This window comes from Macaca fascicularis, chromosome 20 (genome assembly GCF_037993035.2).
Source record: "Macaca fascicularis isolate 582-1 chromosome 20, T2T-MFA8v1.1".
NCBI classification, from domain to species: domain Eukaryota; kingdom Metazoa; phylum Chordata; class Mammalia; order Primates; family Cercopithecidae; genus Macaca; species Macaca fascicularis.
In genome coordinates, this window is record NC_088394.1 from 19956433 (window position 1) to 20017380 (window position 60948).

General features: G+C 43.6%; 2 protein-coding genes across 6 annotated transcripts in view; one reads left to right on the top strand and one right to left on the bottom strand.

The window, feature by feature from the left end:
* PDILT (protein disulfide isomerase like, testis expressed) overlaps window positions 1-9785 on the bottom strand; it is a 39570-nt gene extending 29785 nt beyond the window's left edge. The window contains exon 1 of the mRNA XM_005591393.4: window positions 9462-9785. Within this exon, the coding sequence (XP_005591450.3) occupies window positions 9462-9663 (202 nt within the window). The 5' untranslated portion in view covers window positions 9664-9785. The remainder of the gene's footprint in view (window positions 1-9461) is intronic.
* Window positions 9786-19594: 9809 nt separating this feature from the next.
* LOC102120589 (acyl-CoA synthetase medium chain family member 5) lies at window positions 19595-50885 on the top strand. Of its 5 annotated transcripts, none has more exons than XM_005591397.5 (14): window positions 19595-19726; window positions 21488-21706; window positions 28111-28321; window positions 29280-29490; window positions 31310-31453; window positions 34006-34159; window positions 37877-37956; window positions 39761-39884; window positions 41057-41137; window positions 41280-41381; window positions 46923-47050; window positions 47139-47238; window positions 49354-49473; window positions 49900-50885. In XM_005591397.5, the coding sequence occupies exons 2-14, from the start codon at window positions 21503-21505 to the stop codon at window positions 49981-49983; spliced, it is 1743 nt and encodes a 580-aa protein (XP_005591454.3). In that variant the 5' UTR covers window positions 19595-19726; window positions 21488-21502; the 3' UTR covers window positions 49984-50885. The 5 variants fall into 5 exon arrangements, with proteins under 5 accessions (XP_005591454.3, XP_005591452.3, XP_073884048.1 ...); XM_005591395.5 differs by having other exon boundaries at window positions 49916-50885; XM_074027947.1 differs by lacking the exon at window positions 34006-34159.
* Window positions 50886-60948: the final 10063 nt, after the last annotated feature.

A 60948-nucleotide genomic window follows, 5' to 3' on the forward strand; every position in this document is an offset into this window, starting at 1 on the left:
AAAGAGATGCTACTGGCATCTAGTGGATAGAGGCCAGGGATGCTGCTAAACATTCTACAATGCACAGGACAGCCCCAGCCCTACAAGCAAAGAATTATCTAGTCAAATGTCCATAGGGCTTAGGATGAGAAACCCTACTTTAGATCCAACTTCTGATCGAGCATGAAAAAAATATTCTGAGAAAAACCCTCTCCCCATTGCATAGGGCCATGCACAGTATACAGAGGTACTCACAGTCGATAGGGACTTCAGGATTGTCATCAATCTCTTCTTGTTTCTCGGAGGCCAGCCACCAATTTGTTCTGACCATTGCAATGGCCTTTAAGTTTTTAAAAGATCTGTACCTCCCTATTTTTCTGGCCTCATTTTCTACTTCTCTTCTCTTCAGAAACCCTATATCTTTAGCCACATGGGTACAATCTCCCTCACCCCAGGGTATTTTTACTTGCTGTTCCTTCTGCCCTAAATCTGCATAGATCACTCCTTCACCATCTTAAGATCTTTGCTAAAGTGTTACCTTTCTAGGGAAGCTGTCCCTGACCATCCTATTTAATACTACAGCCTCATCTCCATCTACCTCATGCATTCCCTATCACTCTTCTCTATTTTTCTCCATAGTACTTTTAACCATAGGAAATACTATGTATTTTACTTATTTATTTGTTTATCTTTTGTCTTCTGTCTCCAGGATGTCAGTTCCAGGAGAGCAAGGATGATCATCTGTTTTGTTCACCACCATATCCTCAGTGCCTACAATATATCTGGCAAATAACCAGTATTCAATAAATACTGAAGGAATGAAGTTTCCAATGATCAGCACAGTGTAAGAAGATGAATTTAGCACCAGTTTTGGTGTCAAGCTTGGTCTCAAACCCAGGCTTCACTACTTACCAGTTGTGTGACCTTGGGCAAATGATCTAACCTTTCTGACATTTACATGCTTCATATACAAGATGGGGACAAGGTTATCAAGTGCAGTGCCTGAAACACAGGTGCTTGATAAATGGCTTTGGTCATCATCATCACCACTGTTGTCATTATCATCACCATAACCATCATCACCAGCACTATCATCACCACTGTCATCACCATCATCATGACAGTCATCATCACCAGCACTATCATCGCAGTTTTCATCATAATCACCATAACGATCATGGTCATCAGCACCATCATCACCATTGTCATTATCATCAGCATAGTTAATAATCATTATTACTAGTACCATCATTGCCATTGTCATCACCATCATAACAATCATTATCACCAGCACCATCATCGCCCTTGTCATCATCACCACCATAGTTAATAGCCATTATCATCACCATCATCGCCATTGTCACCATCATCACCATTGTCATCATCACCACCATAATTAATAGCCATTATCATCACCATCATTGCCATTGTTGTCATCATCATCATCTTCATCATTATTCCATCCACATTACCATCTCCACATCATGCTCACCATCATCATCTAACCTACACCCAGGACAGAATCTTATCACCTCTGCCTTAGGGACAAGCGATAAAGGACCCTAGACAGCTCCTAATCTTATCTTGACCTCTCCCCACTAATGGTAGTTAATCCCCTCTCCTTGATTCATTCAAGTTAATGTAGATGAAGAAAATTACGGGTCAAAGGAAATCTCATTCACCCATCTATTCATTTGTTTAACATCTATGGAAGCCTACCATGCTCCAAGCACAATGCTGAATGTTAGGAATCAGGAGATGAGTAAGATTTGGCCCCCAACATCACGAAATGTACATGATGAAAAGCAGTTTTGATACCATATGGTAAATGCTATGAGAGAGAGGGTAAAAAGAAGGCGGTGGGAGCATAGGAAGGCCTCCCAGCCAGACTAAGTGGGGGTGAAGGTGGACACAGTCTACCAATGAGGGGCATGAACTTCACAATCCAGGTGAAGGAGTGTAGGAAGGATACTACAAAGTGCAAAGGCCCAGAGGCTGTAGCCGTGGGCTAGATCAAGCAGAAGACCTTAGCTACTGAGTGACCTGATCAGATTTCCATTTTAGAGGAAGTCTCTCTGGGTACATTGCAGGACAGCATTGGAGAAGGCAGGGAGACCATCTCAGAGGCTGTTGCAGTGGTTCAGGTGAGGTATAATGAGGCCAGAACCAAGGCTGTGGTGGCGGGATGGGGATAACAGAGATTGAAGGGATTTAGAAAGTGGCATCTACAGGATGTGATGATGGATTGCATGTGAGAGTAGAGGAATCAAGAACAACCTTGAGGTTTCTGACTTTGACACTGAGTGGATGGTGGTACTGTCAGTGAAGGCAGGACATACAAAGCAGCAGATTGTTGGGACCAAATCAAAGATGTTGAGGTCTGTTGTGGACATGTGGCATTTGGGACTGCCAGGAACATTGAGAGGAAAGCTCCCTCAACCCCTGGCTCTTGGCCTGGAGTTCTCAGAGAGAAGAGAAAGCTGGTCATCCATTGAGGATTTGAGCGACTCGGGCAGTCCCTGGGGGCAGTATCTGAAAATAATCTCTTTTTCGAAGAGCCCATTTACCCTTAAAGAAAGCTTTTATAGTGCTTTCCCCAAGTGATTTGTTTTTCCAAAGGCCACTTTAGAAAGCCTGCTAATTTTTTTGAGAACTCATTTTGAATTTAATTGTGTATTGGCAGGAATCAAAGATTCAAATGTAATGAGATTAATTGAGTGTCCCTTTTAGATAAGAAAATTTTTGCTGCTGTCGAGTTCACTGCTCTGGAATACCTGCTAGTGGAAAGGCTTTAGCTTTGAAATATGCACATTGGTTGTTGTCGAATGCAATTGAAGAATGTGAAATTGATTGGCTCCCTCTGTAGCCCCAGATTTAGTGTCAGTTCTTATGTCATAAGAATTAAAGAACCGTGAACTCACCCTTCTGCCCTGGTTAAAACAGGGCAGAGCCTACTATTCTCATGAGGACTGGACAGGTTTCCCAGCCTTATCCATCCACTACACCGTTTTTGGAAGGGGAATGTGTTGAGGTGTGTTTTGTGGTTGTGTAAATGTATGGCTCTAAGCCTTTCAACACCTCCATTGAGGGTCCCAGATTAGAAATTAGGGCTACAGCGAAAGAGACGGTTTGGATGTTTCATCTGTGCAAACCATTAGTTTATCAGTTCCACAGCAAGTGGAGTAAGACTGCAAGGTTCTCTGCTCTTCCCTGTAAAAGTAACCATGAAACAGATGCACAAGTGCTGGCCTGAATTCTAGTGTGGATGAGGGATGTGCAGAACTAGCTGGAGGAGTCTTTCAGCAAAGTGGAAATGCCTGCCCTGCTCACAGGCTCATGTAAAGAAAATGGTCCAGGGTGGATTTCTCTTACAAGGTATTGCTCAAAGGGCTTTGAAGTAAAATCAAACTGGCATCCTGATGAACAGTCTGAGCTAGAGGGAGGTCACAAGCTTGGAACTACGTTGATGAAACTTCAAGCAACAGGCATGTTCAGTATTGGATGGAGGCAAAAATGACCCAATTGGACATTCCTTGTGGGAACCGTAAGTGTTAAGGGTACAAAAAGAAGGCGATTCATGCTTCCACGAAGTGGCAGCATAACCTAGCTGGGGAGGCACCAGGACTCGGGGGACTGACTTATTGATGCTCCCACATCCCCAAATTTCCTCATGTAAGTGGCACCACTCACAGAGTATACCTCAAATGAGAAGGACAAGGATTGAGGAAGGAGATTGGAAGACCAAATTTCCGGCAAGGAAATAGACTCAAATGTCATGGGGATAAAGCAGAGAGTGTGACAGTGTGAGGTTGGCAGGACAGGAATATGGCAAATTGATAAGCATGTTCTCTGACCACAAGGAAAAATAACAACTCAGCTTCAGCCAGTTGTCACCGTGTAGGACTGAGGGCCAGTGCTTCCAGATCTTCTGATTTTTTGAAGAGCTGATGCAAATTCAGTTTTAATTGTGACATGTTTCATTTCTTTTAAACACTGCATGGGCCAGCTGCCAACTCATGGGCTCAGTTCCTGGGCTTCCTGTTGTATCCTTAGTTTCAATGTTATGGGAAAGAGTAGGAGTCATAGAAAAGAACTGTGAAAAAGGAGCCAGAGAGGTACATAGGAACCAGAAGAGACTGAGTTCACGGAAACCAGGCATTAGGGGGTCTTGGCATGAATAGGCAAAGAAGGTCAAGGAAGGTGAGGGCTGTCAAGTGTCCACTGGATTTGAGAAAAAGCTGTCCCTTGAAAGCTAGCCTGAGCCACAGTCAATAAAGGCAGTCTCTTGGAGAAAATAGTTTTTGACATTCCTGCCCAGAAGAGAAATCTTTTCCTGGTGGTTCACTGTCTTAAAGAGCTTATTCCACCAGGCTGCCTCTCAGCCCGCCCAGCCTTGAGTTGCCTCTGAACAAAGGTCATTTCAAGGCTTTTATAGCAAAACGCAGGTGCAATGTGACTAAAGGAAGGCAATGTTGTGGGTTCCCCAGGCCTGGTTTCTTTATCCTCTTGGGGTACACAGTCATACTACATTTCCCAACCTCTCTTACAGATAAGCATGGCTATAGGGCAGTGATCTGGCCAACGAAATGTGGGTAGAAATGATGTACATCAGTGCTTCCCACACTTTAATGTACGTGAATCACCTGAGAATCTTGTTAAAATGCAGATTCTGATTCAGTGTATCTAGGATGAAACCTGGGAGTCTGCATTTCTTTTTTTTCTTTCCTTTTTTTTTTTTTTTTTTTTTTTTGAGACGGAGTCTCGCTCTGTCATCCAGGCTGGAGTGCAGTGGTGATCTCGGCTCATTGCAAGCTCCATCTCCTGGGTTCACGCCATTCTCATGCCTCAGCCTCCTGAGTAGCTGGGACTACAGGCGCCCGCCACCACACCCGGATAATTTTTTGTATTTTTAGTAGAGACGGGTTTCACTGTGTTAGCCAGGCTGGTCTCAATCTCCTGACCTCATGATCCACCAGTCTTGGCCTCCCAAAGTTCTGGGATTACAGGCGGGAACCACCGCGCCTGGCGGGAGTCTGAATTTCTATGAGCTCCTGAGTGAAGCTGACATTGCTGGCTTATGGCCTATACATTGAGTGGCACAGATGGGTATCATTTCCAGGCCTAGCCTGACCCAGAGGCACATCCTGGCCTCCCTCTCCCTTTGCTGGCTGGAGGCAGAGGTTTCTGTGGAGTACTCTAGGCCCTGAGGAATGGCTCAGGCCTTAGGTAGAAGGAGCCTGGGTGCCTGAATGATTGTATGGAGCAGAGCTTCTCTGCAGATCCACCTGGAACTAAGATGACATGGACCCTTATGAACCTAGATTGTTATGGCAGTTAGCTTTCCCAGTAAACACAGTGATTTTTAAGATAACTAGTCAAAATTAGAGCAAAGAAGAAGTTTGAGTATTAAAGTGGGCAATACATTCTAGAATTTATTTCTTTAAGGGATTTCATTGATCTCTTATTAATTGACCCCACAATATGCAAAGAACTAATAAGACGCTTGGCACATTGAAGTTAGCCTATAACCTTGCATCTTGTGGCAAATACTGAGAATCAGCCATTTATAACCTCCTTTTGTTTTGCTTCCTCAGCTAAAGAGGTTGGAAACCTAAAATATTCACCATTCCAGACTTCTCAGTTAGAAACATCCATGGGCCCAAGTTCTAGCCATTAAGACGTTACCAAAGTGATTGGATGCAGCTCTGGGAAAGTTTTATTTTTTTAAAGGGACATAGGTGGCTGATGTATTTTATCCCTTTGTTGTTTGCCTATCCCTTTTTGTTTCTAGCTGGAACGTCCAGTGCAATGCAAGAAGCACAGCAGCCATCTTGTGACCATGAGTTGTAATGTGTCAAGGATGAGGGAGTTAGAAAATAGAAGGAGGCTTGCCCCTGAAGCTGTGGAGCTGCTATACCAGGCATTGACTGCCTATCCCGCCTCACACAGTGTGTGAGATCAGCTCTTGGATTAAGCCAGCTGCTATAGTTTGGTTAGTTTGACTTTCTTTAAATGTCATGTTGAAATTTGTTCCCCAGTGTTGGAGGGGGGGCCTAATAGGAGGCATCTGGGTCGTAAGGGTGGATCCCTCATGAATGTTTTGATGCTGTCACCAAGGTAATGAGTGAGTTCTCACTCAATTAGTTTCTGCAAGAGCTGGTTGTTAAAAAGAGCCTGACATCTGCTGCCCCTCTCTCTTGTTCCCCTCTCATATGTGATCGCTGCCCACACCAGCTCCCCCTTCACATTCCACCATGAGTAGAAGCAGCTTGAACCTTTCGCCAGATGCCCAACTTCCAACCAGCAGAGTTGTGAACCAAATAAACCTTCACTGTTTGTAAATTATCCAGCCTCAGGTATTCCTTTGTAGCAACACAAACAGAGGAAGACATCACCATCAGCAGATTCTTAATTAGTTGCAGTTGAACTCTGTCCTAACTGACACAGGGTTGATGAACTGCATTTGCCTCAGTGCCACAGGGCAAGGGAGAATGGGAGCTCATGTTTATTGAGCAACTTCCACATGTCAGGTAATAGACAGCCTCTCAGTTCATCCCTCTAATGACTATACCACTTTCAATATTTTCGCTTTACAGGTGAAAGTGAGACAGGAAGAAACTCACCCAAGGCCACATATGCAGTTTACGGAAGAACTCAGCTTTACACTCAGGCTTGCCTGGATCCCAATGTACATTACACCAAACCTTGATGTTGCATAAGAACCAAGATGCACGAGTGATTCAGGCTAAGAGAGGTTCTTTAGAATTTACCAGTGCTTGGCATGAGGCCTTTGATTAAGTATTGACATCAACAACCATAAATTTTAATGACTTCTACTAACTTTTTGGCTTTGATTATCTATCACTGGGCATTACAGGGAAGCCTAACAGACTATGTATCTCCCTTCAAGGCAAACTTCAAGCATCCAGATGCATTTGCATTGGCCTGGGAATCCCTCATGCACTCCAGGACATGAGGGAGCAGGAACCAAGCCAGAGAAGGTCACTCAGCTGCTGCAGTTGGAAGAACCACTTCTGAGGACGAGTTCACACCATTACTTCTCCATTTTAGAGCACCCAAAGTGTACAATTTAGACTATTTTAATTGCATGACTTAATCACACTTTGTTTTAAAGGGTTTCTCATGCCTTGTGACATTCCTGGCTTAAACTGTAAAGTCCTTGAGAGCAGAAACCAAGACACCCATGGAGTCCACCCATGACCTGGCATTGAGCTGCATAAATGTGTGGTGAATAAGAACCCAGTGGTGATAGCTCCTGCCTGTGGAGTGCCCACTATGACAAGGGACTGCATATCTGAACCCACTTTCATCACCACAACAACCTGCAAGAGAGGAATTGTTAACCTTGTACAGATGAGAAAATGGGTGAGGATAATGAGAGCAGAAGCCAACATCTCCTTAAGTTCTTATTATGCATCAGTCACTGTGCTAAGCACATGATTTCACTTAATCCCCACAATAACCCTAGGAGTTATAAATTTTATGTATGTACATATTTATTTATTTATTTATTTTGAGACAGAGCCTCGCTCTGTCAGCCAGGCTGGAGTGCAGTGGTGTGATCACGGGTCACTGCAGCCTTGACCTCCTGGGCTCAAGCCATTCTCGCACCGCAGCCTCCCAGGTAGCTGGGATTTCACGTGTGTGCTACCATTCCTAGCTGATTTTGTATTTTTCTTTTTGGTAAAGGTGGGGTTTTGCCATGTTGCTCAGAATGGTCTTGAACACTTGAGCTCAAGAGAGCCTCCCACCTCGGCCTCCCAAAGTGCTGGGATTACAGGCATGAGCCACCACGCCTGGCCTATAAATGTTATTAAATTCCCCATTTTACAGTCAAGTAAACAGAAGTTCAGAATGCTCAAGGTCACCAGCCCAAGGCCGCCAGGCTAGTAAGTGGCAGAACTCAGCCTCTGAACGTAGGACTGTGAACCTCTGAAACTGACCTTATCTCACTACATTGCACTCATTGGACTAGAAAGAAAAGGGAGTCTGTAAATGGTTCTGGTCAGAGGGCAGCACACAGAGAAGGGAGAGAGGGCTATCTCAGAACAACAGCCGAAAGGAGGAGCAAAGGGGAGTGTGGGGGGAGGGGCAGCTTGGGAAGCAGGTGAAAACCAAGAAGGGAAAGGCGCCCTGCCTCCCCTGCCCGGATCTTCCCTGGAACCTTAGGCTCTGCCGAGCCTCTGGGAACCTAGTGCTGGGCAGGCACATCCTGGAAGCAGGCCTTGGGGACTGACACGGAGCCAGCCATTTTCTAGGAGTGGCTCTGAACACAGGATTCCAATCCAGTGTTCACACCTGCAGTCTAATTCCCTAAATCCTGCCATATAAAGCATGGTACAACATGGGGTCTGTGGTCTCTACTTGTGCTGTGTGACCTTGGGAAAATTGCTGATCCTTTCTGAGTTTCCGTTTCCTCAACTATCAGATAGGGAGATGAATCGTACCTACCACACGGGGTCGTGAGGATGGAATGATGTCACATTTAAAGCAGCGCTTACGACAGTGCCTGGCACGCCATGAATGCTCACTATGGGGAAGTTGTTATGAAAATCCCTTACATTCTGTCCCAGGGCATGGCTCGGTCCCAATGCCTCAGGAAGAAGCAGTCTGCTCTGTCCCCCAAAATGTCTGCTGATGCAAAATGTCCAAAGAAAAAAAACCAGGCCTGCAAATCTGATAGCAAACGTGATGGTCTCAGCCGGGCGCAGTGGCTCATGCCTGTAATCCCAGCACTTTGGAAGGCCAAGGTGGGCAGATCACTTGAGGTCAGGAGTTCGAGACCAGCCAGGCCTACATGGTAAAACCCTGTCTCTACTGAAAATACAGAAATTACAACAATTAGCCAGGTGTGGTGGGGGGCACCTGTGGTCCCACCTACTCGGGTGCATGATGCAGGAGAATTGCTTGAATCCAGGAGGCAGAGGTTGCAGTGAGCTGGGATTGTGCCACTGCACTCCAGCCTGGGTGACAGAGCAAGGCCCTGTCTCAAAACAAACAAAAAAGTGACAGTCTAAAAATTCCTGTCTCAAGAGCTTGCCCCAGACTGCCATCATTTATTTCTCTCCAGTTGTGTTCCAGGAACTTACCACATCTCATTTAATCTTCACTATAATCCAGTGTGTCATTAGGTTCACACCCATTTTATGGAGGAGAAAGACTGAGGCTCAGAATAATATAGACACCTGGAGTTAAAGCCTGGCTCCTCTTCAGTGGGACAGAGGAGCCACATACAAATCCAAGACTGGAGGGATGGCATAATATATTGCAATTTGCCTAACCTCCCTGGAGTATTCTCGTCTGGAGATTGGAGATGATGCTGTCTATATATATTAAATGTCTGTTTTAAATAATATGTGTTCTTATGTGTTTAGCAATATATAAAACTCTTCTGGCCCCCAGACACAAGGAGGCAGGCCTCATCCCATCTATCATCCCTCACCCAGGATGGGGGCACTCACGGAAAAGCACCATGAGGAAGCGGGTCTGGTTCAGCATCTGGGTCAGGCCAGCGGGCGTTAGCACTAGGAGATTGCGTTCCTCTAGGATGTGCACAGGTTTGGTTATGTGGATGCTGGAAACACCGGCGTTAACCTCCGGTGAGCTGTGGACAGCAGAGATACGAGCGGCCACCAGCAGCAGGGGCATCCAGAGCAGGTCCATGGCTGTCCTGCAGGGGCCAGAGAAGGAACAGAGACCTTATCAACACAGGTGGTGGAGCCCCACGTCATCAATCCCCCGTCCTTGTCCAGCCGGTTCACGTAGGGTGAATGTGGCCTGGGCATTGTCTCCCAGCAATGCCTTCAGCTTGGCAGCAGCCCTGGAGAAGAAGCAAAGTATTAGGTCAACCTCAGGCTCAGTGGTGACTGTATGGGGAACCTTAGAGCAGCAACAACCCACTGGCAGCGCTGGATGCGGAAGCAAACGCAGACCACTCAAGCCTACTGACTTCCCAGCCAAGAGGTGAGACTTGTGCAGACATAAGGTCCCATTTCAGAGTCCTCGGGTGAGCCTCTGGATCTCAGAGATAACTGGTTCAATCCCCCATCACAACCCCATAGGAATCCCTCTGTCCACAATGTCCCCGCTTCACCTTCCTCCAGCTCCTGCTTGAATGCCCCTATGAAGGGAAGCTCACTACCTTGCAGTGTACCTGTTTAATTTTTGAACACATTTTATCAAGTGTAGATATTTAAAAAGTCATCACTATAATACACACTTGTAAAAGTTTCAAGCAATACAATACAAATGTCAAGAAGAAAGTAAAAATCTCGTCCATTCTCTCACTGCTGAGAAAGTGACTCTTAGAAGTATGGAATGAATCCTTACAGATATTGAAAATATCTATATAAACATACCTTTGAATATATCTATATCTATATATATAGAGAGAGAGATAGAAAGATAGATTTTTTTTTTTTTTTGAGATGGAGTTTTGCTCTTGTCGCCCAGGCTGGAGTGCAGTGGCACAGTCTCAGCTCACTGCAACCTCCACATCCTGGGTTCCAAAGGCTCACTCTAGTGATCCTCCCACCTCAGCCTTCCAAGTAGTTGAGATTACAGATACCCACCACCACACCCAGCTAATTTTTGTGTTTTTAGTAGAGACGGGGTTCCACCATGTTGGCCAGGTTGGTCTTGAACTCCTGACCTCAAGTGATCTGCCCGCCTCAGCCTCCTAAAGTGCTAGGATTACAGGCATGATCCACCACTCCCGGCCTGAATGTATATTTTTAAATATAAATGGAATCTGATTATTTTTATTTTATTTTTTTTTTTTTTTGCTTGATTAGCTCTTTTTAACCCTGGATACACATGAAAATCCTCTGGGGAGCTTTTAGGAGAACACTGACACTCAATCTCATTCCAGACCAATTAATTCAGAATTGCCCAGGATGGGGTCTAGATACCTACATGTTTCAAAAGCTCCCCAGATGATTCTTTTGTTTTATTTCAACTTCTATTTGGGAAATTTTGAACGTGTACAAAAACAGAGAGATGGTGTAATGTACCCCCAAGGTACCCATCACTCAACTTCACTTATAGTCATGACCAATGTTATTTTATTTATATTCTTGACTCTCTGCCCTGGATTATTTTGAATCCAGTTCTGGGAATCATGTCATTTCACCCATAAATACTTTATTATAAATATTTAAAAGATAAGGATTTTTCAAAACAACACAATAATCTCAATACTATTATCATACTTAACGAAATGCACAATAATGTCATCATATCCTCAAATATCTAGACAGTGTGCGAATTACCCTGATGGCCTCATAAATTTTAAGTCTGTTTAAATCAGGACCCGAATGAAATCCATGAACTGTCATTGATTGTTTTGTCTCCTAAGCCTCTCCCAGGTAAATCTATCATTCAGTTTGTAGCTTGAGAAGCACATGGTCAAATGAAACCAACAAAGGGCAAGTGGAGAAAAGGAAGAGGGACAGGTAGATAACCTGGTTTTCTGGACAGCTGAATGATACAGACCATTTAAATCTGTGTCTCGGTCAAAAGGCTCATCACCGTCAGCTCAGCCTTGAGTCCCTAATGATCTCAGGGTCCCAGGATTCACCAGGTGACATGCCACTTACCAGCCCGGACTGAGCCTGGTACAGCCGTGATGACTATCAGGTGGAACCCTTGTTCTTAGGAATAATTTACCTGCTTGTTTATTTGTTCATTGATGCACTTACTTGTGAGAGAAATGGCTGCCTAAGAATTCTTTGCCTAGCTGGAGACATCAAAGTACTAGAGAGTTAGTTTTTATTCTACAGAAAAGCACTTGAATAACCCCTTCGTTGTGATACAAACGTAAGAGTCACCCAGAACCATTCTAGGCCTGACAGTCCCTTCAAACCTTCCAAACCTCCTCGGGGCCCAGTATCCCTTGGCTGGCAGGAGGGAGCCAGATCTGCAAAAGCCCCAAGGGGCCTTCAGAGAAGAAACCTTGAAATTCAAGGTTGTGAGACCCTCTCTGAGGGGTCTGGATGGCACTTGCTGGAGGACAGAGGAGACTGGAGGACAGAGGAGACCTTGAGTCAGCTGGACTCCTTCAGGGTACAGAGCTGAACCACGGGCCCAGCTCAACCACTGTGGAGGGCTGAGCCTCTGAGCAAAAGCTAAGCAGGAGGGGCTACAGTGGGCTCGTCCTCACGCCCTCGCTCCCAGGCCTTTGACAGAGTGTTTCCCTGGGTTCCTGATCAAGGAAGAGGTAGTGGGAGGTGTCGGTTTCCTGCTAACCTAGGCGGGCTGGGTTATGAGCCTCAAATGTTTCCAGTGCTTCAGGTCAAATAGGACGGAGACCAAGCCCCACTGGCTGGCAAGGAGAGCCCTCCACGGTCAGACTCTGGCCACCAGGCTTCCCTCTGGCTCCACGGAGCCAGTCACAGCTCCTGTTCGCTCACTCATTCATTCATCAAATATTTTTGAAGTCTTAGAACATGTTAAGTACCATTCTAGGTGCCAGGGATACAAACAATATTCCTTGCATCTTAGTGGTGGGAAACACAGTGAAATAAATAGATGCGATCAATAGTGTGTCAGATGGTGGTAATGCAAAGGAGAAAAGGGGGATAACAGAAGATTCGAAAGTGATGGAGTCGGGGAGGAGTGTTGATATTTTCTTCTTTTCTTTCTTTTTTTTTTGAGACAAGATCTCACTCTGTCACCCAGGCTGTAATGCAGTGGCGCGATCTCGGTTCTCTGCAACCTGCGCCTCCCTGGTTCAAAGGATTCTCCTGCCTCAGCCTCAGGAGTAGCTGGGATTACAGGCACATGCCCCCATGCCCGGCTAATTTTTGTATTTTCAGTAGAGACAAGGTTTCTCCGTGTTGGCCAGGCTGGTCTGGAACTCCTGACCTCAGGTGATCCACCCACCTCGGCCTCCCAAAGTGCTGCGATGACAGGCATAAGACACTGCGCCCAGCCGATATTTTAAATAGGGTGACCACCGGAAAGCTTCATTTAGAAGTTGACATTTGACTACGGGAAGCAAAGAAGTGAACTATTGTATTTGCATTTCTGGGAGTGTAGGAGAAGTAGTCTCTCTCTGCCCTGCTCCTGTTTTTTCTCCCAATCTCTCCCACAATACCTGGCTCAGCTCTGCAACACCCCAGGGCTCCCCTGAGACTGTAGCGCCCACGCTGGTCCAGCCCTGGGACTGTGCTCTCAGCCATCCTACCTCCAGCCTGCCCTGACCTGCCCCTTTATTCTCTCAGCCTTGGCCCTTGGTTCTCCCGGCACCTGCTTCTCTAGCCTGACACCGCTGTGGTTCTGCTGTGTCCCCCAGCACAATCTCCCCAGCCTCACAAAGTCCAAGCTCAGCTCCAACATCGGCTCCCTACCTGCTACTCAGAGGAGAGTGACTGTGATGGGAAACTTTTATTAATGAGAATAGCCAAAATCGAGGGGCCGGTCAGCAGCCATATTGTGCTAAGTGCCAACTGTGTGCATTCCCTACACCAGTATGCCATGGAGAGACCCCGTGTCTCAGTCACCCTGGTTTCCTGCCAAGAGGGTGTGGCAACCTCCTCATTGATCCCGCCTCTGCTTCTACTCTTTGCGCTTCACCTCAACCCATTGCCCACAAAACAATCAGATATTTCCTTTATTTTTATTTTTATTTTTATTGTTTGAGACAGAGTTTTGCTCTTGTTGCCCAGGCAGGAGTGCAATCGCATGATCTTGGCTCACTGCAACCTCCGCCTCCTGGGTTCAAGCGATTCTCCTGCTTCAGCCTCCCTGGTAGCTGGGATTATAGGCATCCGCCACCATGCCCAGCTAATTTTTGTATTTTTAGTAGAAATGAGATTTCACCATGTTGGCCAGGCTGGTCTTGAACTCCTGACCTCAGGTGATCCACCTGCCTGGGCCTCCCAAAGTGCTGAGATTACAGCTGTGAGCCACTGCGCCCGGCCGAGATTTCCTTTTGACACAGGAATTCCATCACACCACTCTGCCTATTAAAAGGTGCTCACTTTTATATATTGTGCAAAAAAAGTTTCTGCCTCTTTTTTTTAACAATCCATTCACAAAACCACACACCAGCCAAACCGTTCTCTGTGGTCTACCAGGCCCCACTGGCTCTGGACCCATCTGGCCTTATCGCCCTCCTCTCTCTCTCCTCCTGCACTCTGGGGAGGCACACTGGCCTCTTCCCTTTTCCAGGCACACCCTACCTGGGGCCTTTGCCTCTCCCTGGGGCACCCTTCCCTCACATCGTCAGCCTTTTCTGGTTGTTTGGGTCCTGGCTCAAATCCAAGCTCATTAGAAGGGTCTTCCCGGGCTGCTCTGTCTCACCCCATCTCAGCTTTCAGCACGCTCTGCCATATACCACTGTTTGCGTTATATTTTCTATTATTATTTCTGAATGTACTTTGTTGTCATTGTTTTGAACTTTATAATGTAAATACCGTTGTTCACAGCTGTTTTCTCCCCTCCAGAACAGTGCCTGCACCAGATTTGGAGCTCAATGAATGTTTGTTGAATGAATGAACGAGTGGCCTAATTTAATTCTTACACAACAAACCCCATCCATGGTTCATTTCAGTGGTTCTCAACCATGACTATGCTGAGAATCTCTTGGAGGGTTTAATAGAAAATGCTGATGTTCAAGTTCAAACCCAATAGGTTCTAATTTAATTGGTCTGGGGTTGGATGAGTCTGGGCATTATTACTATTTTTTTAAAGTCCTCAAGTTGATCCTAATGTGTAGCCATCTATACCAAAACCCACACTTAAACCTTAAACTGGTGACACCTGGCACAGAAAAGCCTCCCAAGGCAGGGCCCATCAGTCAGACTTCCCATTTTCACTGAAGCTCGTACCTGCAGGAAGCCAAGGCCACTCCCAGGGTTACTGGGGCCGAGACGGGGCTGTGCTGGGGGTGGGGCCACAAACTCTGCGGCCCTTAAGAAGGGAGGTTGTAGCTTGAAGAAGAGGCTCCTGGATTCTTCTTGTGATCAGGGCAGGACCCGCAGATGACTGGGCATTCTAAAGAAATCCACAGGCAGAAATGAAGTCCCTTCCTGGGCACACAGAGGCCACAGCAGCCTCAGCAGCAGTTCTGAGTTCTGGGGTTCTAGAGCACCAGGGGTGACCCTGGAGAAGAATGGGTCATTGTTGAGTAAGAGGGGGCCCTGCCTGGCAGCCCTTGCTGAGTTCACTTGAAGGGCCAGAAAGCAAAACTCACTGTGGGGTGCTGGATATGGCCCAGGAGGGTTCTGAACGCAGTGCCTATAGATTGGAATTTGAATCCCAGCTCTATCTTGAACAGCTGTAGGGTCTTGAGAATGTCACTTACTCTTTCTGAGGTTCAGTTTCCATGCCTGTAACATGGCATCTAACTCAGAGGGGTGTTGTTAGCAAAGTAAATTATGTGGAATTTAGAAGATAATGAAGGCTATGAAGAAAAATAAAACCTGGAAGGATGATGAGGAACGCCTGAAAGGGGGATGGGATAAAACAAGATGATTTATGCAAAATGAGCAGCTCGGTACCTGGAAGGCAGTAGCCCCCTCACCCATCACCACCCTGGCCTCATCTCCTCGGGGAGAAAGATCGCTACTCACCCTGCTCCAGCCACACTGGTGTGTCCCTGCCAGTCTTTCAATACAATGTCAGGGCCTCTGCACTTGTGGTTTTCCCTGCTAGGGAGGCTCTTTACCCAGGTAGACTCAAGGTTCACCCTCTTAGCTTGTTCCAGTCTTTGCCCAAATCTCACTTCCACAGTTGGTCCTTTCCTGGCCACTTCGTTTAAACTTGTAAGGGCCCCATCCCCATCTCAGGCGTTCCTCATCATCCTTCCAGGTTTTATTTTTCTTCATAGCATTAATTATCTTCTAAATTGCACATAATTTACTTTGCTTACCAGGTGATAGGTGCTCAATAAATATTTGTCGAATGATTAAAGAAAAGGCTATTGATATTATTAGCATCGTTATTACTGTCAGAGTTTGCAACCTTTGGCTATCTGCTGCCCAACTCTTATTAAATACTAATGGAGATGATTAACATTCATTTCACTAAATTTTAACATATGTGGGTTTTAGTCCTAGAGCTTTGCTCTTCTCTCTCTTTTCTTTTTCTTTGAGACAGTGTAGTGGCACCATCTCCGCTCACTATAGCCTTCACCTCCAGGGTTCAAGCGATCCTCCTGCCTCAGCCTCCCCAGTAGCTGGGACTACAGGCACGTGCCACCACGTCTGGCTAATTTTTGTGTTTTTAGTAGAAACGGGGTTTCACCATATTGGCCAGGTTGGTCTCAAACTCCTGACCTCATTGATCCTCCCGCCTCGGCCTCCCAAAGTGCTGGGATTACAGGCGTGAGCCACGGCACGTGGCCCCACTCTTCTCTTTCCATACTTAACTTCTATACTTTTGTTGGCTTGTTTAAATGCATGAGTTCAAATATTCACCTTTATAAGTTACTCCCTCATTTACTCCCCTGGATTTGATCAACTGATTGCATTTACTATTAAGACTGTTTTCTATCTGCCTGTTAGAAAAGCTCTTTTTGGTTGAACCACACTCATTGAATACCCGAATGTCTTAATTTGAACTCATCATGTCCCTTTCAACTTTTCTTGCCAATTATTCCTTTTCTGGATGCTGTGTTTGTACATAATTCCTGGGGTATGTTTGACTCTTTTTTCTCCCCTGTCCAAATCAACCATCTACTCTGGCATGTATTATTTTGACATCTTTCACACTTGTCAACTTTTCGTCACAAACTAAAACACTTGGGTTATTATCTCAAATGGCCTTTATTCACTTTCCTTCACTCTTGGACACAGTTATTTGTTTCTTGGCATAACATAGACACTTTCATGGTGATACTCATTTACCGATAAAGCTGCTGCTTCTTTATTTTTTTATTTTATTTTTTGAGACAGAGTCTCGCTCTCTTGCCTAGGCTGGAGTGCAGTGGTGCAATCTTGGCTCACTGCAACCCCCACCTCCTGAGTTCAAGTAATTCTCCTGCCTCAGCCTCCTGAGTAACTCGGATTACAGACATGCGCCACCACAGCCGGCTAATTTTTGTATTTTTAGTAGAGACGAGGTTTCACCATGTTGGCCAAACTGGTCTCAAACTCATGACCTCAGGTGATCCACCCGCCTCGGCCTCCCAAAGTGCTGAGGTTACAGGCGTGGACCGCTGTGCCCCACTTAAAGTTTCTTTTCTAAAATAACATTAATTTCTTTCTGATTAGAAAAGAACAGGATTTCATTTATAAAACATAGAACATACAGAAAAAATGAGTTAATTAAAATCATACATCATCTTACTTGCAGAAACATTCATATTTTGTTATGTATGGGATTAATATATACTTTTTAAAAATAAAATTGTGATTATATTATCTATAAAGTGTATCCAGTTCTTTCATTGAACATTTATGAAACATTTGTCATGTCTTATGATTATATATCCTTTTAAAAAGTACTGATGGAGAGTAGTGATATTGAGATTAGACTGCCGGAAAAATAGATAATATCCAACAGTCCGGACACCCTACTGAGGGTAGAGATTGTATCTTTAGATCTGGCTGGAGATTCAGAGATGAGGTTGTATCCTGGGTTGCAGTAAAGGACTGAATGCTGAGCAAGTGGACACTGAAGGCCCAGAAGATGGTTCCCTGTGGCCAAGCTTGGCAGCAAGGGAGAGGAGCTGCCTGCGTGGAAATGAGCCAAACTGGCCAGGCCAGGAAATGAGACAGAGTCACAGGGGAACAACACACAGTGACAGATAAAAATCCGGTGTGATGTTTGAATCACTGCAAAGAAAGGCAGTTAATGGTTCAGCGTCCTCTCCATAGGACACCCATAACCCTGTCATTGCAACAACATGGATGGAACTGGAAGTCATTACATTAAGGGAAGCAAGTCAGGCATAGAAAGCAAACATTCTGTTCTCACTTACTTGTGGGAGCTAAACAGGAAAACAAACGAACTCATGGAGACAATAGAAGGATGGTTGCCAGAGTCTGGAAAGTGTTGCAGGGAGTTGGAGGAGAAGGGGGATGGTGAACGGGTACAAAAAAGTAGTAAGAATGAATAAATAAGGCCTAGTATTTGCTAGCACAATAGGATGACTATCATCAAGAATAATTTAACCATACACTTAAAATAACTACAATAGTATAATTGGATTGTTTGTAACACAAAGGATAAATGTTTGAGGTGATGGACACCCCATTTACCCTGATGTAGTTCTAACGCACTGCATGCCTGTATCAAAATATCTCGTGTAACCCATGAATGTATATACCTACTATGTACCCACAAAAATTAAAAATAATTTAAAAGGAACTTCAGAGAACAAACAACCAAAAGCCTAGAATGGCTGGAGCAGAGTGAGACGGGGCTTTGAGGAGAAAAACTCGCAGGAATTCCTGTGGGGCCCTGTAGGCAACTGACAGGACTTTTTGTTTGTTTGTTTGTTTTTGTTTTTTTGAGACGGAGTCTTGCTGGGTCTCTGGCTGGAGTGCAGTGGCGCAATCTCGGCTCACTGCAACCTCCGCCTCCCGGGTTCACGCCATTCTCCTGCCTCAGCTTCCCCAGTAGCTGGGACTATAGGTGCCCACCACCACGCCCGGCTAATTTTTGTATTTTTAATAGAGACAGCGTTTCACTGTATTAGCCAGGATGGTCTCAATCTTCTGACCTCGTGATCCACCCACCTCGGCCTCCCAAAGTGCTGGGATGACAGGCATAAGCCACCGCGCCTGGCAATTGTCAGGACTTTGGCTTGGACTGTGAGTGAGACAGGGAGCTGTAGGAAGCTTTTTCAAAAAACCACCTTTGTGCCAGGTGCAGTGGCTCACACCTATAATCCCAGCACTTTGGGAGGCCACAGTGGTCAGATCACTTAAGGTCAGGAATTGAGACCAACCTGGTCAACATGTTGAAACTGCATCTCTACCAAAAAAATACAAAAATTAGCCAGGCGTGGTAGTGCGTGCCTATCGTCCCAGCTACTCGGGAGGCTGAGGTGGGAGGATCGCTTGAACCCAGGAGGTGGAGGTTGCAGTGAGTCAAGACTGCACCATCGCACTCCAGCCTGGGCGACAGAACAAGAGCCTGTCTCAAAAAACAAACAAACAAACAAACAAACAAACACCCAAAAAACTTCTTTTGGCAGTGTACAATTATTATTACTATTCTTTGCAGGAAATTTACAGAGTTGTGCTGTCATGACCACAATCCAAATTTAGAACAATTCTATGACTTCAAAGGGATGCCTTAGGGTTCCCTGGAAGCACTCCTCTGTTCTCTCTGTATCTATCGGAGGGTTTTAAGCAGAAAAGAAACAAAGTCTGACTTATATTTTTATCACTGTTGTACCTTTTCTGTTAAAACATCATAATCTTCTTGTTGCTTTTTCTGATTAGATGGCAACTTGAATTTTTAGGGAATCTATCCACCAGTTTCGGTGCACCCACCAGGCATGACAGTTGAGGTCTGATCTTCCAGCCACTGTGAGTACTGAGCAAACTTGGCAGGAGGCCACTTTCACTGGCTCAGCACACCCTGACCAGTTAAAGCCACTGTGTCAGCTGCTGGGTTCTGGCTCTGCCCACTCTTGGCTGCATTTGGGGCCGAAGTTCCCTGTGGGAGGCTGTTTTCTGAGGGAGCCCAGTGTTTACAGGCATTCAGGTCTGCTCCGCTCAGCTGAAGCAGAAAACAGAGACCTTTTGCATTACTTTGGTTCAAGAGCAAGGTAATTTGGAAAGAAAGTTTTCAGCCGAAGGTGTCAGCTGCCTCTGAGGCCTTTGCCGATTAAATCAGGAAGTGACATCCGAAATGGTGTCCGGGAATGGGAAGGAGGCCTGGGGATTCTAAATTATCAGCTGTTTAGGCGCCTGAGGAATCCAGGGGTGGGAGATTGAGGAAAGGATTGGGGCAGAGTTCAGGAGAGGTGAGGGGCAGGAGAGGTGGGTCAGAGAAAGGAAGTCTCTGAGGCGCAGGCCGAGGCCTGGTGGCCACTGCAGAGGCCGGGGCCTGTGTTTTTCCAGGAAGTGAAGCCTGAAAGTCACTTTTCCCCTTAAGCTTCACTTTCTTTATCTGTAAAAGGAGAAAATAACATTTACAGCAGAGAGCTGTTATAAAGATTTAATGAAATAATGCCTATAAGCACTTTTAAAATGCTTGGTACACAGTAGGCCTTCGATAGACTGTAGCTGTTACGGTTTTTCTTGTTGTGCCACGTTATTCTTGTCGGTTGTTATTACATTTTGTTATTACCATATTTTGTTATTATTATTACTAAGAGGAATTTAATGCAAGGAAACTGAAACTGAGGTCACATGCAGGTCCCGGGCCAGTGTCTCTCAAACTTTAACATGTTAACTTTAACATCTGAACATCCTGTTAACTTGCAGATTCTAATTCTACAGGTGTAGGGTGGGGCCCCATCTGCTGGTCCCCAGATCACACTTTGAGTAGCAAGACACTAAAACCGGGCTGGGCACAGTGGCTCACATCTGTAATCCCAGCACTTGGGAGGCCGAGTTGGGAGGATCACTTGAGGCCAGGAGTTCAAGCCCTGCCTGGGCAACACAGTGAGATCCTGTTTCTACAAAAAAACCTTTAAAACATTTAGCCATACGTGGTGGCTAGTGCTTGTAGTTCCAGCTGTAGGAAGGCTGGGGTGGCAGGACTGCTTCAGTTCGAGGCTGCAGTAAGCTGTGATGGCACCACCGTACTCTAGCCTGGGCAACAGAGTGAGACTGTCTCAAAAATAACAATAATAAAAATTTTGAAACTAAAATTAATTTTTAAAAATTTAAAAAATTAAAAAGACACTAAAAGCACATCATGCCATGCAGCGGCCACTTGTGGCTTTTGAGCCTTTGAAGTGTGGTTAGTCCAAATTGACACATGTTTGTAAGGGTAAAATCTATATCAGATTTTGAGGACTTAGTACCAAAAAAAACAAAAAATAAGTAAAAGTATGTAAAATATCTCTTTACCAATTTATTCGTCTATTGACTATGCATTGAAATGGTCATACTTTGGCTCTATCTGGTTAAATAAAATGTATTATTATAATAAATCTCACCTGTTTCTACTTTTCTTAAAGGAAGTAGTAGAGCATTGTAAATTGCACAGGTGGCTAACATTCTATCTCTATTGGACAGTGCTGCCCTAGAGCTGTCTTCAACTTTGTAAGGTCAGTTCAGGATTGGCCAAAGGCTTTTTGAGGGATTCCCTTTGAAGTACTGAACCTTGAGAAGTGGGCTCTGATTTCTGACCTCAGACCCAGAGGCCCACAGTCAGTGAGAGGTCAAAAGGACGGATCTCGGGGTCAGAGGAGAGAAATGACCATCACATAGAAGAACTGAGACTGAAGGTGGAGAGTTTATTCTACAAGTCAGTAGAGACCACAGTCACCATCAGCACTGACCACAGGTTTCTCCTAACCTCGTGTTGTCCCCAAAGTCCAAAATATATGACAATGCCCTCTTTTCTTTGGTGACAGACAGGAGGCGACCACATGAGACCATGGTTGAGACACATGGTCCTCCAGGTACTGAGGAACTCCAGGGGATTCTGTGGGTCTCGCGGGCAGCCAACACCTCTACCTGTTCCTCAGAAGATCGTGGCCACCTGGGAAGCCATCAGCCTGGGAAGGCAGCCGGTGCCTGAGTACTTCAACTTTGCCCATGATGTGCTGGATGTGTGGAGTCGGCTGGAAGAGGTGAAGCCTGTTCTGTCCTAGAGTCCACCTGGGGCATCTGAGGCTGCCCTCAGGTACCACAATGAGACTCAAGACTCCAAGACATGTTGATGAGAAAATTTGGACCTGGGAATTTTGCTGGTTCTAAAATGTAAACTGTTAGCATTTGAGACTTAGGAAAAAAAATCTGAGTCAGTGTTGTGAGCCTTAGACATGCTTGTTCCTTCTCTGAAGTGTCCTGCATTCTTGAGCCCAAATCACACAGTGAGACAGTTATGTCCCTTCCGATTCCCTTCTAGTTGTTCATCAACTGAAGGAGGAAGTTTTGTTTTGCTGCTACTCTTTGATGTCTCTTGTTCAGTGTCATGCGCTTCTCTTCTAAATAAGGAAAGAAGGCCGGGCGCAGTGGCTCACGTCCGTAATTCCAGCACTTTGGGGTGCCAGGAAGGGCAGATCACCTGAGGTCAGGAGTTCAAGACCAGCCTCACCAACATGGTGAAACTCTGGCTCTACTAAAAATAAAAAAAATAAAATAAATAAATAAAAATTAGCCAGGCATGGTGGCACACACCTGTAGTCCCAGCTACTTTGGAGGCTGAGGCATGAGAATTGCTTGAACTCAGGAGGCAGAGGTTGCAGTGAGCTGAGATCATGCCACTGCACTCCAGCCTAGACAACAGAGTGAGACTCCATCTCAAAAAATAAAATAAAATAAGACAAAACAAAATAAAATAAGGAAAGAATAGGGCTCAGGCTCAAAGCTTTTTGCAGATCATAACAGATACATAGAATTGAATTAGAGAACCCTGATTTATTTGTGTGTCTCTGTGCATCTGCTTTCTTCTTTATTTTCCCTTATATCTGTCTCTGTTGAGTCTCTCTATTTCATGGTTACTTTTTATTTGTGTTACATGATATTAACTTTTCATTTATAAGAGGAAGACCTACTTATAAAACTGTATTTCAACAAATGTGAAGCTTAACTGATGAGAAAAGCCTTTTCCCTGGGGGTTTTGTCCAAAACAATTACAGACAAATGTTTAACTTTGTTGTTGCCTAAGGTGATGGATAACAGTAGGGACAAACAATAGACTCACCAAAAAGTGAAAAAAGAAAAGCTGGAGAATACAAAACTAGAAATATAAAATTTAATTCAAAGAATTGTATTCATGTTAATTATAACATGAGATTGTTTAAAGAAAAAATATGATGTAAATGGCATTGTTAGTAGATACAGTAAAATTAACTGTCAGCAGATATAGTGAAACTTATGAAGGTGGTATGAGGATGACTGAGACTTAAAAGCAGGCTTTGCAGTCGGATAGACATTGTTCATCCATGTACTTGAAGTGTGACCTTGGACAAGTGCCCTAAGTTCTTTAGATCTCAACTTTCTCATCTGTACAATGATAGTCATACCATATGCTACTTAGAGTAATAGTGAGAATTAAATGAGAAGTGCATGTAAGAGATGAAGCCAGGATGCTCCATTCCTGATGGCCTACAAAAATCTAAGTTCTTTTTGCAATACTAGGGGCATCCTTAGAAGACTTCTCCTAATGATAAAAACAAGCAAGCAGGATTAGGTGAGGAAAAAATGGTAGAATAAGGACTTTCCAGCTATGCGGTAGCCTTGAAAAATAACAGCCCCCATTTCTTGTGCATCATGGCAACCATTAGAGGGGACAGAATGGAGTTGGAGTTTTTTCAAAGCTTCACTTAGGAAGAACTGTTATTATTTGAGCTGCCCATTGGTTCTTTAGAAGACCCTACTTGTAAAACTGTATTTGAATCAACTTGAGGCTCAACCAATGAGAAAAGCCTTTTCCCTGGGGGTTTTTGTCCAAAACAATTACAGACAAATATTATAGCTTCATTGTTCCCTAAGGTGATGGATACCAGCGGGACAAACAATAGACTCACCAAAGAGTGAAAAAAGAAAAGCTGGAGGATCTAATGTCTATGGGAGCTTTAAAAATTATATTGTATTCCTGGAAATCTAGAAATCAACACACCTAAGTAAGGCTGTGTTCTTTCCCAGGGCTTTGCACATGCTTAGGAAAGATCTGAGGAAACTCTAAGCTCTCACTTCTGGCAGACTGAGAGTTTGAGCATGCAGGAAATTAAGACTGAGGCAGGATTGTTAATTGCCTGGCTGAATGCTAAAGGTGTGCCTCAACACCCACCCAAAGACTGGGAGATTTATTGGTTTCAGGCATTTAAAGAAATTTCTGTCTAATCATAAGATGACTACTAAGCTAACCAAGTAGAGATCTCAGTGGCCACATAGAACAAATAATGCACACTTCACAGAAATGGTTCACAAAAGTCACTAAACAAACAACAACAATCAGCAACAACAAATCAAACTCTGGGGAGTTGCAGGGAATGGATGGGGAGGAGGGATCTGATTTCCTGAGTAATCAAATGATGTAATTTTAAATGTATAGTTTTTAACAAAAATTTACAAGATGCTCAAAGAAACTTGAAATAGCATGGCTATGGTTATCAAAATAATGCACCCCTTCCCCAAGATTTTTACATCTTAATCCCTGAAACCTGTGAGTATGTTATCTTACACGGCAAAAGAGACCTTGCAAACATTATTATAACTAAAGATATTCATATGATGAGATTATTCTGGATTATCTGGATGAGCCCAATATAATCATAAGGTACCCTATGAGAAGGAAGGAGGGTCAGAGTCAGAGAAGGAGATGTGACAATGAAAACAGAGGTGGGAGTGATGTGGGGCCATGATCCAAGGGATGTGAATTGCCTCTAAAAACTAGAAAATGCAAGGACACAGGTTCTCCACTAAAGCATCCAGTAGGAAAACAATTCTTCTGATATCTTGATGTTAGTCCACCAAGACTGATTTGGAACTTTTTATCTCCAGAACTATAAGGCTGTATATTTGTGTTGTTTTATGCAACTAAGTTTTTGGTAATTTATTACAGCAGCAATAGATAGGATTATTCGAAACCAATACAGATTTTGGCACCAAGAGTAGCAATGAGAGCTGTAATAAATACCAAAGGATGTGCAAGTAGGTTTGGAATTAGGTGATGGGTAGAGGCTTGAAGAATTTTGAGGAGCACAGAAAAAAGCCTGGATTGCCTTGAGCAGACTGTTAGTAGAAATGCAGATATTAATGATTAATGAGCGAGACCTCAAAAAGAAAGGAGGAACATGATAGATGAGACTTGTATTGTTTTAAAGAATCATGAATCATGAACAGACTGTTGGTAGAAATATGAACATTAAAGGCACAGATGATAAAAACTCAGAAGGAAATGAAAAATGTCATATCAGAAACTGAAGGAAAGTGGATCCTTATTACATAGTGGCAGAAATTTTGGCTGACTAGCGTCCTAGAGCCATATGGATAGAAGAATTTATAAGGGACAACCTTGGATATTTAGCTAAGAAGATTTCCCAGCCAAGTGTTGAAGATGTGGCCTGATTTCTTCTCGCTGGTTATATTACAACGCTAAAGGAAAGAAAGAGATAGAGGAAAGAATTGTTAAGCAAAAACAGAGCCAGAACTTGGTGGTTTGAACAATTCTCAGCCTTCTTATATTATAAAAGACATTAAAGTTAGGATATTCACTGTCAGAAAAGTATGCTGCAAAGGGAAATCCAAAAGTGTGGTTGGACAATCTTTTGCCAGCAATTCAAGTATCAAAAAGTCACAGAGAACTTTTTAAAGAGATTAGACATGGGGCTCCTGAGTTCCTTCAGTCATGGAGGCAGAAACCAGCAATAGAGATGGAATTACGTGGAAAAGATCTGTGGGGGAGCTACTTCTCTAATGGGATGAATCACTGAGACATACATGAGAGAACCGTTAGTTTCTTGAGAATGTTATATCAGCAGAAACACTGCCATCTTGTACTGGACAGAGAGCAGGAAAATATAAAAGAAGGCTGTTGGACTCCCCAAATTCTACAGGCAGGAAGCAGATGGTTAAAGCTACTTAGCTGCAAACATGTGTCACCCTTCTTGAAAAAGAAAAGATTGTTTAGGGCAGAGTTGTTAGCCAAGAATGTGGAATTGGGAGCCCAGAGGGTGGAGCTGAGCAACTAGAAAGCAAAGCCACAACCACAGAGGATTAAGGGCTTTGAAACATAATAGAGTTTTCTCAGTTGGATTCAGAGTTGCTTGGGATTGGTGACTCATTGTTTTCCTTTTATTTTAATCCATTGTTTGAATGGATATCTCTGTGACTATTATGGAATCCCTGCTTCGTCATTGTATTTTAAGAGCAGATAACTTAATATTCAATACTTGAGTAAGGAGCAATAAAAAATGAAGTTAAGAAATAATTTTATTTACTAATAGCATCAAAAAGAATGAAGTACATATAAGTAAATTTAACCAAAGAAGTATAAGGCTTGTACACGGAATATGACAAAACATTACTGAAATAAACTGGAAAAGATACAAACAAATAGAAATACACCCCATGCTCATGGATTAAAGGAATTAATATTGTTAAAATGAAAATACACCCCCAATTGAGCTGCACATTTAATGTAAACTTTATCAAAATCCTAGGAGACTTGTTTACAGAAATAGACAAGCTGATTCAAAAACTCCTATGGAAATGCAAGGGACCCACAGGGACCAAAACAATCTTGGGGGAAAAAAAAAAAAGAAGACTAACACTTTTCTATTTCAAATCTACTGAAAAGTTACAGTAACCAAGACAGTGTGGCACTAGCATAAAGATAGACTTGGATAAATAGGTATTAATTCAGAGTCTAGAAATAAATCCACAAATCTACAATCAATTGATTTTCAACAAGGGTACCGAGACAATTAAATGGATGAAATAATTGTCTTTCCAACTAATGATGCTGGCACAACTGGGTGTTCACATGCAAAAGAATTAATTGAGTCTCTTACCTGACATTAAATACAAAAATTAGCTCAAAATGTATCAAAGACCTAAATGAAGAAACAAAAAGTATAAGAAAATTTTTAGAAGAAAACATAGGAGTGTATCTTTGTGACCTCTGATTAGGCAATGGTTTCTAAAGCAAAAGCAACAAAAGAAAAAATAGATTAATTAGACTTCATGAAAATTAATAGTATTTGTATATGAAAGTAAAGAGACAGCTCACAGAATAGGAGAAAATATCTGAAAAATCACATATTGGGTAAGGGTCTAGTATCTACCACACTTAAAGAACTCAAACTCAACAGTGAAAAAGACAAATAACCCAATTAAAGTATGGGCTAAGAATCTGAATAGACATTTTCTTAAGGAATATAAACAAATGGCCAATAGACACATGAAAAGATGCTTGACATCTTTATTCACTAGGGAAATGCAAATTCTAGCTACAAGGAGATACCACTTCATAACCAGTGGCATGGCAAAAAAAAAAAAAAAGGCACAATAACAAGTGTTGGAGATGATGCAGAGAATTAGAACCCTCCAACATGCCTGGATGGAAACGTAAAATGGTGCGGTGCTATGGAAAACAGTTTGGCAGTTCCTCCAAAAGTTAACATAGTTATTACAGTACTGACCCAGGAATTGTACTCCTAGGTACATATCCAAGACAATAGAAAACATGTGCTCACACAAAAACTTGTACATAAATCCTCATAGCAATGTTATTTAAAATAGCCAAAAAGTAGAACCAACCCTAATGTCTGTCAACTGATGAATGGATAAACAAAATGTGGTCTATCCATACAGTGGAATATTATTCAGCCATCAAAAGAATGTAATACCAATTCATGATATGACATAGATAAATATTGAAAGCATTGTACAAAGTGAAAGAAACCAGACATAAAGCTACATATTGTATGATACCATTCATATGAAATATCCAGAAGATGCAAATCCATAGAGACAGAAAGCAGATAAGTGGTAGCCAGGAGCTGGAGGAGGAGGGAATGGGGAGGGACTGCTAATTTGTACAGTGTTTCTTTATAGGGCAACAAAAGTGTTCTGGAATTAGAGAATGGTGATAGCTACACAACCTTGTGAATATATTAAGAAACAGTGAGTTGTGTGCTTTAAAATGGTGATTTTTCTGGTACCTGAATTATATTTCAATAAAAAAGGGAAAAACAGAAAACAGCGTAAATCACGTGCTACCTTTTGCATTAAAAAGATAGTAGGAAAAATATATGTGCTTGTGTTTGCCTAAAGAAACTATGGAAGGATATGCAAAAAACTAATACAATTGGTTACTTAGTGAGGCAGAGGAAGTAGAAAACAGGGCAGATAGGTACAAGGAAGGGAGCAAGCCTTTTCAATGCATGCCTTTCCATATTGCTTTGCTTTTGGAACCCTGTGAATTTTACATGAACTACTATAAAACATTAAACAACAGCAACAAGCAAACAAAAATTCTCAATAAATTACTTCTATTTTTTTTTCTGCCTGCACCACCATCTAGGCTGGACACCGCCCCCCAAATCCTGCCTTCTGGTGGGTCAATGGCACAGGAGCAGAGATCAAGTGGAGCTTTGAGGAGCTGGGGAAGCAGTCCAGGAAGGCAGCCAATGTGCTGGGGGGTGCATGTGGCCTGCAGCCTGGGGACAGAATGATGCTGGTACTCCCACGGCTCCCGGAGTGGTGGCTGGTCAGTGTGGCTTGCATGCGGACAGGTCAGTAAGCAGGGCGGCTGGGAATTTTAGCTGGGGTCAGACACAACCTGCCAGAGCTTTGCGGTGTCCACAGAGTCTTGAAGATGGAGCGAAAATAAACCCTATGTGGAGTTGTGCTTACTTCCTATTTGCCCAACAGTCACAGACCTGATTGTATAATAGGGGCCAGACAGTGATGTAATTGATAAAAGCAGGTCAGTGCAAGGCAGTAGGGAGTGGTGAGGACTGCGGCAAACGGGAGATCACATGCTTTATCAAATGGAGTCGCTGCTTCTCAACTCGAACCAAATGTTCCCACGACAGGATGAATACCGGTGTTATCAGAACTTCTGATTTGTAATGGAAAACTCTGGATTTTTATGAAAAATCCTCCTGTCTTTTAATGTTGGCATCTGTCATTTTAAAAAGTCCTGACTGGGACAAATCAAGCTTATTTTCTGCTGGTCGTGGTTTGGGAGCCTTGCTTTAGTTGCTAGAATTTTACCTGAACAACGCAGTTATAGATGAGGGACTCCTATAACCAATCTATGTTAGTTTCACTCTTAGACTTTATGATTCTCATTATCACAGCATTATCCAGCTGCCAAAGGAAGGCAGATAAAGAGGAAATAAAAGAACTAGTGATATTATCCCTTGCAGGAGGTTAGGGGGACAGCTCCTCCTGTTGTCACGAATGTCCAGGGCAGTGAAACATTACCTTCTTAGAATGGTTCCTTCAGCAGAGAAACAGAGGAGGAAAGAGGCCGCAGTGAGCCTAGCAAGCCTCCGCTGATGCTGAGTGAATGAGTGATCACGCACTTATTCAGAAGGCTAGGGTTTTTAGGCTGCTGTTATTATTGTTACCTCTTCCAGCTCAGGCATTCCAACCCTCCCCAGCCCCTTCCTGCCCTCATCTCTTACCTCTATACCCAAGACCTTCCCTGCTATCCAGTCAACATCCACTTCTGTTTTATGCCAGGGGTTGTCATGATTCCGGGTGTCACTCAGCTGACGGAGAAGGACCTCAAGTACCGGCTGCAGGCGTCCAGGGCCAAGTCCATTATCACCAGTGACTCCCTAGCTCCAAGGGTGGATGCCATCAGTGCTGAATGCCCCTCCCTCCAGACCAAGCTGCTGGTGTCAGACAGCGACAGTCGGCCAGGCTGGTTGAACTTCAGGGAACTCCTCCGGTGAATTGGGGTTCTCCAGGAGAACAGCAGAAAAATGAAATCATTTCCCCTTTAAGCAACAAAAGATGAAATGCATTGCTGATTTCACACACAGAGAGTGAATCAGAGTGGAACACTCCCCTTGGCAGCCAGACTGACCTGAGCATAATCCTGGTCACCACCTTAATGTTCAAGGTCGCTCATTCAGTCAGTGCTGGATTTGTCAGCAGCTTTTCTGTGCTTCATTTGCTTCTATAATGGCGGTAGTGGTTATTAGAGCTACCGTTCAGAGTACATGAAATAACCTATATGGTGCATTTAGTACATAGCAGGTGGTCAATTAATAATCAACTTATGGCCGTGTATTGGGTACTTAGCGTATTCCTAGATACTGTGCTATGTAAGCCTTCACCTTCATTCATTCATGTAGCAAAGGTTTAATGAACATCTATTTCGTGACAAGCATTGTGTTTGGTGTTCAGAACACCATAATGGATAAGACATCATCTTATTTAATTCCTGAAAAGGACATGATGATGTGCCCTTCAACCCAGTTTTACAGATGAGGAAACTGAGGCTTGGAAAACTAAAGTGACTTGCCCAAGGTGCTAAAAAGTAGTTAAGTCAGGATTGGGCAGGGCCGAGACCCTATCTGCCTTAGAGCAAGGACCTGGTGGAAACCCTTCTTAGAATTTAAGACTTTGTCCTGATTGGAAGCCAGAACCCAAAAGGGGCCTCTCAGGGGCCTGAACAATTGAGTCACGAATGCTCACCCCACAGACCAGCTGCATCAGATTCACCTGGATGCTGTTTTGAATACAGATGACAAGGCCTCACATCTGACCTACTTAACCAGACATAGATGAGCAAGAGCCCTTGAGATCTTTTTTTAAAAAATCAGCCCATAGTCCTGGGCGCCGTGGCTCACGCCCATAATCCCAGCACTTTTGGAGGCCGGGGCAGGTGGATCACCTGAGGTCAGGAGTTTGAGACCAGCCTGATCAACATGGAGAAACCCCTTCTCTACTAAAAATACAAAATTAGCTGGGCGTGGTGGTGCATGCCTATAATCCCAGCTACTCGGGAGGCTGAGGCAGGAGAATGACTTGAACCCAGGAGACGGAGGTTGCAGTGAGCCAAGATTGCGCCATTGCACTCTAGCCTGGGCAACAAGAGCAAAACACTGTCTCAAAAAAAAAAAAAAATCAGCCCATATAGTTTTGAAGAGCTGTCAGGTGGGCCTAGATCAGTGGTTCTCAATTTTGGTTGTTACTAGAATTACTGAGAAGCATTTAAGAAAACATCAAAGATTCCGATTTTATTTTGTTCAGAGTGGATAGACAAGTTTCTTCCAAAAATTTACCAGGGGACTTCACGTTGCAGCCAGGGATGAGAGCCAGTGGATTAGCTGGTCATCCAGATCTCAGAACTTTGGGAATTACCCAGATCTCAAAATCCCATACTGGGGGAAACCTTTAGAAAACAGTTCTAAATTATTAGAAATTGCGGTGGGGGTGGAAGCTGTGCCTAAATGTGCAGAATTATAGACACGGACATGTGTGTGTTCTACCAGAAAGTCCTCATACTTTGGTAAGAAAGCATGGGCTCTTTTGAGTGAGTTATTTAACCATTTGAGCCTCAGTTTCCTTGTCTGCAAAAGGGTTATAATGATAGTACCTACCCTATGAGGTGATTGCAGGTTACCCAAGCCAGAGCTTTCAGCACAGCACCTCACACGTGATGTTTGTGAAACGATAGTCATATTGTTGTTATACATATTACCAGTGCTACTAACTGTTTTTACTATGGTAGCGCCACCTAGTGTTTTTACGTTTTACAGGGAGGCACCTACAGAGCACAACTGCCTGAGGACAAAGAGTCGAGACCCGCTGGCCATCTACTTCACCAGCGGAACCACCGGGGCCCCCAAGATGGTCGAGCACTCCCAGAGCAGCTACGGACTGGGTTTTGTGGCCAGCGGAAGGTACCAGAGCAACTTGTCTAGAGGATCCAAGAACAGAAAGTGGCGAGTGGTCTGGAGGGAGTGGCGTGAGGGGAAAGATGTCAGGAGCTGAGGTCAAAGAGCCAATAGGAGCAGCTCAGGAAGGATCTTGATGATTCTGGATTTTACTCTGAGTGAGGTGAAAAGTCACTGGAGGTTTCTTTTTAAATCGTAGCCATATATATATATATATATATATATATATATATATATATATATACACACATATATACACACACACACACACACATACACACACACACACACACATACACATACATACATAAACATATACATACATATATTATAAATGTACCCTTTTAACCATTTTAAGTGTATAGTTTAATGTCATTAAATACATTCACACTGTTGTGCAACCATGATCACCATCCATTTCCAGAATTTACTTTATCTTTCCAAATGAGAACTATGCCCCCATTACCCAATAATGCCCCATTACCCTCTCCCCTCACCCCTGGTAATCTCTATTTTACTTTTCATTTCCGTGAATTTGATACTCCAGGTATTTCGTATGATTGGCATCATGCAGTCTGTCCTTTTGTTTTGCAATTTGGCTTCTTTCACTTAGCATAATGTCCTCAAGTTTCATCCATGTTGTGGCATGTGTCAAAATTTCCCTCCCTTTTAAGACTGAAAAATATTCCATTGTATGGATAGACCACATTTTATTTGTTTTTATTATTTTATTTTATTTTTATTTTTTTGAGACAGAGTTTTTCTCTTTTGCCTAGGCTGGAGTGCAGTGGTGCAATCTCCGCTCACTGCAACCTCTGCCGTCCAGTTTCAAGCGATTCTCCTGCCTCAGCCTCCCAGGTAGCTGGGATTACAGGTGCCTGCCATCACACCCGTCTAATTTTTGTATTTTTAGTAGAGATGGGGTTTCACCATGTTGGCCAACCTCGTCTCGAACTCCTGACCTCGTGATCCTCCCGCCTCGGCCTCTCAAATTGCTGGGATTATAGGCATGAGCCACTGCGCCTGGCCTCGACCACATTTTAAATAATCCATTCACCTGTTGATAGACACTTGGGTAGCTTCCACATTTTGGCTGTTGTCAATAATGTTGCTATAAACACTGGCATACGAGTATCTGTTAGAGTCTCTGCTTTTACTTCTTTTGGGTATACATGCAGAAATGAAATTGCTGGATCACATGGTAATTCTATGTTTAATTTTTTTTGAGAAGCATTGGATATTTTGAGCAGAGGAGTGACGTAATCTAATATGTTTTTTAAAGGCTCACTCAGGATGTTGGGTTCACAATGAAACTGTAGAGGAAACAGCTAAAGAAGATGACTAGTGCATTAAGAGGCAAGCATGGTAGCTTGCCCGGGGAGAAGTGGGAGAAGAGATGAGATTCTGAATGTATTTTCAACCTAGACCCAATAAGACTTGCTGACAGAGTCAGTGTGGAATAAGAAGGAGGAGTCAAGGATGGCTCTAAGAAGAATGAACAACCGGAAGCGCTAAATGATGGGGGAAGAACTGTGGGATGAGCTGTCTAGTGGGAAGAAAACAGAGTTTGTTTATAGAGTTGTCAATTTGAGAGTCTTCTTAGACATCTCCATCGCCTTGTTAAAAGTGGAGATGTTGAGTGGGCATTTGGATATACACGTCTGAAGTTAGAGAGAAAGATTCATGCTGAACTTATCAGTGTAAAGATGGTATTTCATACCATGAGATGGGATGAGATCAGCAAAGTGTAATATAAACTGAAAAGAGAATGGGTCTCAGGACTGAGTGCCTGAGGCATTTCTGCACTGAAGGGGAGACCAGGAGGACTCAGCAGAGGAGACTGAGAAGGGAACAGCCAATGAAAGGGGGAGAACCAGGAGTGCCTGTGTCCCAGGATTCAAGTGCATGACTGCTTTTCTGTCTTGCATGTTTGCAGACACTGTTTCCCATTCCTGGGATGCTCCTGCTTCTCTGCCTCACCTATATAATCCCTATGCATTGTTTATGTCTAACTCAAGTGTCATCTCCTCTACCAGAGCATTTCTCAGAAACTCATCTCCAACATTGCTCTGGATTAGGTGCCTATTCTCTGTAATTGCACAAGGCTTTGTGTTTAGCTCTGTTAAAACATGCTTTCCAGCGGCTTCCTAGATATTTATACTTCCTAAACTCTAAGGCCCTAAAGCAAGACGAATTGTTCATTTCTATATCCCTAGTGCTAACCCAGACTAAGTGCTAAATAAATGTTGCCTAAATAAAGTGACCTTAGCACAGAGTACTGAGGTTAACTTTTTCCCTTATAGATCACATCCACTGGACTGTGAATTTTCTGGAAACTCTTTTTGCTTCTGTATTCTTAGTCTAGGGCAGAGGTACATGGAAGATGCTCAATAAATGCTTGTTGAGACAATAGTTGACTTGATGGTTCTTGTTCAGGTTTCACAAGTATAAATGAGTACCCACTGAGCAGGGCTCCAAATGGGGTGATATAGATAATACAATCCTTCTTAAAGGTAGAGTCATTGCCAAGGGTGCTGACGTTCTCTAATTTTTGGCAGACGGTGGGTGGCCTTGACCGAATCGGACATCTTCTGGAACACGACTGACACTGGCTGGGTGAAGGCAGCCTGGACTCTCTTCTCTGCCTGGCCTAATGGAGCTTGTATTTTTGTGCATGAGCTGCCCCGAGTTGATGCCAAAGTTATCCTGAATGTAAGAGGAAAAACCAACAACACCCCATATGTGTTGGGTATAAATCAGATGAGTGGGATATAGATTTCAGGCTGCAGGAGAAAACACATGAATCAATGACTTTAAGGCTTCTTTGGTGTGGCTCCCAGGCCTTCCATAATCTGGTTCCTGACCACCTGGTTCCCTTCCATCACTGCCTATGCTCTAGCTAGATTCCTAGATTAAGACCATTTCATTGCTATTTCTCCTGCATGGGGTGCCCTTGTCTCCACCACTTTCTTCCTTATGCCTCTGCCAAAACCCTAGGTATTTGTCAAACCCTTAGGCAAAATCAGTCTGTGCCTCAACTCCAAATGCTACTGTCCATGGTGTTTAACATGACCCAACTAGAGAGTCCTGGTGACTCCTGCTCAGCCTCCCAGGGTCTTCTTATAGGGAGGGAGGAGATTGGTGCCCCCAGTCAAGACACAGGTCACCTTTCTCCAGCCCCCCGTATCCTAAGTGTCATTCCTGAAAATGTCAGAGGGCTCTTCTGCTCATATTATTTGTACTGAGATAAGCTGTATCACCTGGTAGCTAACTGCACAGGTCATGCCATCAGTCAAAGAGTCAGACCTGGACTCTGATCCTACACCTTTGATTCGCTAGTTGTGTGGCCTTGGGGAAGTTGCCTAATCTCCCTGAACTGCAGTTTCAGCCTCACCTATAAGAAAGGGATAACGTATCTCTATAGAGTTGCTGTGAGAATGAAATGATACAAGGCAAAGGGGCCAGCACATAGTAAGTTCTTTTTTGAAATAATTTTTAATTTTTGTGGGTACATAGTAGGTGTATATATTTATGGGGTACATTAGATACTTTGATGTAGGCATGCCATGCATGAAAATCACATCATAGAGAATGAGGTATACATCCCCTGAAAGCATTTATCTTTTGTGTTACAATCTAATTATACTCTTTCAGTTATTTTAAAATATACAATTAAGTTTTTATTGACTAAAGTCACCCTGATGGGCTTTAAAATAATAGGTCTTATTCATTCATTCTATTACTTTGGTACCAACTAACCATCCCCACCTTTCTCTCAGCCCCCAACTACCCTTCCCAGCCTCTGGTAGTCATCCTTCTAATCTCTATTTCCATGAGGTCAATTGTTTTGACTTTTAAATCTCACAAATAAGTGAGAACATGTGAAGTTAGTCTTTCTGTGCCTGGCTTATTTCACTTAACATAATGATCTCCAGTTCCACCCATGTTATTGCAAATGACAGGACCTCATTCTTTTTTATGGATCCATTGTGTATATGTACATTTTCTTTATCCATTCATCTGTTGATGGACACTTACGTTGTTTCAAAACATAGTAGATTCTTTTTTAAAAAACAATTATTTTCATAGGTTATGGGGGAACAGTAACTAAAAGGTGGTGTTTGGTTACATTAGTAAGTTCTTTAGTGGTGATTTATAAGATTTTGGTGCACCCATCACCTAAGCAGTATACACTGCACCCAATTTGTAGTCTTTTATCCCTCACCCCCTTCCCACCCTTTCCCCCAAGTCCCTAAAGTCCATTATGTCATTCTTATGCCTTTGCATCTTCGTAGCTTAACTCCCATTTATGAGGGAGAACATAAAATGTTTGGTTTTCCATTCCTGAGTTACTTTACTTAGAATAATAGTCTCCAATCTCATCAAGGTCCCTGTGAATGCCATTACTTCATTCCTTTTTATGGCTGAGTTGTATTCCATTATATATATTTATATACCACACTTTCTTTGTCCACTTGATTTATGGGCATTTGGGTTGGTTCCACATTTTTGCAATTGCAGACTGTGCTGCTATAAACATATATGTGCAAGTATCTTTTTCATAAAATGACTTCTTTTCCTCTGGGTAGATATCCAGTAGTAGGATTGCTGGATCAAGTGGTAGTTCTACTTTTAGTTCTTTAAGGAATCTCCACACTGTTTTCCATAGTGGTTGTACTAGTTTACATTCCTACCAGCAATGTAGAGGTGTTCCTTGTTCACTGCATCCATGCCAACATCTATTTTGATTTTTTGATTATGGCCATTCTTGCAGGAGTAAGCTGGTACCACATGGTGGACCAAATATAGTAGATTCTTAACCCATATTGATTGTTATCATCATGATCAAACTCATCACCATCATTATCCATGTAGTGCTTGATCAGCCAGTGTATGGACCTTCTCCTCGCATTGTCCCCAGCTCTGACATAGTGTTTTCATTATCTATTGCTATGTAATAAATTATACCCAAACATAGAACTTTAAAACACAAGCATTTATCTCACAGTTTCTGATGGTCAGGAAGCTGGAGGCAGCTTAATGAGGGGATTTGGGAATAGAGTCTCTCATGAGGTTGCAATCAAGAGGTCAGCAAAGTACGCTCGTGTTCATAGCAGCATTAACAATAACTAAAAGGTGAAAGCAACACAAGTGTCCATCCACAGATGAATGAACAAACAAAATGTGGTGTGTACATGCAAGGGAATATTACCCAGCCTTAAAAAGGAAGGACATCTTGTTATATGATATAATGTGGATAACCCTTGCGGACATTATGCTAAGTGAAACATGACAGTCATACAAGGACAAATATTGTATGATTCCACTTACATGAGATACCAAGAGTAGTCAAATTCATAGACACAGAAAGTACAACGGTGTTTACAAGGAGTTAGGGGAGAGAGTAATGGGAAATTATTGTGTAATGGGTGCGGAGTTTAAGTTTGAGAGGATAAAAATAGTCCTGGAGGTGGATGGTAGTGATGGTTTCACAACATTGTGGAAATATTTAATCCCACTGGACTATACACTTAAAAACCATTCCAATGGGCAAATTCTATGTTGTGCGTATGTTACCACAATAATTTAAAAAAAGATATTAGCTAGGTCTGCAATCATCTTAAGGATTGACTGAAGCTGAAAAATTGCTTACAAACTCATGGTGGCTGGGTACAGTAGCTCATGCCTGTAATCCCAGCACTTTGGGAGGCCAAGGCGTGTGGATCATGAGGTCAGGAGTTCACGACCAGCCTGGCCAAGATGGTGAAACCCCATGTCCACTAAATATACAAAAATTAGCCAGGCATAGTGGAGGGTGCCTGTAATTCCAGCTACTCGTGAGTCTGAAGCAGAGAATTGCTTGAACCTGGGAGATGGAGGTTGCAGTGAGCTGAGATCTTGCCACTGCACTCCAGCCTGGGTGACAGAGCGAGACTCCATCTCAAAAAACAAAACAAAACAAATTCACTGGTGGTTTTTGGTAGACTTCAGTTTCTCACTGGGTGTTTGCTAGAGTCTGCAGTTTCTCACTGTGTGCACCTGTCCATAGGATGGCTTGAGCATACTGAAAACGTGGTGGCTTGCTTCCCCCAGAACAAGGGATCCAAGAAAGGGAGAGAGAAAGAACATCCAAGACAGAAACCGTAGTCTTTGTACAACTGAATCTTGAAAGTGATATTCATCACCTTGACAGTATGCCATTGCTGTCACAGACCCACTTTGGTATGAGGTGAGAGGGGATTCCTCCAAAGGTGCAAATGCTAGGAAGTAGGGGTCACTGGGCACCATCTTGGATGCTGGATTCCACACATAGTTTTCAACTTCTCTGCTTTGGTAGTGAGAATATAAAGATGCAGTGCATTTGGCTCCATCTTCATGGTCCCACCCCAGTGATTCTAAGGACATCTTTCCCCCTTTGCTTTTGTTTAGACTCTCTCTACATTCCCGATAACCACCCTCTGCTGTGTCCCAACCATCTTTCGGCTGCTTGTGCAGGAGGATCTGACCAGGTACAGCCCATGTGTTTGGTGCTTTGAGGGCCTAAGTATGTGAATATACAGCATGGGTATCCACACATACAACTATCCTCTCATTCCAACTCTCTTTCTATCTTTCTCTGTGTCTATATATTTTTCTGCCTCTCTCTTTGTCTCTCTCTCGCACACACATTTATACACATACACATTGACAAGTCAACATACCTGTAAACCTCACAGATGCCCCTCAAGAACAAGCTTCTGGCCCCCAAAAATTTGCATCCAGATGGAACTAAATAGATTTAGGGCAGTCTGAAATTTTAGCACCTGAGATAGGCTTCTCCCCACACCATACACCCATGGGCTATTCTCTCAGCAGTGTGTCTGCTACTTCTGTGAGGCGAGAGAAATGATTGGACAATTGTTAGCCACCTATGAAGTGGGGTTTGTGGCCAGGGCCCTCAGTTCTGGTGAAACTAACAAGCCCACACCACAGTAGATGCCCCAACTCTCAGCCTCAGACTCACACCAGCCAACTGTTCTCTGACCACATGCCATTGGGCACCCAAGAGAAAGGGACAAGGCACTGATGATGGCTCCATCCTGGATGAAGCCAAAGCAACATCTTCTGGCAGAACAGGGCTAGTTGCTGGGGTATATGGAGAAAGGCCCACCGTCCTTCAGTACCCACCAACCCTGACCTATTCTCCCTCTTTTGTCCTCCCCCAAGTCATGAGGAGTCATCCTCTCATCTTTCCTAATCACATAAATCTACCCACCAAGTGCCCAGAGGAGGGAGTTCTTACATGCTTCTAAAAGTGAATTCTTCTCCAATGTAAGAAGTTCATCCCATTCGGTGATCTGATGTGTGCATCTCCAGATGATTTTGGCTGAAAGCAAGCTCCAAGTACCTTGTTAAGAACAATGTCGTTGAATGCCATTTGGTAGTACTAAGTAACTTCGTCAAGCCAATTTGATCTCCCCTCTCCTCCAAGATCAAAAATGTACTTGCAATCACTGATTTTTTTTTTCTTTTAGTTTGGATGATTTGTTGAACAGAAAGGGCGTTTTGCAACATAATTAATCTGTAGGAATTTGTGGGATTCTTAGAGGACTAATTTTTATCTTTTCAATTTTCTTTTCTCTCCTTTCTCTTCCTCTTTCTTATTTATTTATTTATTTAAGAGACAGCGTCTTGCTCTGTCGCCTAGGTTGGAGTGCAGTGGCATGATCTTGGCTCACTGCAACCTCCACCTCCTGGATTCCAGCTTTCCTCTCACCTCAGCCTTCCAAGTAGTTGGGACTACAGGCATGTGCCACCATACCCGGCTAATTTTTTGTATTTTTTGGTAGAGACGGGGTTTTACCACATTGACCAGGCTGGTCTTCAACTCCTGAGCTCAAGCAATCTGCCCACCTTGGCCTCCCAAAGTGCTGGGACTACAGGTGTGAGCCATGGTGCCTGGCCTATCTTTTCAATTTCTAATTGATTTATCTATCCTTTTCAATCAGATTATTGTCCTAACCAATTTATGATCAGTTTTTTTCCAACTAAATTATTTTGGCCAAGTTACCTGGAACTCACCATATTATGCCAACACCTATTATATGAGCTTCTGATTTTATCCCAAACTCAGATAGGGTGAATCTTTTAAAAATTATCTGTCTATGAGGAGAATGGTTGCAAAGCCAGAGGATGGACTCACTTAGAGCAGGTTAAAAAGCAGGGCCGTCTACCCTCTAGTGCCTGTGGGTGTTTACGTCTGGGCAGTGGCACCAGAAGGCGGGTGGTATGAAGATCCTGACATAGGTGGCCTTGTTTTCCTGCCTGAGAAAGGTACCAGTTTCAGAGCCTGAGGCACTGTCTGACCGGAGGAGAGGCCCTCAACCCTGGCGTGAGGGAGAAGTGGAAACGCCAGACCGGTGTGGAGCTGTACGAAGGCTATGGCCAGTCTGAAACGGTGAGTACTGGAGGGACCAGGTCCCCTCCAGGGCTTCCTGCCTCTCCAGCTGTAACCTCCCTGAAGCTTCTCAGGGACCACCCCACCACTCCTCCACCCAGGGGAGAAGCTGATAACAAAACTCCATCAGCTTTCCTTCCCTTTTGATTTCCATATGTTCTCACTTATAAGCGGGAGCTAAGCTATGAGGATGCAAAGACATACAAAGTGGTATAAAAGACTCTGGAGACTCAGAAGGAGGAAGGTGGGAGGAGGGGTGTGAGGGTAAAGAAACTACATATTGGGTATAATGTACACTACTCAGGTGACAGATGCACTAAAATCTCAGAATTCACCACTGTAGAATTCATCCATGTTACAAAAAAACGCTCATACCCAAAAACCTATTGAAATACACACACAACAGACACACACACACACACACACACACACTTCTTAAAAATTAAAAAAAGGTACTTTAAAGTGCTTTTACAACTATACCATGACCAGCAAACCAGCCCTCACGGTTGAATGCATTGTTTGTCTCTACCAAGACAGCCTACATGTGCGGCTGTTCAGAGTCCCAGATTCTAAGCAGCGTCCTCTACAGTCATCTAGGAAGAGAACTGGGGGTCAACTGAGTCTTTTGGCTCAGAGATGCATTAAGTTCTTTATGTTTGAGTGCCCCCTGGAGTGCCCCATAACTGTTTGTTGACTATGGAAAGAAAAGAAGAAAGGCAAGAAGGAAGGAAGAAAATAGGAAGAAAATGAAGAAGGAAGGGAGAGAGGAAATAAAGAAAAGAGAAAGGAAAGGAAGGGGAAAAAGATGAAAGGAAGGAAGGAAATAGTGAAGAAAGAAGAAGGGAGGACAGAGGAAAATGGAGAATGAAATAACGGGGAAAGGAATGAAATAAAGGAGGAAATAAAATGAAGGAGGGAAGAAAAAAACAGGAAAGGAGAAAGGAAAGAGGAAAGGAAAGAAGGAAAGGAAGGAGTGAGGGAGGAAGAAAAAAGAAAAAAGGGAGGAAGAAAGGAGAGAAATGGAGAGAGCAGAAGGGAAAGAAAGAAGAAAGTGAGGGAGGAGAAAAAAGAGGATGAGAGAAAGAGTTAACAGGCAGGGTGAGAGAAAGGCGTGGTCCAGGAAAGAAGCTAAGTGGAAAGGCTCTTCTTTATCCATACTGCTTTCTCCCCAGGTTGTCATCTGTGCCAATCCAAAAGGCATGAAAATCAAGTCTGGATCCATGGGGAAGGCAGTCCCACCCTACGATGTGCAGGTAGCAGCCTCCCCTAACTTCTGGCGAGGCCTGGCGTGGAGAGGAGAAAGACACACAGGCCTGGCTGGCACGGGCCTCTGGACTGCTGCAGTAGCCCAGGGTGTAGACACTCATACATGCACCTCTGTGATCTCCCTGCCAGATTGTGGATGATGAGGGCAATGTCCTGCCTCCTGGAGAAGAGGGGAATGTTGCCATCCGTATCAGACCCACCCGGCCCTTCTGTTTCTTCAATTGCTATTTGGTAAGAGACGGGAACAGCCGTTCTCATGACAGTGACTGTGTGCTAAGCATTGTGCACCACACTTTGTAAATATCTATTTGTTTAACCCCTACAATGACTGCATGAGGTAGGTTGCTACTATTATTAGTAAAGTTCTGTTATTGATAAGGAAGACTATTATTGATAAGGAAGCTGATACAAAGGGGAAGTGACTTATCCAGCATCATGCAACTAGCACAGGCAGGACATGGGATTTAAACAGGGGTGTGTCTGAAAGCGCAAACATACGACATGAGGGCAGCACTGTTGTTTTAATGAGGAGAAAATCGAGGTGCAGTAAAGGAAAGGAGCTTCTGAAGGTCAAACTGCAGCCGGGTGCGGTGGCTCACACTTGTAATCCCAGCACTTTGGGAGGCCAAGGCAGGTGGATCACCTGAGGTCAGGAGTTCAACACCAGCCTGGTCAACATAGTGAAACCCCGTCTCTACCAAAAATATAAAAATTAGCCAGGCGTGGTGGCACGTGCCTCTAATCTCAGCTACTTGGGAGTCTGAGGCAGCAGAATCGCTTGAACCGGGGAGGAGGAGGTTGCAGTGAGCCGAGATCGCAGCACCGCACTCCAGCCTGGGCAAAGGAGCGAGACTCCATCTCAAAAAATAATAATAATAGTAAATTAATAAATACATAAAGGTCAAACTGCACTATTGTGTCAGAGCTGTCTTCAGGATTCTCTTTGTGGTTTGCTAGCAGGGAACAAACCTGAGATTTCAGTCCAAGTTTCTGGGATAATTTAGTAATTGCTTCTCTTTTGTATTCACCTTGGCTGGTGTTTATGTTGGGCTTTCGTTTCTTCACAGCTTTCTCTATAAAACCCTCAGACGTGACTGCACTAGAAACTCTGGCAAGCGTCAGTTATTGCTGATGCTTGAGCCCCACCTCAGGTTAATTAAAATCAACATTTCTGGTGTGGATCAGTTTCCCAGGTGATTCGAATGTGCAGCCAAGCCTGAGAGCCACTGCTTAATAGAAATGCCATCTCATGTGTCTATTAAGCTGTCAATCAGCTACAGAATTAGAAGGAGCAGAAACAAACCAGTCCATTTGTTTTTGGAATGTTGCATTTTAATGGTTTTTCTGTGACTACAAGAGAAATAATCTTTTACTTTATTTTGTTTAAAATCACAGAAACTTACAAAAACCCACAACATAGTAATCATGCCAAGCTGAGATCATGTTAACATTTTAATGTATTTTTCTGCTAATCAGTCTTGGAAACAATAGTAAATCTTTGACCCCACTGAAAAATGTATTCATTCATTATTTATTTACTTGGTGCCACTGGGTGTGGAGCAGGACTCTGGTACTTACTGCACTTGTACACATTCTTTCTGGTTGTGAGATCATTCCACTGAGTGTACTAAAGTAATTTGAAAAGTTATTTGCTAGACAAGAATCTTTAATTTTTTTGACTGATTCTTTCCATCATCTGTACCAACAGATAGTTTTCTTTCCAGATCTTTTTTGTTTTGTTTTGCAACACTGTCTTCTCACTCTGTTGCCCAGGCTGGAGTACAGTGGTGTGATCTTGGCTCACTGCACTGCCGCCTCCTGGGCTCAAGCAACTCTCGTGTTCCAGTCTCCCGAGTAACTGGGACTACAGGCGCACACCATTTCGCCGGGGTAATTTTGGTATTTTTAGTAGAGGCGGGATTTCACCACCTTGGTCAGAGTGGTCTGGAATTTCTGGCTTCAAGTGATCTGCCTGGCTCGGCCTCCCAAAGTGCTGGGATTACAGGCATGAGCCACAGTGCCTGGCCCAGCTCATTCTTAATTAAGAGAAAAATATTAAATCTCTTCTGTGAGAATCATGAAACGTGAAAATTATTACAGAGAATCTCAAACCAAAATTGTTCTGTGATTTTTGATAAGCTAAGCTCATTCTCCCCCCACAATAAACATAAACATTTCAAATTCATGTTGGTCATTCCCATTTAGTGGAATTGCACATGTCAGTTACATGAATATGCCCATGTCAACTTTATAACCCATATAAGGAATATGCTTATTTTCCTAGGGAAACAAATTGTCAAATGCACAAATGTTTGTTATAGTGCTGGCTGTTTGTAACAGATAAAAAAGGTGGAGGGACTATCTAAATTTCTAATACCAGAAATTAGTTATGTAAAGAATTATATTATATTATAGCATTGTGAACAAAAGCAAAAAAAAGAAAAAGAAAGAAAGTAAGAAAAAGAACAAAAAGGAGAAAAAGAAGAGAGAAAAAAAATTTTAAAAAGAACCCAAATTTCTAACACAGGAATTTGCTCAAATAGCTAATATCACCACCACACAGAAATATTATGCAACTATTTAATACAGTTTTTTTGGAAGCAGGGTCACATTCTGTCACCAAGGCTGGAGTGCAGTGGCACAATCATGGCCACTGCAACTTCGACTTCTTGGGCTCAGGTGATCCTCACACCTCAGCCTCCCGAGTAGCTGGAACTACAGGCACACGCCACCACACCCAGCTAATTTTTTTTTTTTTTTTGTAAAGATGGGGTTTCACCATGTTGCCCAGGCTGGTCTTGAATTCCTGGGCCCAAGTGATCCACCTGCCTCAGCCTGCCAAAATGCTAGGATTACAGGCATGAGCCACCACGCCCAGCCTATAGGAGTTCTTAATATATTCTTTATATTGGTCATTTGTTGTAAGAGTTGCTAATATCTTCCTCCCCGGTGGTAGCTTATCTTTTCACTTTCTTTCACTTTCTTTAAGCTATTTTTCTTGAACAGAAGCGTTTATTTCCATGTCATCAAATCATTAAGTTTTTTAATGTTATGGATAGTGCTTTTTGTGTCTTATAAAATCATTTTCAACTTTGGGGTAGGAAATACACATATTCACCTATAGTTTCTTCCAACAGTTTTATAGTTCGGCTTTTGACATTTAAGTTTATAATCCATCTGTGGTTGATGTATACATGGTATGAGATAGGGGTCTATTTTATTTTTCTCTATATGAAAAACCAATTTGTTGAATAAATCCTCCTTTTCCCAGTTATCTGTCATGACAATTTTGTCAGATATAAAAGTGTAATATAGGCCAGGTGTGGTGGCTCACACCTGTAATCCCAGGACTTTGGGAGGCCAAGGCGGGTGGATCACCTGAGGTCAGGAGTTAGAGACCAACCTGACCAATATGGAGAAACCCCATCTCTACTAAAAATATAAAAATTAGCTGGGTGTAGTGGCGGGCAACTGTAGTCCCAGCTACTTGGGAGGCTGAGACAGGAGAATTGCTCGAATCCGGGAGGCAGAGGTTGCAGTGAGCTGAGATCACACCACTGCACTCCAGCCTGGGCAATAGAGTGGGACTCCATCTCAAATAAATAAATAAATTTTTGAAAGTTTGATATAGTCATAGTTAGGTTTTGGCACTTTATTTCTTTGATCACTTACTCTGTCTCCGTACTGATACCATAAAGTCTTATCCACAAAAGCATTACCGTAAGTTTTCATATGTGAGAGAATGACTCTATCCTTGTTTTTCAACTTATTTAGAAGTGTTTTACCTATTCTTAGCCCTTTGCTCATTCATTTACATTTTAGAATCAACTGTCAAGTTCCTTGGAAAATGTTTGCTAGCATTTTGACTAGAATTGTATTGTCTATAAAACAACTTAGGGATAATTGACATCTCTATTAATTAAGTCTATCTTGTTTTGTTTTGAGACAGAGTCTTGCTCTGTCACCCAGGCTGGAGTGCAGTGGTATGATCTTGGCTCACTGCACCCTCCGCCTCCTGGGTTCAAGTGATTCTCCTGCCTCAGCCTCCTGAGTAGCTGGAATTACAGCCACCCACCACCACACCCGGCTAATTTTTGTATTTTTAGTAGAGATGGGGTTTCTCCATGTTGGCCAGGCTGGTCTTGAACTCCTGACCTCAGGTGATCCGCCTGCCTTGGCCTCCCAAAGTGCTGGGATTACAGGCATGAGCTGCTGCACCAGGTCGATTAAGTCTTTCTTTCATTTATTTATATCTTCTTTAATGTTGTGTCGAGTTTTAAGTTTTCTCCATACACGTCTTAGAGATTTTGTGCTAGATGTATTTTTAGGTATTGGTAGCTTATATTTTTTCTTTTTTCTCGGAAGGTACTTGTTGAATTGAGATATAATTTACCTACAATGAAATTCACCCATGTTACGTGTGCGGGTTGATGACTTTTAACACACATACGCCCCTGTGTAACTGCCACCACAGTCGAATATGGAACATTTTTCACCCCCAAATCCTCTCTTATTCCCCTTGACAGCCAATCCTCTCCACTCCAGACCCAGCAATTGATAAATTGTTTGTTGTCACTATGTAATAATTTTGCATTTTAAAAAAGGAACTTCATATAATGGAATCACTAACTATTCAAATTTGTCTGTCAGGTTTCTTTTACTCAGTATGATGTTTCTGCAAGTCATCTGTGTGTTTTCATGTATTTTTATTGCTGAGTAGTAGCTTTTTCTTTAAAACTTTGAGAATCAGAGTTTGATTGCTTTTCTCTTTCCTCTACTCTTGCCCCACACCAATGGGCTTTTTGGTGAGCCCTTCTCCCTCCCTTCCGTCCTTCCTCCCGTCCTTTCTTCCATCTTTCCTTCTTTCCTTCCCTTCTTTCTTTGTTTCTCTCTCTCTTTCTTTCCTTTCCTTCCTTCTTTCCCTCCTTCCCTCACTCCTTCCTTCCTCCCTCCCTCCCTCCTTCCCACCTTTCATTCCTTCCTTTTCTTCTCTCTTTCTTTTCTCCCTTCTCTTCCCTTCTTTTCCCTTCCCTTCCCTCCCCTTCTCTTCCATCCCTCCCCTTCCCTCACCTCCCCTCCCCTTCCTTTCCCTTCCTTTTTTTCCTACTTGGAGTAGCCCAGGTTGGAGTGCAATGGCACAATCTCGCAACCTCGCCCTATAGCCCAGGCTGGAGTGCAGTGGTAGAATCTCAGCTCACTGCAATCTCTGCCTCGTGGGCTTAAGCAATTCTCCTGCCTCAGCCTCCCGAGTAGCTGGCATTACAGACGTGCACTACCACACCCAGTTAATTTTTTCTATTTTTAGTAGAGATGGGGTTTCACTATGTTGGCCAGGCTTGTCTTGAATTCCTGACCTCAAGTGATGCACCCACCTCAGCCTTCCCCAGTGCTGGGATTACAGGCATGAACCACCACATCTGGCCTAGCCCTTTACTTTCTACCCTCAGTGATTCCCGAGCGCAAAGAGTATTTGTGTGTTCTTTTGTCCTAAAAAGCATAGCCAGTGGCCCTGTGGGGCCCTTCTAAGGATGGTGGTGGGTGGTTGCCCTTAACCATTCGCTGGCAGTTGATTCCAATCAAAAAAGGGAAATCCCATAACTAAACAGGGCCATAGCTCCTTGTCCATTGGGGAACTCTGGGCAGCCTGGACTTCAGGAACTCCTGAACTTTCTGTTGAGTGATCTCCAGCTTCCTACAGGGGGCTACCGGCGCAGTAACTGGCCTTAGCGGCTGTTCCCAGAGGGTCCTTCACGGGCTTTCTTTGTCTTTCAGGACAATCCTGAGAAGACAGCTGCATCAGAACAAGGGGACTTTTACATCACAGGGGACCGAGCTCGCATGGACAAGGATGGCTACTTTTGGTTCATGGGAAGAAATGATGATGTGATCAATTCTTCAAGGTCAAGTTGTCTGCACTTTCCTCCTCCCTTTGAAGTTTCATGGGGGTTGAGGGAAGTCCACTTGGAAGAGTTTGTTTTTCCCTTCCAGCTACCGGATCGGGCCTGTTGAAGTGGAAAGCGCCCTGGCAGAGCATCCTGCTGTCCTGGAGTCGGCCGTGGTCAGCAGCCCAGACCCCATCAGGGGAGAGGTAACCAGTGCACCCAAGAACACAGCCTCCTGCTTCTGTACCTATTAGCACCCAGCAGAACAAGCAGGAAGGCTCAGATTGTCCTGTATTTCACCTCCATCCATGTGCCACAAAGTTGAAATGCCACCATCAGACACACATTGCCTTCATGTCTTTAGAGATACAATTACTCTCTAAAGGGACGTAACGGGAAAACACCAACACTTTGCTTTTTAGCAGACACAACTGGGTCCCAAAGAGGCTGGCTATGGGGCAGGAGATCTTAGGGGGAGGTGCAGGCTCTGTTATCCATCCTGTCTACTAAAAAGTCATTTTCTATTTGCAGCTGAGGGCATAGCGAGCACACCAGTCACAGTTTGCTGATGGCTGTAACCTGAGAGGGATAGAATATGTATCCAAAATGACCTTGATATACCAGAAAGATGGGCCAAATTTAATAAGCTGGGCTTTCATAGGAGAAATTTTTTTTTTTTTTTTTTTTTTTTTTTTGAGATGGAGTCTTGCTTTGTTGACCAGGCTGAAGTTCAGTGGCACAATCTTGGCTCACTGCAACCTCCGCCTCCCAAGTTCAAGCGACCTTCTTGCCTAAGCCCCCCTCCCAGTAGCTGGGATAACAGGCATGTGTCACCACGCCTGGCTAATTTTCGTATTTTTAGTAGAGACAGGGTTTCACCATGTTGGCCAGGCTGGAGTCTTAAACTCCTGACCTCAGGTGATCACTCGCTCTGGCCTCCCAAAGGGCTGGGATTACAGGCATGAGTCACTGCTCCCAGTCAGGAGAAATCTTCCTGTGGGTCCCAGAGGAATACATAGTATGTGAAAGATCAGATTACAGGCAGACTTAGCTACTTTTCACTGACTTACATCCAACATAATCCTAAAGCACAAGTTACCTTTTGAAAGTTAGTGCAACATCAGCCTGCATTCTCAGAAGCATCAGGACTGCAGGAGAGATTCTCAAAGTCTGGTTCTTGGACTGCTTGCAACTGTATCATCTGAGATTCTTGTTTAAAATACAGATTTGTAGACCTAAAGTCAGACTTATGGAATCATAATGACTGGGAATGCAGCCCAGAGAATCTGCATTTTAGCCAGCCACTCCTGACCAAGTGATTCTCCACTAAAATCAGAGGCCGTTAATAGAGAATAAGGGAGGTGTGGAGTCCCATTGATGTGCTGAAGAAATCACACCTGAAACGTATGACTAGTTCTGTATGCCATGAGTTAACTGGGATTGTGACAAATGGCTGTGTGCTCAAACTTAATCCATGCACAGTGCTTAGAACTGAGTCTGGTGTGCAGAAAGTGCCCAACAAATGTTTAGTAGTTACAGTAGTGAGGAAGCTCTTCCTAAAAGCGTATCTGTCTGAACATGAAATGATAGTGGCCTTCCTCCCTGTGGGAAGTAAGCAAGGACAGTGAGCTACCCCTTAATAAAATACTGCTAACAGATAGGAATGCTGGAATTAATAAGCATCCGAGTGACCTTCCATTGCTAACAGAAACTGTGTTCTGTTTGTTGTGCTTGAGTCTGGGACACTTCCTCCTCCCTGGCATACGACAGCCTGCAGGAAAGATGTGGGCAGAGAGACCCAAGGTGTAGAATTTCCTTTGGAATGTCTGGAACAGAAGTGGTGCAGTTCAGGGTCTGCTGATTGCAAATGTTCATCCATGCAAACTCCCAAATACCTAGTCCCCCTTGAAATTGACTGCATTTTCCTCAGTCCCACCTGTTCAAACCCATACCTACCTACTTTGTTAGGAAAATCTGAAAGGAAATGGCCATAGGAGTGTATGAACCTCTTCTCTCCAAAATACTTGCTTCTTAAGAGAAGCAATGTTGGCTTCAAATGGTGTCATTCCAAGTGTGGGGAGTAATTTGAGAAATAGGTAAGAGTTTGAAATCAACCCACAAAGGTCAATGCTCCTAGTAGTCACACCTGGAAAGGCCAGCAAAAGAAAAATTGATGTTGTTTGTGTCACTGGCTGTGCCCAAAAACCTAGTAGAACTTTCATGGTGCAAAGGTAAATGTAGGCATTTATTCAAGGGTCACTGAAGGAGAAAAGAGTTGTTATACAAGGTCTGATCTTTTCTGGGTATTTGTTTTGCTGCAGGTGGTAAAGGCATTTATAGTTCTTACTCCGGACTACTCCTCTCATGACCCAGAGGCACTAACGCGGGAACTCCAGGAGCATGTGAAAAGGGTGACTGCGCCATACAAATACCCCAGGAAGGTAAACATCAGGGTTTCCAGGGTACAGTGATCTGGGAATCAGATGGACATGCTCTGCCTGGGCCCCAACTCAGGGCCAGGCCCTGTGACAGGCTCTGGGAATATGGAGAAACTTGTAACCCTGGCTGCTGCTTCAGTTTTTTCTGTATTTCTTCACTTGGGTTCTCCCCAGAGCACATTTTGTTCTTGCCCTAAGAACAGCCTGATCCCTACCATAAATCAGATACAAGAGGTGGTGCTCAAATGCTGTCAAAAAGATCCTGTGCTCCAGGCTCCAGGCAGTTTTGTTTTGCTCCTGGCAGTTTAGGGGGAAACCCTGAATCAAGGACAGGCAGACGGTAATGGCTCTTTCAAAACAAAAGTCTTTTTGAGGAATGATGATTTCCAAGTGTTTTTTGTTTTGTTTTGTTTTGTGTTTGGTCACTAGGTGGCCTTTGTTTCAGAACTGCCAAAGACGGTTTCTGGAAAGATCCAAAGGAGTAAATTGCGAAGTCAGGAGTGGCGGAAATGAGGTGCAACCCCAGGAAGGCCCCGTAGACCTCTGAAGGCTCCACGAGAAACTAATGGATCACTGGTCAGCCCCCATGGGGAGCATCATCTCTTCAACCCTAAAGATGTCAAAGGCGTGCAGCTTCCAAACGGCATCCCCAGGATCACTGCGCAATGCTGGAAAGAGCAAAAGAATATCATTGGCCCCGACCACATAGATGCTGCGCAGCCTAGCAAATGCTTGGTGGTTTGACTTCTCCCTCTGTCTCGGGGGAGGCCCAGCATCTGCCCACTGGTCTCACTAAGAGCTTCAGATTTCCCTCTGTAGGACAGGTTACCGGAGCCGTGGGGCACTTGTGGGTACTCATTCTCTGCCAGTGGGAATGGAAAGGCTTCATCCTTTGTATGCAACCATTTGGTAAAAGTATGCAGGACCATAAAATTGGCAATATCCTTTAGCTCAGAAATTCTACCTTCCTAAGTCACCACAAAAGAAAAAACTCAAAATGCAGAAAATATGTGGTGCACTAAGATGATCACGCAGCATTGTTTAAAACTAAAAAAAAACAAAAAACTAACATCCAAACAACAAGGAAATGATTAACAAAATTGTAGTACATTAACTCAATAACATATAATGTGGCCATTAAAATATTTAAGAGCAGTTTAGTATGTCTTGAGAAAAGTGTAAGCTATATTAATTTTAAAAATCAGAATAAAAATATTTGCATACTGGAGAATCCCAACTCTGAAAAATAAAGGGGAAACTAGTTAATTGTCATTTTCCTGGAGATTGAGGAGGGAGGGAGAGAAAATAATGGATGGTAGTTTTTCTTCTTCCTTTTTCCACTACATTTCTGTATTTCCCAAGTTTTTGTACTAAGCACATACAACTATTTTAATGAAAAAGTTATGTTAAAGAAAGCACATGCTACTTCATGTCTAGTTCTTCCTCCACATACTCACACATCATTCCCAAAGGCTGCTGTATTATGTCTGTATTAGTCAGCATTCTGCAAAGGAAGAGAAGCAATAGGATATATACAGACATAGGAGAGGGGATTTATGGTGGGAATTGGCTCACTCGATTTTGGAGGCTGAGAAGTTCCACCATCTGCCATCTGCATGCTGGAGACCCCAGGAAGGCCCATTCCATCTGAGTCCAAAGGCCTGAGAACCAGGAGAGCCAATGGTATAACTCCCTGTCGAGTGCAAAGGATCGAGAACCAGGAGCTTCACCGTCTGAGGACAAGAAAACGCAGGTGTTCCAGCCCAAAATGAAGGAGCAAATTCGTCCTTTCTCCTTTTTCTCCTCTTCATGCCCTAATGGATTGGATGATGCCTGCCCATGTGGATGAGGGCAGCCTGCCCATGTGGATGAGGGCAGATCTTCTTAGTCTATGACTCTATCTCTAGTATCACCTGGAAACACCTCCCAGAGACACCCAGAAGTAATGTTCATAGCTATCTGGGAACTCTTAACCCAGTCAAGTTGACACCTAACATTAACCATCACAAAGTCTTATCCAGGAGGGGCATAAGGACCTGAAGCCATGGCTCAGGCCTGCAAACAGGAAAGGGTGGTTCTGGGAGCAACCCTGGAGGAAAAGCAGCAGATGGAAACTGAAGCAATCCCAGTGCTGCCGACCCCTCCCCTGGCACCGCCACATCCTCCAGGGAAAATTCAGGGAGCACCTACTCAATACCGAGCTCTGAGACTGCAGTGATACACTAAAGCCAGCCTAGTCCCTATCTATGTGAGTTTTCTGGGTCTGCCATAACAAAGTACAATAGACTGGGCCATTTAAACAACAGAAATTAAAGTCCTCACCGTTCTGGTGGCTGGAAGTCTAGGATCAGAGGTTGGCAGGCTTGGTTTCATTCTGAGAACGTTTCCTTGGTGTGTAGATCAACGACTTCTGCCTTTGTCTTCACGTGATCTTTCTTCTGCGTATGTGTGTCTGGGGTCCAATCTCCTCTGCTTCTAAGGACACCTGTTATGTCAGATTGGATTAGGGCCCACCCTCATGACCTGACTTTAACTTAATCACCTCTTTAAAAACCTTGTCTCCAAAGACAGTCACAATCTGGGGTACTGGGAGAAACTGGGGTATCTGAGGTTAGGCCTTCAACATAAGAATTTGGGGAAACACATTTCAGCCCAAACCCTTGTGGAGTTGAGTCTAGTAAGAAGGTCATTATTATTTATCACAGAATAATGCAAATAAATGTACAATTGTAATGCCATGAAGAAAAGAATACATTTAAGACATAGACTGGGGGGACTGATCAAGACTCAGGGGGCTGAGGGTAGCAGGAAGGATTCTATAAGAAAGTCCCTGGGCCGGGCGCGGTGGCTCACGCCTGTAATCCCAGCACTTTGGGAGGCCGAGGCAGGCAGATCACAAGGTCAGGAGATCGAGACCATCCTGGCTAACACGGTGAAACCCCGTCTCTACTAAAAATACAAAAAAATTAGCCGGGCGTGGTGGCGGGCACCTGTAGTCCCAGCTACTGGGGAGGCTGGGGCAGGAGAATGGCGTGAAACCGGGAGGCGGAGCCTGTAGTGAGCCCAGATCGCGCCACTGCACTCCAGCCTGGGCGACAGAGCGAGACTCCATCTCAAAAAAAAAAAGTCCCTGAACTGGGTGCAGTGGCTCACGTCTATAATCCCAGCACTTTGGGAGGCCGAGACAGGTGGATCACCTGAGGGAAGGAGTTCGAGACCTGCCTGGCCAACATGGTGAAACCTCGTCTCTACTAAAAATACAAAAATTAGCTGGGTGTGGTGGAGTGCACCTGTAATTCCAGCTTCTCGGGAGGCTGAGGCAAGAGAATTGCTTGAACCCGGGAGGCAGAGGTTGCAGTGAGCTGAGATCACACCACTGCACTCCAGCCTAGGTAACAGAATGAGACTTCATAAATTGGCTCTGTCTAGGCAGTGGGCAAGGTGAACCCACTGGGCGGTTACAATTCCTTTCCATCAAACCCACCTGCTGGCTTTATCAGTAGCCTTTTGTCATATACAGGCTGGAGGCGAGTGAAGCTCCAAAGTCAGGTTGGGATTACTTCTGAGCATGTCATGTGACACCCTCTCATTAAACTGTGGTTATGTGTTTCCCTGGTCTTCACTTGGAGCTTCAGCCAAGATTCTGAGAAAACAGAGGAAGTCCCATTTAACATTCTCTTTCATGGGCATCATAGCGCATTGCTATTGCTTATTATTTTAGGTTTGTTTTGCCTGTCTTTCCTAGTAGATTGTGGACTCTTCTAAATCATTGGCTAGATCATAGTCTTGTCTGTCATCCCAGTGCCAATGTCGGGACTTGCTGGCTAGTAGGTATCAGTAAATAGTCATTGAATGAATGAATGAATGAAAAATAAGATACTAATTGAAGGGAATAGGGAGCTGAAGAGGCGTCAAGCAAGAATTATACCGAAAGACTGTTCACCTCTTTTTTTCTCTCCAAATGAATGTGTCTGTTTCTTTTCTTGAATACTGAAAAATTCCTAATAGAAACCTAACAGTTCTATCTGGTACACAGGCAGGTGACTTTCCCTCTGTAGGCCGCTTTTTCCACATCTCTATATTGGGGGCTGGAGTGTTATACTAGACTCACGCTCCCAAGCTTTTCCATTGCTGTGCACTCCTTTCTATCATTCTGCCATCATGTTTAGATTTTCTCTCAAAGGTCATACTCCTTCCAATCCCACTATGTCCATCAGAATTTGGGGTGGTGTCAGCTTTTATTGGGTAGTGATACCTGTATGTTAGCTATTAATTTAATTTTATTTTTCTTGTTTCAGTATTTATCTTGCTTTTGAGAAATAATCCTTAGCTAGAAAGAGCCCAATCTCCTATTGTGCAATGTGGTAAATCACAGCAACATTTTTTTTTTTTTTTTGAGAGGGAGTCTCACTTTGAGAGGGAGTGCAGTGGCGTGGTCTTCACTCACTGCAACCTCCGCCTCCTGGGTTCCAGCGATTCTCCTGCCTCAGCCTCCCAAGTAGCTGGGACTACCGGCGTGCACCACCACGCCCAGTTAATTTTTGTATTTTTAGTAGAGATGGGGTTTCACCACGTTGGCCAGGCTGGTCTCAAACTCCTGACCTCAAGTGATCTACCCACTTCAGCCTCCCAAAGTGCTGGGATTACAGGCGTGAGCCACGGTGTCCAGCCTCACAGCAACATCTTTAAGGTAAGGAGAGAATCAAGGAAGTCCAGGATATGCCAGATGGGAGCACTGATCCTTTCATTTCAGGATTTCTGCCTGAGAATCCACAGCTCACCGTGTACACTTACAGTAATAAAGATGAACAAGAGGATCATGAGGGTGGTGGTGGTGATGATGATGATAGTAAACCACTACCACAGATTGAGCTCTTTCTTAACTGTTGAACTTCACTGTGGACTTACTAGACATTATCTCACTTAAGCTCTGCAAAAAGCAATAAAGTAGGTATCTTTCATTCATCCCTTCATTTAGCAAAAAATGGTTCTATTCCCACTCTGTACCCAGCACAGTTCTAGGCACTGAGGATACACCAGTGAAAGAGACAAAAACCCCCACCTTCTGGAAATGGCAACCTAATGAAGAGAGACAACAAAGAACTATTAGGTTCTTTACTTTTGATGGTAAAAACCGCAACTACTTTTGCATAAATCTAATTTTAAAAATTAGAGTATGTCAGACAGTGTCAGCGCGAAGGAGGAAAATAAAGTACAAGTAGTGAAGAGGGACTATGGGATGGTGGCGCATGATTTGAAATAGGGTAGCCAGGAAGGGATTTGCGAAGACGATGTTTGAACAAACTGAAAGGTGAGGGAGCGAGCTGTGCAGATGTGGGGGTCGGGGAGGGCACTCCCAGAGACAGAAGAGCAGGTTCAAAGGCACTGAGACAGAAACAATCGCCTGGTGAACCCGATTTTACAGAAGAGAGATCTGAGGCTCAGAAAGGTGGAGCCACTCACCCAAACTTGCACAGCTGTAAGTGGCAGAGCTGAGATTTGAATGCCAGGCCCAACAACCCCCAAACCTGCATTTGTTTCTCATTTTCTCATATTTTTCAATTCAGACACTGAGGATGTAGGCGTTGGGGCATCAGCAGAGTGGTTAAGAGCTAGGCATGATGCGAACCAGACCTGGGTTGAGGCCTTGTGGTGCCACTTACCTACTTGGGTGGTTGACTTACACTGTCTGAGCCTCAGTTTCCACATGCTGAATTGGAGATAATAATAGATAACTGCTAGGGTTATAGAGGTGATTGAATGAAACACCTGCATAGTTTGCAGCACACTAAACGTTCTCTCAATAAATGTGTTTTTGTTTGTTTGTTTGTTTGTTTGTTTGTTTTTGAGACTGAGTTTCCCTCTTGTCCCCCAGGCTGGAGTGCAGTGGCGCTGTCTCGGCTCACTGCAACCTCCACCTCCCAGGTTCAAGTGATTCTCCTGCCTCAGCCTCCTGAGTAGCTGGGATTACAGGTGCCCACCACCACACCCAGCTAATTTTAGAATTTTTTTAGTAGAGATGGGGTTTCTCCATGTTGGCCAGACTGGTCTCAAACTCCTGACCTCAGGTGATTCACCCACCTTGGCCTCCCAAAGTGCTGGGATTACAGGTGTGAGTCACCGCGCCCAACCAACAAATGTTATTCCTAGTTACTATTACTCAGTCTACGATCCCATTTTCCAGAGGGGACATTAAGATCCCACACCTCAGACGACCGATGAGTTTCCTACCTTCATGCAAGGGGTCTCTGGGTGAGTTGCCTCATGAAAGCTCCCAATAATCATGGAAATAGCAGTTTCTTTCCAAAGCACTAATTATGTACCTGGTATTTCTCATATGCCTTAGCTCTTCAAACTGCAGCAAACAAACTCCATGGAAGAGACAAAAAAATGGGACTCCAGAGACTCGAAACCACAGTCACATGTCAGATGCAGCCCTCAACTCTGAAAGTGAGAAGCGGAGGCAGAGTTATCTCCTGAAGCACAATGATACTTTTGAACAGGTTTTTTAGATCGAACATAAGGCTTTGCAGAAATCTAGCACTTTGCATTGTTCTCCATGTCTTAGAGGCTTAGGGGTGCAGCATCATACCCCTCTGGCATCAGGACAAGTGAGAAGCCTCTAGAATTGTCTCACTCAGGCTTTACCATGATCCTACCAGATAGATGCTATTTTTATCTCCATTTTGTACAGGAGGAAACTGAGGCACAGCAGGTCAGTGTGTGTGCTCATTTGGTAAGTAGTACAGCTAAGATTTAAAATGGGTCTTCTGATGGCAATTCTCAGGCATCGTCTCTTGCTTCAGGCTGCTTCCGAAACCTTGGGTCCATCCACCCAGGCCACCAAAAACTTCCTGAGATGATCAGAGGTAGAGCGTGATAAAGAAAATCTGTTTTTCCAGCGGTGGTTCTGATTCCTGACTCAAAATCCCCTGCCCTGGGAAATTCTGAGCCCCCCACCACGGAGTTCTGCTCCCAACGTTTCCCCAGAAACTCCAGCACTGTTTCTATCTTCCCCAAACATTGAATCCCCACTGTGGGCCAGATTCTAGCAACACAGAGATGGTCAGTTGATTGCGCACAGCCTCCAACAGTGACTATTTCAAATCATTTTCTTTTAAAATGCCTCTTTGCAGAAACATGGTGTTCCATATGAGAAGGACACTGGACTTTGACGTTAGATTTGAGTCCTGTTGTAGCACTTACCAACTGTGGGAGCTTAGCCAAGTCGCCCGTCCTCTCTGAGCCTCAATTTCCTTATCTATAAAATGAGGCGCTGGATACTTCTCCTGTAGAGTTCTTGTTACGATTACATGTGAGCACATCTATAAAACACTGAAGACATGAGCTAGCCGTTATTCTTTTTAAACAGTCATCAGGAAAATTTTGATTTTCCACCTCACAGATTTCCCAGTAGAATATGCTATCCTGAAATGTGTCTAAAGGTCAAAATTTGTAAAACCGAAAGGAAAAGACACTCAGCAAAGTCCAGCATCATGACTTGGCAGTGTCCCCAGTGGCCAGGTGCAAAGGACCACCCAGAGAGGGGTTTTTAGACCATTGTAAATACTGTGAGTGCTATTTAGGACTTACACACACTCAGACACATGCACACACACACAAATATAGATACAGCCACACATACATCTGCAATTCCACCGCCACACATAGACACTCACACATGCAAGCACACACAAATATCTAGTCACACTTCTAGCCCCCCACCACTCACACACATGAATACACACACTTACACTTACAGTCAGTCTTATGCACATGCCAAACTCATAAACAGATATATAGACGTACACTTAACTGCAGAGCTACATAAACACTACAGTCACATACATAATTACATACAAATTTGCACACATACATTCACATACATCCACACACACACAATTACATACACATTCGCACACATACATTCACACACATCCACATCTACCAACACACATGCATGCATGTAAGTATGCATAAACACCTGTACACCTGCTTATGCAGCTCTACACACACTTGCACACACATAGACATACACAGTCTCACATACATCCATGTACTGACAAACGTGTAGGCACACATGCACACAAACATGCACAATCTTACACATATGGCTTTTTTTTATACTTTAAGTTCTAGGGTACATGTGCACAATGTGCAGGTTTGTTACATATGTATACATGTGCCATGTTGGTGTGCTGCACCCATTAACTCATCATTTACATTAGATATATCTCCTAATGCTATCCCTCCCCACTCCCCCCTCCCCACTCCCCCCTCCCCACAATAGGCCCCGGTATGTGACGTTCCCCTTCCTGTGTCCAAGTGATCTCATTGTTCAAATCCCACCTATGAGTGAGAACATGCAGTGTTTGGTTTTCTGTCCTTGCAATAGTTTGCTGAGAATGATGGTTTCCAGCTGCATCCATGTCCCTACAAAGGACACAAACTCATCCTTTTTTATAGCTGCATAGTATTCCATGGTGTATATGTGCCACATTTCCTTAATCCAGTGTGTCACTGATGGACATTTGGGTTGATTCCAAGTCTTTGCTATTGTGAATAGTGCTGCAATAAACATACGTGTGCATGTGTCTTTATAGCAGCATGATTTATAATCCTTTGGGTATATACCCAGTAATGGGATGGCTAGGTCAAATGGTATTTCTATTTCTAGATCCTTGAGGAATTGCCACACTGTTTTCCACAATGGTTGAACTAGTTTACAGTCCCACCAACAGTGTAAAAGTGTTCTTATTTCTTCACATCCAGCGCCTGTTGTTTCCTAATTTTTTAATGATTGCCATTCTAACTGGTGTGAGATGGTATCTCATTGTGGTTTTGATTTGGATTTCTCTGATGGCAAGTGATGATATATCTCTGTTTTGGTACCAGTACCATGCTGTTTTGGTTACTGTAGCCTTGTAGTATAGTTTGAAGTCAGGTAGCTTGATGCCTCCAGCTTTGTTCTTTTGGCTTAGGATTGTCTTGGCAATGCGGGGTCTTTTTTGGTTCCATGTGAACTTTAAAGCAGTTTTTTCCAATTCTGTGAAGAAAGTCATTGGCAGCTTAATGGGGATGGCATTGAATCTGTAAATTACCTTGGGCAGTATGGCCATTTTCACAATATTGATTCTTCCTATCCATGAGCATGGTATGTTCTTCCATTTGTTTGTGTCCTCTTTTATTTCACTGAGCAGTGGTTTGTAGTTCTCCTTGAAGAGGTCCTTTACATCTCTTGTAAGTTGGATTCCTAGGTATTTTATTCTCTTTGAAGCTATTGTGAATGGAAGTTCATTCATGATTTGGCTCTCTGTTTGTCTGTTACTGGTGTATGAGAATGCTTGTGATTTTTGCACATTGATTTTGTATCCTGAGACTTTGCTGAAGTTGCTTATCAGCTTAAGGAGATTTTGGGCTGAGAGGATGGGGTTTTCTAAATATACAATCATGTCATCTGCAAAAAGGGACAATTTGACTTCTTCTTTTCCTAACTGAATACACTTTATTTCTTTCTCTTGCCTGATTGCCCTAGCCAGAACTTCCAACACTATGTTGAATAGGAGTGGTGAGAGAGGGCGTCCCTGTCTTGTGCCGGTTTTCAAAGGGAGTGCTTCCAATTTTTGCCCATTCAGTACGATATTGGCTGTGGGTTTGTCATAAATAGCTCTTATTATTTTGAGCTACATTCCATCAATACCAAATTTATTGAGAGTTTATAGCAAGAAGGGCTGTTGAATTTTGTCAAAGGCCTTTTCTGCATCTATTGAGATAATCATGTGGTTTTTGTCTTTGGTTCTGTTTTTATGCTGGTTTGCGTATGTTGAACCAGCCTTGCATCCCAGGGATGAAGCCCACTTGATCGTGGTGGATAAGCTTTTTGATGTGCTGCTGGATTCAGTTTGCCAGTATTTTATTGAGGATTTTTGCTTCAATGCTCATCAGGGATATTGGTCTAAAGTTCTCTTTTTTTGTTGTGTCTCTGCCAGGCTTTGGTATCAGGATGATGTTGGCCTCATAAAATGAGTTAAGGAGGATTCCCTCTTTTTCTATTGAGTGGAATAGTTTCAGAAGGAATGGTACCAGCTCCTCCTTGTACCTCTGGTAGAATTCAGCTGTGAATCCATCTGGTCCTGGACTTTTTTTGGTTGGTAGGCTATTAATTATTGCCTCAACTTCAGAGCCTGCTATTGGTCTATTCAGGGATTCAAATTCTTCCTGGTTTAGTCTTGGGAGAGTGTAAGTGTCCAGGAAATTATCCATTTCTTCTAGGTTTTCTAGTTTATTTGCGTAGAGGTGTTTATAGTATTCTCTGATGGTAATTTGTATTTCTGTGGGGTCGGTGGTGATATCCCCTTTATCATTTTTTATTGCGTCTATTTGATTCTTCTCTCTTTTCTTCTTTATTTGTCTTGCTAGCGATCTATCAATTTTGTTGCTCTTTTCCAAAAACCAGCTCCTGGATTCATGGATTTTTTGGAGGCTTTTTTGTGTCTCTGTCTCCTTCAGTTCTGCTCTGATCTTAGTTATTTCTTGCCTTCTGCTAGCTTTGAATGTGTTTGCTCTTGCTTCTCTAGTTCTTTTAATTTTAATGTTAGGGTGCCAATTTTAGATCTTTCCTGCTTTCTCTTGTGGGCATTTAGTGCTATAAATTTCCCTCTACACACTGCTTTAAATGTGTCCCAGAGATTCTGGTATGTTGTGTCTTTGTTCTCATTGGTTTCAAAGAACATCTTTATTTCTGCCATTATTTCATTATGTTCCCAGTAATCATTCAGGAGCAGGTTGTTCAGTTTCCACGTAGTTGAGCGGTTTTGATTTTCTTAGTCCTGAGTTCTAGTTTGGTTGCACTGTGGTCTGAGAGACAGTTTGTTATAATTTCTGTTCTTTTACATTTGCTGAGGAGTGCTTTACTTCCAACTATGTGGTCAATTTTGGAATAAGTGCGATGTGGTGCTGAGAAGAATGTATATTCTGTTGATTTGGGGTGGAGAGTTCTGTAGATGTCTATTAGGTCTGCTTGGTGCAGAGTTGAGTTCAATTCCTGGATATCCTTGTTAACTTTCTGTCTCGTTGATCTGTCTAATATTGACAATGGGGTGGTAAAGTCTCCCATTATTATTGTGTGGGAGTCTAAGTCTCTTTGTAAGTCTCTAAGGACTTGCTTTATGAATCTGGGTGCTCCTGTATTGGGTGCATATATATTTAGGATAGTTAGCTCTTCCTGATGAATTGATCCCTTTACCATTATGTAATGGCCTTCTTTGTCTCTTTTGATCTTTGATGGTTTAAAGTCTGTTTTATCAGAGACTAGGAGTGGAACCCCTGCTTTATTTGTTTTCCATTTGCTTGGTAGATCTTCCTCCATCCCTTTATTTTGAGCCTATGACACACATGTCTTTACACACAGAACCGCATACACATAACAGCTATACATACATCCCACACAGTCACATGCACACACATGAAAACATACAT

What these genes read in the sequence shown, in the direction of transcription:
- LOC102120589 (XM_005591395.5), top strand. Translation starts at nt 21,503, where the DNA reads ATGAGACCATGGTTGAGACACATGGTCCTCCAGGTACTGAGGAACTCC. An exon ending in GCTATGGCCAGTCTGAAACG is followed by an intron (nt 39,885 to 41,056) that starts GTGAGTACTGGA and finishes CTTTCTCCCCAG; the next exon opens with GTTGTCATCTGTGCCAATCC. An exon ending in CAGACCCCATCAGGGGAGAG is followed by an intron (nt 47,239 to 49,353) that starts GTAACCAGTGCA and finishes GTTTTGCTGCAG; the next exon opens with GTGGTAAAGGCATTTATAGT.